We start from the raw sequence: 72,089 nt of genomic DNA on the forward strand, positions 1-72,089 counted from the left end.
TGGCGCTTCAACTGCCCCGACGCTTATTGACATGTGACTGCTATATTTATGGCCTTAATACAGTCAATTGAACGATGACAGTGGGGATAGTATTACAAGCTGAAAATAAAAATGTGGGGACAACTTTAAAGTCTCCTGTTTAACTTTTTTTGTGATTCCTTAGCTTACAATTATTTTTTCTAGTCGTATCTTCGGCAAACTTGAAGACATAGCCAAATTTCACATTAGTCGTCTCAAAAAATTTATGAGATGCTTAAAGCGCTTGGTCTTATGATCCCGTATATACGAGTGTTTTTAGGTACCACAACGGATCGGCATTTTTAGGTGTCTAAGTACGGTCCCTGTTGGGATCGACCTCTTAATCTACCTAAACCAACGTGACCTTTTTTCTCAATGATTTAGTCTTCTCACCACAATTTTTGAAAGAAAAAAATACATTTCTTGGCATATGCTTTGATAAGAAAGTGAGTGATATCGAGTAATAGCCACATTCCATTAAATGATATTTCGTCGTTGCGCTCAAGCTATTTGGTTTTCTCAGGAGACTACTTATCTTCGTTATGCTGTTTAGGTTGGTTGCCTAATGGTTCCCATATTATGTGTCTGGTTTGTGATAGAGCTGGGCATTCACAGAGAAGATGGTTTCCTTATTCCCTGGGAGTCTGTATATAGGTACTTTTTTTGGTACAATGTAATAAGTCTTAGTTTTTGTCTTGTCATATCATGGTTATATATGTATGCTTCGTTATTCTGCATTTGGTTGTAGATTCCAACGGTAACACGGTATAATCTCGGCCTTGGATTCGTCCAGAGAGTTTTCGGACATGGCAAACTCGTCTGCTTCTTCATTGCAGAAAATTTTTCGACTGAGAATGAAAATTATGGAGAAGTGAAGTTGACCTGTCAGTGAGCATAAAACCTCCTTACGTTTGTTTACTACGCTGGAATTGATATTTGGCGACGACAAGGCTGTTGCTGTTTTAGCGGTAGAATTCTGACGAGTTCTTGACCGGATAAATGAATTGAAGAAGTATCCTCTTCCCTTATTAAACCTCTTCTCCATTCTTGCCTAGAGGGTATTCTCATCTGCAAATAACTATGGAAACCCAAACTTGGTCGAAAAGTTCAATAATTAATATTACTTTAGTGATTGGATCGACTGGACGTGAATTCGTTTAGAAGCCAAATTTTTCGCAGCTCATATATAAAAAGACTACAGTGGCCTTGCTTTATGCTTCCACAAAACCTGTTAGTTAGTTAGTCATTTTCAACCATTTTAAGTTTACAAAATGCTTAATTGTTTTCTAATGTAATGTGACTAAGTTATCATTTTGCATTTTTCGTATAATAATTTAATTTTATTGAACTTCTAAATATCACAAATTGGAACAAACAAATTAATTAGAATATAACTTGCATTCGAAATGATCGAGATAGTGATTATTTTCCATTCTACAACAGCTTACCGAATCCGTTGCAGTTAATCAATTAAATTCTGAAAGTATTTGGCTTCATTGAAATTAATTATCACAAAATTTGGTAATTGATTTTGCTAGTAAATTCATAATATCGCCACTTTATCTAAATATTAGAATGCAGCAAAACAAGTAGCATGTTTGTGCAACTCCACATACATATGTATATGTATGGATATGTTAATCAATTATGCAAATATTGTTCACCTACCATGTGTACTGGAATGTAGCGCTATTAATTTACTGATAATCTTCATGTAATGATATTCCGCGCACATAATGTTTTCGCTGTGCACTATTTTATAAAAACAAGAAAAAAAAGTTGCCTTCGGCTGCACCGAAGATTTAATACCCTTCACAAATAAACAAGCTTCCATGCAAGAACTTAATATTGATCGTTCAGTTTGTATGTATGTATGTCAGCTATATACCGCGGTTGCCCGATATCGACGGTTCGGCAAATAAGCAGTTTTTTGGTGAGAAAAAAACTGTGGAAAATTTCAGATCGATATCTTAAAAGGCTAGGGACCAGTTTGCGCATATCAAAAAGGGGGCTGTTGTGTCCTTTTTTTACATGGCAGGTCCTAAATCTAGTGCGCAAACCTTTATGATTCGTTTTCTTACTTTAGCTCGCCTTCAAACAGATGTTTTTTTGACTCCAGAGGCTACGCTAAGTCATGTCGTCTGAATGGACGAAAATACTCTGGAAGCTCTGAAAGTTTTCGAAACAGTATCCGCCGCAGGAAGCAGAGGAAGGGGAAGACCTCCACTCCGTTGAAAAGACCAGATGGAGAAGGACCTGGCTACTCTTGGAATCTTCAATTGACAGCAAAGAGCGAAAAGGGCGACTGGCGTGCTGTTGTAAAATCGGCTATAACCGCGTCAACGTTGTCTACGACAATAATATCGAATATCATTTCTATACGAGTATATATTTTGAACAGTCTCCGACATATCCTTCTGGGTGTTACAGACTTCGTGACATACTTAATATACCTTGTTCAGGGTATAAAGAAATTTATAAGTAGATGAGTGTGATTCATATGCCTTTACAGCATACTATGTTTTATTCTAAGAGAACTGTTGGTTTTGTGAATTAAATTCTAAAAGAATACCCAGCAGAAAATGAAAGAACGAATGGCTGTTGACATAACAAATCATAATGGAACATAAAACGGCATAATATATTCTCACATAATGTACCTTAAGTTAACATAATATTATTGTGCATTGCATAGCGTAACACAATACATAGCACCATATAATACAGCTTGACCCAAAGTAATTTAACATTCTGCACATAACATAAGATGAAATGGCAGAGAATAACATAAACTTATCGAAATGTTTAATAGGCAGTAATTTAGTTTATTTTTTTTCCAAACCTCTCATTTTAGCGGTTTGTTTGCTGGGAGTAATTGCTTTCATACATTTTACTATTTGTACGTGGGCGTTCGACCTCAGCCACGCATATCAATATCATTTTATTATGTGTAAATTGTAATTGCCCCTTAATGCAGAGTGTTTGCGTTTAATTAAATGAGCATCGAATCTGCGTTGACATTCAGGGGCGTAACTATAGGGTGGCAAGTCGGCAAAATGCCACGGGCCCCAGCCCGAAGGGGCCCCCGGTCAGAGGAAATCTCAATTCCCAACATTTATTATTACACATACACATTACTTAAGTAAAAAAAAAGTTTTGTCTTTAATTTATTTGTTACCTTCTTAGTTGCATACACAACTAAAAAAAATATACCTAGGTATTAAACTTTCAATGCATTAGTAAAAAAAATTTAACCCAGTTTTAGAAAGAATAGTCAAAATCCAATTACTCGTAATAATTTCGGAAACATGTGTGGACAAACATACCTCAAAAATGTGTATATTGGTTTACATTTATATTCACTGGACATGTCTCAGGGTGTCTCGCTGAGACTAGGTATACTGCCGGCATTAAAATCAGTGTTGCCGTTTTAGCGCATTTCGCGCTAGATAGCGCAATTCAGCAACTCTTCAGCCCTTTTTTTCTCAATACAATGCGCTAAAAAATATTTTTCGGAATCTAGTAGAAAATTGTAAAAATTATTGACGATCGTAAATTTAAGCCAATAAGCTAATTGCCAGAGCAGTAAAACGTTAGGAAAATAACGAGCTGGGAATTCCCCAAAGGATTTAGTATTCCCCGACCACATTAAAGTGTTATGTTATGACTGTCTCTGATTTTACTAACAGAGTTCAATTATAATGATACGTCATCAGTTGAAAGTTCTTAAGAAAAATTGCCACACTTTTATGTTGCCTGAACACGGTTTGAAGAAAATAACTAAAACTGTAAAAAAAAGAAACGGTATCTGGTGAAGGCACACCAACCGCACCCGAACGTAATGATGACCTGAAAGATATTCAGTTATTTAATTTAGTTGATTTTGATAAATGTAATAATGGTTAAATAAATTCACATAAAAACACATCTTCTCTTATTGCCATTAAGAATTCACAGCTAAAATTTAGCGCAATTTTGAAATGAGTTTGGTGTATTTTTTTTTTTTCTCAAACGGCAACACTGCTTAAAATTTATGTTGGTAATACTTGCTGATGCTTGGGGAATCCCCGATTCGAGTTTGTATATATGAAAAACTCCACTATTGTATTAAGCGGCCCACTCACGACAAATTTGTTTGACAAATCTGTTTGAAGACGGTTGAGCACTCACGACAAACCGATTTGACAAACTTTATTTCCATTGTGTGCTTCGCGGAGTTAACATGTCTGATAATAACGCGAATGATGTAATTGCGCTACTAGTAATACACCAGTGCATGAAGCGAAAAAAGCCAAATGCAAAAGAAAAAAAATAATGAAGAAAGAATGGATGAAAGAGTGGTTATGTGAGAGATATAAATTCAATGGAGCTGAATTTTTCCACGACTTATCTTTTTGGCATTTATTCTTATAATTTTCACTTTTGCATTGCCATAAGGTCGGTTCATTTTTAAATAATTCAATAAACTCTTCCAAAAAATGTTTGCTCACGCTTGCCATTTTTGTATCCGCTGATGTTTACTCTGCAAAAATTTCAAGCAACTGACCAAATGTTTGCAAACCACGCCACTCACGACAAACGAATCCACAAATCGGTTGTTAGTTTTTGAAATTTGTCGCAAACCTTCAATCCGTTTGACAACATGCCCACTCACGACAAAAACCACCTCAAACTCAAACAAATTTGTCGTGAGTGGGCCGCTTTACGCACGAACTCACCAAGCTGTTAGCAGTTTATTGTTGTAAGAATTGGTTGTTTGTTGCAAGTGAGGATATATTTAATTAGTTAATTGTGAAAATAGGTTGACGATGTCTACTCGGTAAGAATTTTATTCTAATATTTAAAATAATTTATACTATTACAATTATTTTAATTTTTAATCTACCCATAAAATTAATCATTTACATCGGCGGTAGGTGTCGGTAGTAAAGTTTGAAATCACAAGTTACGAAATTATTATTTAAAATAATGATTCTCATCGCGCATTTCAAAATCAATTCACTATTTTGACATTCGTAACCACCAAAACTATTTCGGTACCTATGTTCATCGTTCTTTCAAAACTTACAAAATTTGACACTTGAATTGAACTTTGAACAATCGGTGGACTTTCGTTATAAACATTTTTACGGTCGCTTTTTTGGCATTTGTTAGCAATTAAGTAGATTTTTCAATAAATAAAAACTATAGTATTATTACAAACTTTATGCGGTTTTGTTCTAGAAAGTATCAGAGTGGAAGCGAAAAACGAAAGCGAAAGGAGTGTGAAGAACAAAATAAAAAGTTACCTAAAATAAGTCAGTACTTTAATAATCAAGATAGTATACAAGAAGAATCAACGCGCGACGGAAAGACAGAAAATGATGACATAAGTGGCAATATCGCAGGGCCCGATAACAGTGAATATTTAGATTCAGAGCAACCACAACCAGGTACGAGCAAATCTTTAAATGAATCATGTTTGGCCATAGAAAAATTAAAATCTTTACCGCATGTTACTGATAAAGGTAACTTTAAAGAACTCAATGATCAAGTAAAACGGTTTGTGATCGAAAACGGACACTGTAAACCAAAAGGCCCCTTTTTAAGGGATAGTAACAATAGATCTTTCTTAGATAAATATTATTACACTGTTTCTAAATCTGGCGTAAAGTTAGAACGTACATGGCTGTCCTATTCTCTATTGCTTCAAAAAGCATATTGTGAACCAGGTTGGTTATTCGCAAATAGGGCATCTTAAAATATACAAAATATTTGGATGGAAGGCTATGATGATTGGAAACATATTGTGGAAGCCATAGAAAGACATGAGACATTGAAAGAACATTTGCATTCATGTTTTGTACATCGACAGTGGCAGTTACATGGAACACTAGATGAAGAGCAAGAGTCCATTATCAAGAGAGAAAAAGTTTTTTGGCGCCAGGTACTCACTAGATTCCTTGATGTTACTCTGACACTTTTAACCTGTAATTTAGCTTTTCGTGGCCATAAAGAAACGGTATATGGCAACGATTCTGGTCCAAAAGGAAATTTTTTGAGTATTGTTGAGTTATTAACCAAATACGATCCTATTTTACAAGAGTTACTAACAAACCTAAGTGCCAGATTATATACTTAAGTCCAAAAATACAAAATGAGCTCATTGCTGTTCTGGTTCAAAAAGTGGAAAATGCTCTGGTAAATGAAATAGTCACCGCACCGTTTTATTACATTTTGTTTGATACTACTCAAGATATTTCCGAAACATATCAATTGTGTGAACTTTACCGTTACTGTGTAATCGAGAAAGATGAAAATGGAACTCCAAAGGCGCTAGTAATTAAAGTCATTTTTAGGATTTTATGAGGTTAAGGATCAAACTGCCTTAGCAATGCCCAAGCAGATAATAAAATCCATAAATGACAAAAGTATTTCTCTGAATAAGTGCCGTGGACAAGAGTACGATGGAGCTAATACCATGAAAGGTACTTATGGCGGAGCTCAAAAACTCATAAGAAATATAGAGCCAAATGCAGTGTATGTCCATTGTGCTGCTCATAATTTAAACTTGGTAGTAAATGATGCAGTAAAAGAGGTCATAGAAATACAAACATTATTCGAAACTGTGCAACAAATTTATAATTTTTTTGGCCATAGTATTAGACGATGGAATATATTATCTAGTTTTATATCTGACAACAAAAAAGGAGAAACCGTTGTATCATCAAATTCAGTAACATTAAAAACAATGAATCCAACTAGATGGGCAGGACGCTTTGATGCCATGTTTGCTTTAAAGGTTCGATTTGTTGATGTTCAAAAAGCGCTAACAAAAAGCATTTTATCAAATTCCAAATCAGATGAGAGAAATGAAGCTATCTTGCTAAAGAAGAAGGTAGAGAACTACAATTTTATTATGTTGCTGGTTTTCCATTGCAAAGTCTTACAAACCATAGACGCGGCTTCTAAAGCACTTCAATCTAAAGCCATCGATCTTTCAAATGCTTCAAAGCGTTTGCAAGTCTGTCTAGAAGAACTTGAAAAGTATCGACATGAATTTGAAGATTTAAAAACGTAAGCAAATAGTATTGCAGTTAAATGGTCTATAACCCCTGAATTTCCTAAAACTCGTCAGAGAAAAGTGAAACGTCATTTTGATAAAATTTGTGAGGATGAACGTCTCCAAGATCCTGAAAGCTTGTTTAAAGTGAACGTATTCTATCGTGTATTAGACATCATCATTAATCAACTTAGATCGCGTTTCCTTGGAATGAATGAAATTGTTTCCAATTTTAGTGTCTTGCAGCCTGCCACTTTGCAAAACTTGAATGATACTAATTTATTGGAAAAGGCTTTAGCATTTGTCCATTTATATAAAAAAGATATATCTATGTCGTTTTCCAAAGAAATTCTCAGTTTTCGATCCTCTTTTAAACACGAAATAGAAAGGTCATCTTCTATAGGAGAACTTGTTGACTTTTAATAATAAAGGATCATTTTATATCTTCGAGCTTTCCTGAAGTGTGCACTGCATTTCTGTTATTTCTCACCATTCCTGTAACTACGGCTAGTGCCGAGCGATCATTTTCCAAACTGATAAAAACTCATTTAAGAAATTCTATGGGACAAGAAAAGTTAAGCAATTTGGCTATTCTATCCATTGAAAATTCTATGGCCCGAAATTTGAACTTTGATGATGTCATTAACACTTTTGCTGAACAGAAAGTCCGAAGAAAAGAATTTTAATAATTAAAATTGTGTACTTAAAATAAAATTGTGATTTCAGTTCAATATGTACTTTAAATTAGGTACCTTTAATTAAAAGTGAATAATTAGAAAATCAAGAAATTATAATTATAAAGTTTGTATGTACCTACTTCACGTAGTGATTTATTAGTTAGTTAACTCTTACAAATAAAAGTGTATAAATAAATATTATAAAATAAAAAATACTATTGTTGTTGGTTCAGCTTTTTTATATATTGGGGAAGTGGGAGGGCAGGGGGCCCATTCGATGAATTTGCCACGGGCCTCGAACGGTATAGTTACGCCACTGTTGACATTGCAGCGCAGGTGTTGGTTGTGAGTTAAGCGCTTTAAGTGCCAAATAAACAGAGCTGCTATCGTATGCTGAGAGTTCTCTGAGTTTTATGGTTGTTAATTTTCGCTACACGCTTGTTAAAAAGAATAAGCGTTTTATGACACTGATTGTGGAGGATGGAGTCATGTGTAGAAGTTCACGCAAGTGAGGAAAGTTCTCTGATCGCCATTCACTTGGGAGTGGCCAGAAACGATTCTTTTACATATGACTCAAGCAGCTCACGACTTCCGGTCTTTGACCAAGTATCCTCTGGGTAGCCTAAGAACATCCGTTTGAAGGCGAGCTAAAGTGAGAAGGCGAAAAATCCCCTGCATAGGGTTGTGCGCTGGGTTTGGGACCCGCCACGTAAAAAACACCCCCCAATGAAAAGAAAAAAACAGCTTCGGACGAGAGACCCCCCTTTTGATGACGACCACGGCAAACGAAATAAGGACTATGATTTGAGGGCATGCACCTGGAATGTCCGGTCCCTTAATTGGGAAGGTGCCGCTGCCCAGCTGGTAGATGTCCTCGTAAAGATAAAGGCTGACATCACCGCCGTCCAAGAAATGCGATGGACGGGACAAGGACAGAGACGAGTAGGTCCTTGTGACATTTACTACAGTGGCCATATAAAGGAGCGCAAGTTTGGTGTTGGATTCGTGGTGGGAGAGAGACTCCGTCGCCGAGTACTATCATTCACTCCGGAGAATGAACGTCTAGCCACAATCCGCATCAAAGCGAGGTTCTTCAACATATCGCTGATTTGCGCCCACGCCCCGACGGAAGAGAAGGACGATGTGACCAAAGATGCTTTTTATGAGTGCTTGGAGCGCACTTATGAGAGATGCCCCCGCCACGATGTTAAAATCGTGCTTGGCGCCTTCAACGCCAGGGTGGGCAAAGAAGGTATCTTTGGCACTACGGTCGGTAAATTCAGCCTCCACGAGGAAACATCCCCAAATGGGTTGAGGCTGATCGACTTCGCCGGGGCCCGAAATATGGTTATCTGTAGTACTAGATTCCAGCATAAGAAGATTCATCAAGCTACCTGGCTGTCTCCGGATCGAAAAACCACCAACCAGATCGATCACGTTGTGATAGACGGAAGACACGTCTCCAGTGTTTTAGATGTGCATGCGCTTCGAGGTCCTAACATCGACTCGGACCACTATATTGTTGCAGCCAAAATTCGCACCCGCCTCTGTGCAGCAAAAAACGCACGCCAACAAACACAAGGAAGGTTCGACGTCGATAAGCTGCAATCACAACAGACAGCCGAAAGATTTTCTACTCGGCTTGCACTCCTGCTCTCTGAGAGCACTCGTCAACAACTCGGTATAAGGGAACTGTGGGACGGCATTTCAAACTCCTTACGTACAGCTGCAATCGAAACCATTGGTTTTCGGAAAGTGCAAAAGAACAGCTGGTACGACGAGGAGTGCCGTGTCGCAGCGGAAAGAAAACAGGCTGCCTACCTCGCAACGTTACGATCGACCACAACACGTGCGGGATGGGATAGATACCGAGAGTTGAAGAGGGAAGCGAGACGCATTTGCAGACAGAAGAAGAAAGAGGCCGAAATGCGTGAGTACAAACAGCTTGATAAGCTGGCCGACAGGGGTAATGCTCGAAAATTCTATGAAAAAATGCGGCGGCTTACAGAAGGTTTCAAGACCGGAGCATACTCTTGTAGAACCCCCAAGGGTGATCTAGTTACCGATGCCCAGAGCATACTTAGATTATGGAGGGAACACTTCTCCAGCCTGCTGAATGGCAGTGAACGCATAACACCAGGAGAAGGCGAACCCGATACCCCAATCGATGACGATGGAGCAGACGTTCCATTACCCGGCCATGAAGAAGTTCGAATAGCAATTGCCCGCCTGAAGAACAACAAGGCGGCAGGGGCCGACGGATTGCCGGCCGAGCTATTCAAACACGGCGGCGAAGAGCTGATAAGGAGCATGCATCAGCTTCTTTGTAAAATATGGTCGGACGAAAGCATGCCCAACGATTGGAATCTAAGTGTGCTCTGCCCAATCCATAAAAAAGGAGACCCCACAATCTGCGCCAACTACCGTGGGATTAGCCTCCTCAACATCGCATATAAGGTTCTATCGAGCGTATTGTGTGAAAGATTAAAGCCCACCGTCAACAAACTGATTGGACCTTATCAGTGTGGCTTCAGACCTGGTAAATCAACAACCGACCAGATATTCACCATGCGCCAAATCTTGGAAAAGACTCGTGAAAGGAGAATCGACACTCACCACCTATTCGTCGATTTCAAAGCGGCTTTCGACAGCACGAAAAGGAGCTGCCTTTATGCCGCGATGTCTGAATTTGGTATCCCCGCAAAACTAATACGGCTATGTAAGCTGACGTTGAGCAACACCAAAAGCTCCGTCAGAATCGGGAAGGACCTCTCCGAACCGTTCGATACCAAACGAGGTTTCAGACAAGGCGACTCCCTATCGTGCGACTTCTTCAATCTGCTGCTGGAGAAAATTATTCGAGCTGCAGAACTGAATCGAGCAGGTACAATCTTTTATAAGAGTGTACAGCTGCTGGCGTATGCCGATGATATTGATATCATCGGTCTTAACACCCGCGCCGTTAGTTCTGCTTTCTCCAGACTGAACAAGGAAGCAACGCAAATGGGTCTGGCAGTGAACGAGGGCAAGACGAAATATCTCCTGTCATCAAACAAACAGTCGTCGCACTCGCGACTTGGCCCCCACGTCACTGTTGACAGTCATAACTTTGAAGTTGTAGATAATTTCGTCTATTTAGGAACCAGCGTTGACACCACCAACAATGTCAGCCTTGAAATCCAACGCAGGATTACTCTTGCCAACAGGTGCTACTTCGGACTGAGTAGGCAATTGAAAAGTAAAGTCCTCTCTCGACGAACAAAAACCAAACTCTATAAGACGCTCATAATTCCCGTCCTGCTATATGGTGCAGAGGCTTGGACGATGACAACAACCGATGAGTCGACGTTGCGAGTTTTCGAGAGAAAAGTTCTGCGAAAGATTTATGGTCCTTTGCGCGTTGGCCACGGCGAATATCGCATTCGATGGAACGATGAGCTGTACGAGATATACGACGACATTGACATAGTTCAGCGAATTAAAAGACAGCGGCTACGCTGGCTAGGTCATGTTGTCCGGATGGATGAAAACACTCCAGCTCTGAAAGTATTCGACGCAGTACCCGCCGCGGGAAGCAGAGGAAGAGGAAGACCTCCACTCCGTTGGAAGGACCAAGTGGAGAAGGACCTGGCCTCGCTTGGAATATCCAATTGGCGCCACGTAGCGAAGAGAAGAAACGACTGGCGCGCTGTTGTTGACTTGGCTATAATCGCGTAAGCGGTGTCTACGCCAGTAAAGAAGAAGAAGAAGATGTATTTTTTGAATTGAAAATTAAATGTGGCTCTTCACCAAAAAATTGTACAAACGTAGTCAAGTCGCAGTTTTCAAGATGATAAACTACTGAATGGAAAATGTTACATGTACTTTGAAAATCTATAAGAGTTGCATTATTTTCAGCTCAGAATTGTAGACTATTATATTGCGTGATTATGGCACTGAAAGTTAGTTTAGTTTACAAGCGTTGAGATGCCGGCCTTGGTTAGGTAGCTATTCACAAGAAAGGCGGTGAGAGCCGGGGCGTTGTCGTGGTGCAACTTTCCAATCGCCTGCGATGTCTTATCGGACTCGATTGACCCTTCGTTTGAGTCTCTTGAGAACTTCCACGTAAAACTTGGCGTTGACGGTTTGTCTAGGAGGAACAAATTCATGGTGGACGATGCCTTTGATGTCAAAGAAGACAATGAGCATCGTTTTCACTTTAGATTTGCTCATTCATCAGCGACCTCTTCTCGGCCGGTGTCATCGAAATACATCACTTCAAATAAACATCTGGGTAAGCCTGCTTGTTCATATCAAACGCCTCTGTAGCAGATTTTTATTGCGTACCTCTGCTCTAGCGAACTTTGTATTTTCGGCTTTTACCACTCACAGAAACACGTCGCGCGAAAATGTTTGTCCTGACTCTCCATGTGCACGGAGACAACTGACCCGCCGCTCGTTCTTTTGCTAGGAACGCCATCTACCGAATTCAGTCCTATTGCTTTCCGAACAAACCCTGCATTCCTCGCACCCAATTAACGTTAGAAACTCATTTTGATACACTGTACCGTGTCAAATTGCTTGGTTCCATATTTATTAATATGGCGATAAGGCTTATTCTTGATAGAAAGCTTTCGGCCAAATATTGAAGAGAGTAAGGAAGGCATCGGTAGCTATATATTATAGGAGCTGTAGGGATGTAGATAGAATTATTCGTCTGATGAACTACTCTAAAAAGCCTACATTCGCTAAGAATGTTCAAGCACGAGTTCAAAGAGGGGCACCCTTTGGGGAGTTGGCATTAGCGGCTGTATTCGTTAGGTCTAAGTGGAATACAGAAAATTTATCTTGGCACAGTTCATTTTGCCACAATCTTGTCAATGTTCAGTACATTATCTAATAACATATGCAGGTTTAGGGTAAAAATCTTCGGAAGCTAGTTTTCAAAGTTATGTAGACGAAGGTAAGTTGGAAATATCCAAGCACTTTCTCCTCACTTGTTCACAAATTTATGATAGGCTCAAAGCGTTTTGTCGATTTGTGAGAGTCTTATGATCAATTTATTTAGGAGTTTTTAGGTAACCCAAAGGATCGGTGTTCTGAGCCGTCCAAGTGAGATCCCTGTTAAGATCTATTTCTCAACATAAACTAACCTAACCTAACTATTATCTTATAATTGATTAGAGGCAACCATTAACTTGATTCACTGGTCTCCATCATAATAACTTTTAGTATATGTTCTATTCATTAAGGCATTTTGCTTAATATAACGGGTGGGCCATATAAAATTTTAAATTTAAAAGTCAATAAAAAAATGATTTGATATTTCTCAAAGGTATAACATTTAATTAAAAGGTTGCTTTATGAAATTTAGTTGTGGAAAACATTTTCGGACAAATGACCACCACGGCTGAGTTTACAGTAGCTGATCCGATCCACCCAATTTTGGAGTACTTTCTTGATGGTTTCAGGCCTTATGGCAGCTACAGCAGCTTGAATCTCGTACTTTAGATCTTGAATTGTTTCTAGATGGTTGGCGTAACATTTATCTTTAACAGCTCCCCACAGAAAATAGTTCAACGGAGTTAAATCGCAGCTTCTGGGAGGCCAATTCACATTACCTCTTTTGCTGATTATGCCAATTTTGAACATAGGGCGTAAAAGATTGAGTGAAGCGTTTTGTGTATGGCACGCAGCGCCATCCTGCTGGAACCAAATGTTGTCCAAGTCTTCCTCTTCAATTTGTTTGAAGAAAAATTCGGTTAACATTGCGCGATATCGCTCGCCATTGATGGTTACGGCGGTTCCTTCTTCATTTTCGAAGAAAAATGAGCCGATGATTCCACCAGACCAAAATCCGCACCATACAGTGATTCGTGCTGGGTGCATTGGCATCTCGACGATTACGTGCGGGTTTTCCGTGCCCCAAATGCGACAATTCTGCTTTTTAACGTAACCATCGAGGTGAAAATGAGTCTCGTACGAAAAGATGATTTTTCGGTAAAATTGACCATCCTCGGTTTTTTTTTTTTCAAGTTTTCAATATTTCCCAGTTTTCTCCTAGTGAATAACGACCCATTTCGTAAATTTTAGACTTTTTACTGAATATCTGTCACTTTCCGAATAGTATTTAACGTTTCCAATGTCGAAATATAGATAATTCAAATGTAAAACATTAGATGGCCCACCCTGTATAATACATGTGTATATCAGTTTTCGGCACTTATTCGTAATACGTCTACAAGTTTAACCTTCCTAAGATATCTAAACGATGAGGATAGAGTGGGTGCTCCACTGGCCGACCATGAAGAATTTCGAATAGGAATTATCCGTCTGAAGAACAACAAAGCGGTGGGCCGATGGGTCGCCGGCGAGCTATTCAAATACCACGGCGAAGATCTGATTAGGAGCATGCATAAGCTTCTTTGTAGAATATGGTCGGATGAAAGCATGCCCAACGATTGGACTTTAAGTGTGCTCTGCTTAACCCACGAAAAGGGAAACTCCAAAATCTGCCTTTATGTCGTGATGCCTGAATTTGGTATCCCCCCAAAACTAATACGTCGAAAATCGACGAAATATTTCCTGTCATCATACAAACAGTCGTCGCACTCGCGATGTGACTCCCATGCCACTGTTGACAGTCATAACTTCAAAGTCGTAGACAATTTCGTCTATCTTAAAACCAGTAGCAACAACAACGTCATCCTCGAAATGCAACGCAGAATATCTCTTCGGACTGAGTAGGCAATTGAGAAGTAAAGTCCTCTCTCGACGAATAAAGACCAAACTCTACGAGTCACTCATCATCCCGGCCATGCTATACGGTACAGAGGCATGCACGATGACAACATCTGATGAGTAGGTGTCACGAGTTTTCAAGAGAAAGGTTCTGTGGAAGATTCATGATCCTTTGCGCATTGGCCACGGCGAATATTGCTTTCTATGGGACGATGAGATGTACAAGATATATGACGATATTGGCACAGTTCAGCGGTTACACTCCAGCTCTAAGAGTGGGAAGTAGGGGAAGTAGGAAGGTAGGGGGAAGTAGGGGAAGAGGAAGACCTCCACTCCTTTGGAAAGACTAGGTGGAGAAAGATGTGGCCTCGCTTGGAATCTCCAATTAGCGCCACCTTGCGAAGAGAAGAAAGGACCGGTGCGCTGTTGTTAACTCGGCTATAACTGCGTAAGCGGTGTCTACTCCAAGTATACTAAATATACAAATATACCTAATGTACATGTATATTTCAATTTATACAATGTAATGTCAATCATTACTAATTAAATTGTATCTTTATATGTATTATACAGTTATTCTGTCATATCGCATTTATCCAACTGAAGATTGGTTCAACATCCAATCAGCGCCGTAGGTAAAAAACCATGGTCATGGATGATTGAAGTGAATTGTTGGAGTAAAAAATGCAAACCTTTGTTGCATAGCATCGGGTCCTATGCGAACTGTAGGTGCGGAAATAATTGTTCTTAATCTCTCTTTCTCTCAACTTCACTGCACCCATCTTAACTAAATAAATTATTACGTCAATGGAATTTGCTTTAAATTCCTTCATGCTGAAGACGCTAGTAAAGTTGCAGTTGAATTTAATGTCATTTCTTCTAATCCTATTTGTGTCAATTGTCCGCTTTTTGCAATATCCGAAGACACTCCCGCTTGTTCTACGTGTTAGTGCGCTTTCAATGGGCGTGCAAATTTTCTATTGCGTGTCAATACGCAATAAAAAGCATCATCAGGTTGTCATTTGCCACGCAATGCAATGTGCAGCCGAAAGAAGTGCTCATATTTTGCAAAACACGAATATTTCTTTAAAAAACAAATCAGCAAGATGAACGAGAACGAATAAAATGCAGAGTATAACAACTTCATTGCCAAGGAATGAACTGCCTTGGAATCCACCCGCACATTCTTTTGCGCTCTGAACGAGTGCAAGCGGTTCCTTACAACTCAGCAATGTCAGCCATTCTTAGTTTGCATGTGTGTGTAAGTGTACTATGGTATATCTATACTCGTATATAAATAAATATGTGTATATGGGAAAACATTGCTTGGTGGGAATGGGAAAAAGCGCTGGCATCGAAAAAGCAGCATTTTCTCACAAAGCCAGACGCGGCAACATGAGCAACCAGTCGGCAGGAGCAGCAGTTGCAGCCACAGCAAAAAGCACAAAACCGGCATGAAAAGGCGAAATCGGCACATTAATACTTTTTTATATCTTTCTATATTACTTTTGTATTACGAGCAACAGGAGCATTGCCTCGCTGCACTTTTTCAGAGCTCAGGCTCTTCGTAGGAAGGATGTGAGCTTGCAATAAATTTAAGCGAAAGTAAACAACAGTTTTTGTTTATCTTCATATTTTACTTACTTTACAAATATTGTGCGGAAATGAACTAGGAGAAAAGTTTATTTGTGTACTGCTAGTATTTACTTCTATGCATAGCTTGTCTTTCCCCATGTCTGCATTCTTTTAGTTATGGGTTTTTTTGTTTAGCAAATTTGCTAGTTTTTCTACTTCAATTACTCGCAACAACAGCTTTAAATGTATTTGTAATTGTACGTTGGTTTTGCTATGCTGTTTTTGCTATAAATATTTATGAATGTTGCACTGCAATTGGCACACAATCATAATAAAGTGTTGACACTGGTTGCAGCGGCGAGTAATCACTCTTTTTGCTTAGCTTAGCCTCGCTGGGGATGTGATTTTGTGAAAACGCAATTTTCTCTTAAAATTAAATTTTTGCAATGTCCTCACCAGAGATGCGAATTTTTCTATTAAACAATTTTGGTTTAAAAATTTGATTTGAAATTTGAGTTTAAATTTTAATTGCGTCCTTAGCATAAAAAAATTCCGGTTCGTCGGATCGGTAATTGGAAGTACACAAACAAATATTCAAATGTTAATTCAATCCTTTTTTATTTATTATTAATGATTGTCTTTGATTGATTTATTCTATGCAGTGTTATACAATAAAACGGGGTTTTCAATAAGAGTGCTATAATTTTTTTTAGATTATGCATGGAATTTGACTTTGCATGGCCACCACGGGCACGCTTGCAGAAGTCCGGACGTTGATCCCAATTTTCGACGGTTTTCAAGCATAAATCGGTCGATACCACTGCAATCCTACTTTCGACATTGGCACGATGTTTATCAATCGTCGCTGGCTTCTTGGCATGGACCACAGACTTCACGCAGTCCCACAGGAAAAAGTTTAACGGTGTCAAATCACACAACCGAAGCGACCAATTGACTGGCCACTTGGTGAGTTAACATGCTCACCGAACTTGATTTTCAATAAATCGACTGTGATATTCACGGTGTAGCTTGTTTCGCCGTCCTGTTGGAACCACACATTATCCAGGTCCACTTCATCCATTTCGGTCCAACAGGATTTGGTTATCATTGAGCGGTAGCGAATCCCATTCACATTACCGTGCCGGTCTTGATCATCACGAACGAAGTACAGCCCAATGACACCGTACCGTACCGAAACGTAATTTTTTCGTGATTTAGTGGTGACTCATGAAGTACGTGTGGTTTGCTGCCTGACTAATAACGTATATTTTGCTTATTGACGAAACTATTCACCCAGAAATTAATCGCATCGCTAAAGCTTAAGTTTCGATGAAAATCCGGGGAATTTTCAAGTTGTTGCTCAGCCCAATTCACGAAATAAGGACAGTTCTGACTTCATCTTGTGTCAATTTGGTCTTGTAAAGATGACGTCACAGAGATGCCTAAAGCTTGAGAAGGACGAGTGAGAGACTGATTTCGCTCTTCCTTAATTGATGCGCTAGCGGCAGCTATATTCTCGACACTACGGGCACTTCTTTGCCTCACTGGCACGGGAACATTTTATACAGTGAATGTACTATAGATTCAAATTGTTTCATAAGAGGCTCAATTGTTGATCTGACAGAACGATTATGACGACCATAAATTATACGTAGCGCTCCTAAAGTTGAGGCAACTGATTCCAAATTTCAATAGTACATTTTAATAATTTCGATTCGCTGTTGGACCGTACATCTTTCCAAGAGGAAATGGCAAATCTTACTGTAGAATATTAGAAGAGCTCGAAAAAATGGCTTCGCACATATGTACATAGGAGCATTTGGTCTCAAAAGCCTGACAAAATTATTTAAAGCGATTTTATGAATGAAAATTAATAAAAATGCATGATTGAATATAATAATGCAATACACTCAAATAAAACAAGTGAGGAAGGGCTAAGTTCGGGTGTAACCGAGCATTTTATATTGAATATATTTGAGTACAGGGTAGTATCGAGCAGATTTTATCTATTTTTGCTTATCTCACATACTACTAATATGCCACATACTCAAAAAATGTTCCCTAGGTTTCATTAAGATACCTTACATACAACCACCAATCATATGGAGCAAGGTCGAGTGGATGTTCGAAAATCTTAGTAATAGTTATATGGGGGAGGGTCAAGTTTTCACCCAGTTGTATATATTTTAGCCGCAAAAATACACTGTTATGAATAAAACATTTTCTGAAATTTTTATTCAGATGACTCAAGTATTGACGGACGTATCCAGCATAAAATGACCTAGACGTTCGAAAATCTTTATATTACGTTTATAGGGACTCAGAAAAGACCCGATTTAACCCATTTTTGATACAAAGAAATTCTTTTCTCCGGAAAGGATTCTGTTTGAATTTAAATTTCATATCTCACACATCGAACGATATTTTCGGCCAACTATTGGTACCGGGGTTCACATATTCGGTACCTAGGGGCTTTAACAGTTTTGGTTGGATTTGAATAATTTTTGGTCAAAAGATGGCATACTTAATGGAGATTATTACCTCAAAATTTTATTCCGTTATGTTAATGTTTTCTGTATTTACGTTCTGGAAAATGAAGGAATCAATTGGAATTTTAAATTGAGTTATATGGGAAGTAGGCGTGATTGTAGTCTGCTCATTTTCACACTGTGACATAAGAATATTAAAAGAATATGACATACTAAATTTAGTCGGAATTGGTTGGACGGGTTCCGAAATATGGGATTTCATCAAAAAGTGGGCGGTGCCACGCCCATTGTCCAATTTTAACACCGGTTCCGATAGAGTTTCCTTATACCAATTACTAATAATTTTATACAAGTGACCAACCTAATTCAACAAGCTTTTTTTAAGCGGGGGAAAGATGGGGAAAATGTTAAAGTTTATATGATAAGTAGAAACCCTGAACCCTGAGAATTAATTTGTAACTCAGCCTCACCCGACACTATAACAAAAACACTAATTTCTAAAAATAAAAAAAATATTTTTTCGTTTTTTTGATATTATTTTCCTGAAAAAAAAAAAACAAAATAATACATTAACTAAATTGATATTTCTATTATTAAAATTAAATACATACCATGTTGTCCAGAATCCATAACAACTATTTTCCAGAATGCACTTCACGCAACACAAAACACCAGTTGCCATTTCGAGAGATAGTACCGAGAATAAGGACTTGCGTACTGAACGAAGTCTAGCTTCCGACTACTTGTGTGGCAATATTGTGGGCTGAAGGTCAATAATTTAATCGGTTTATTGTACTAAGGTTACTTATTTTTACATGTAATTTCTTTTACAAGAGAGTGGAAGAGAGCAAAGAAATATGAATCAAAGACAGCTATTTTTAATTTATAACTATTGAAGAAAAGTGGATTACTACTCCCACAGTTTAACAATGGCTCAAGAGCAACTTCAGGAAACAATGAATACTCAATTCAATTACCCACACACAATTAAATCCATTGTTTGTATTTAGTATGGAAATCAATAACGGCACTTACATTTGTTTGACGTGAGTATTTTCACACAGCATAGTTCCTTAATGTGAAAAAATTTGGGGCCATGAAAAAAGTGCCGCCTGTACATCGATCAAACCGCTTTACGCTGACAAGTTTTAAGTTAGCAAAAACTTTTGATTGGATTTCTTTTGAACCTCGAAATAAAGTGTTCGCACAGATTGACGTTACATTTTCAGAATCACGAAAAAACGAAGTTTACCTCGCAACTCGCTCTGAAGTATATATGTAGAAATATAAATCTCATACCGATTGGTAAATATATCTGTAATCTGTTATTGACGTTTTGCGGTTTCATTGGCAATAAAGGTAAATTAAAAATTCTGCCGCACATAAAAAGCTATGAATTTATTATATAAACCGGAAATGTGTCACAACACAAATGTGGAAAGTGGGAAAACACGATTTAACCTACACTTAGCAACATAATTGAGTAGACAGTGAGAGATAAATATTTTAAAAATTTCTATTTCGCAATTCAGTACTTAATTCGTTGAGTAGATAACAGCAAAGAGCCTGAGGGCTGAGGCACAATATTCTATCAATCTGATTTCTAGAACACAGAGCCCGTCGATTTATAAATGAATTTTCCAAAAATAACTATTAGTTCAGATAACTTGATTAGCGTATGAGTGAATGAGTTTACATATAACGTTAATTGAAAATCGCTACAATGAGAAGCTAATTTGGTAGCCAAAATTTTATTAGACCGCTCTATAATGGCAAATCCTGGTCTTCAGAATGTATCTCGAGCATTTTATGACAAAAAAGTACTCGACATTGTATTTTAAATTTCTCGGCTAAATGATATTTCAAAAAGTTTGTCCTTAATTACCATGCCAAATATGAGCGCGATCTGTCAAAAGCCTTTAAAGACGGTCGAGAGATCGTTGAATGACCTTCGACCTCTTCAAGTGATGAAAATATTAAAAAGTTAAAGATATGGTAGTTGAAAATCAAGTCAACAATCATCAGGATGAAAGGGAAGAAACGAGCCGAAGAAAAACAACCATATTAAAGCCGCTCAAAACTCAAGGTGATGCATCAATATTCGGGTTTGGTGCATAATGAGCTTATTCCGGAAGGGCAGTCGGTCAATAAAGAGTTCTGTTTTGGTCGGCATTTGTTTGAGAAAATCTGTGGAAAACTGCCAGAATTGTAGAAGAACAATTCATGTATTACACGATGCACGGCTACATCGAGCCACGATTGTGACCGAACTTATATTAAATAACCGAAATATTGTATATATTAAAGTCAAAAAACGCAATTGAATACCATCGATCAACCACCGCATGCAACAGATTTGGCTCCGTGTGATTTTTTCTTGATCCCAAAACGTAAATTGCCACTCTGTGGAACTCGTTTTCAGTGGATAGAAGAGATAAAACAAAATTCGCTGCAGGATAAAGTCCATCCCAAAAAGTGCTTATGAAAATCTAATATCTAAATATGTTTCGAGGATTGATAAAATCGTTGGCATAAGTGTATTACATATGGTTGGGATTACTTTGAAGGGGACAAAATAAATAGGTGAGTGGTAAAATATATATTCAATAGCTGGTAGTCATCAGGTGATACTCCTACTTTGTTTGAAAGATTAAACTCTTTCATCGAGAACTCCTTTGATTGGTATTTTTGTCATACAAATTTGAAGAACTCGGTCAACTTCTTCTCTCAAATGACGCGTATGGATTTTATTAAAAATTTACTGCTATATACAGCTAATACCATCTGATACCATTATTGAAGGCGTCAAATCGTAAGGTTTCGATATCGACAAACCATATTAAATATTAAAAATATCTTTAACAAGTAAGGAAGGGCTAAGTTCGGGTGTCACCGAACATTTTATACTCTCGCATGATAAAGTGATAATCGAGATTTCATCATCCGTCATTTACATATTTTTTTATTTTGCTGTAAAATTAATTAGAATTAAATTCTGAGAGATTTACCGATATTTTCGGTGGAAAATTAGGTTAGGTTAGGTTGGGCACTGAGTTCTTCGTGTTCGATATCAGGGACCTTGAAAAGTTATATACCGATCACGACAATTTTTCCACAAGGGATACCTCAGCTCAAATACCATATTTTTGTAAAGTTTTATTCCGCTATCATCATTTGTTCCTAATGTACATATATATTATACAGAAAAGGCATCAGATGGAATTCAAAATAGCGTTATATTGGAAGAAGGCGTGGTTGTGAACCGATTTCGCCCATATTTTGTACATGTCATCAGGGTGTTAAGGAAATATTATATACTGAAATCGGCCGAGTAGTTCCTGAGATATGGTTTTTGGTCCATAAGTGGGCGACGCCACGCCCATTTTCAATTTTTAAAAATAGGCTCGGTGCAGCTTCCTTCTGCCATTTCTTCCGTAAAATTTTGTGTTTCTGACTTTTTTTGTTAGTCGGTTTAACGCACTTTTAGTGATTTTCAACATAACCTTGTATGGGAGGTGGGCGTGGTTATTATCCGATTTCTTCCATTTTTAAACTGTATATGGAAATGCCTGAAGGAAACGATTCTGTAGAGTTTCGTTGACATAGCTATAGTAGTTTTTGAGATATATACAAAAAAACTTTAGTAGGGGGCGGGGCCACGCCCACTTTCCAAAAAATTACGACCAAACATGCCCCTCTTCAATGCGATCCTTTGTGCCAAATTTCACTTTAATATCTTTATTTATGGCTTAGTTATGACACTTTATAGGTTTTCGGTTTCCGCCATTTTGTGGGCGTGGCAGTGGGCCGATTTTGCCCATCTTCGAACTTGACCTTCTTATGGAGCCAAGAAATACATGTACCAAGTTTCATCATGGTAGCTCAATTTTTACTCAAGTTACAGCTTGCACGGACGGACGGACGGACAGACGGACGGACGGACAGACGGACGGACAGACAGACATCCGGATTTCAACTCTACTCGTCAGCCTGATCACTTTGGTATATACAACCCTATATCTAACTCTTTTAGTTTTAGGACTTACAAACAACCGTTATGTGAACAAAACTATAATACTCTCTTTAGCAACTTTGTTGCGAGAGTATAAAAATATATTAATTTGTCGAAAATATTTTTCTTCTTGTTGTTTTATATTTGCATGCGGAGTTTATGCTGAGTGTACTGATGCGTGGTTATTGCACGGGTATAATTGATTGCATTTATAATCACAGGTGCGCCGACAAGAGAGCAATTGTAACTGCATTTGTTGCATTTCCTGCGTGTTAAAGGATTTGCAATATGCAACATACGGGTTTATCACGTCACTGCTGTTGTTGCTCTGTTTTTTTGGTTTACAACAATTTTAAATGCACACTTTTTTGTATTCACTAAAGTGGCTGCTTATCCTTTACATCCTGATTCAAATTGTAATTTTTTTATTAAACATTATATTCATATTAATCCAAAAACTAATAGAGAGGTTGGTTCAATATTAATAAATTCTTGGCGTTTATTAATGCAAAAGTTTTAAAGCTCTAATTTTATATAGCAAACAAGCAATTTTTTGGTTTTTATTGATTGGCAGAGTCATGGATGACTCAGATAACTGTTTCTTTTGAAGAAATCTAATTTTGTACTATTTTCTCAGCACTACAGGTTCTATCTCTCACATAACGCGATGAGTGTTGCTTTGCTACTAGCCAGCACTAACCAATTTCTTATTAGTTCATATACTCTACGAGTACAAATAGTAGTCTAATAGAGTGAAATCACTTACACAAAGTAACTAATTTCCTGGTATGATTTGACGTATTAAAGTTTATAATTTCGACAACCTGTTAGATCTATCTAGCACTTCGATGATTGATATTGACGTGTGAAGCTAAGAACTTATAAACTATTTACCAATGGAGCTCACCCCAGAATCTTTTATTTTCAGTTAGAAAAATAATACGAATAAAAATGTAAACTGTGACCATTTCTGTATTCAAAGTAGCTTAAGAAGTCTTCGCGGTTCCAAATGCAGAAATTCCGGTCTTTATGTATACGCTAAGTCCAAAATGTTTCTATTAATTGAAGATGATTTGCCCAGTAAAAGTGTGAATTTGTTTATGAAAATATGAATTTTGAACATTTTTATTTCATCATTTTATCTTTAATAAGAAACTTACTTAGTTAATTTATTAGTCGGATCATAAGATAACTTAATCTTGTATTTTGTTCCTTAACTTCGAAAATGTGTCTCCGTCAATACTTTCATCCGAAGAATAGTTTTAGTAAACATTGGAATAATCTCATGAAAGGTAGATGTATATTATATGTATGTACCAACTACATTAGTAATAAGTAAACAAGACACAATCTAAATCATCTAAAATAATTAGAGTTTAATTTTATAAAAATAATAGCTTACCCCGCAGGCGTTGCTTGCGTGAAATGATGTGTTTGAAATGAAAAACACAATTAGTCGGGTTCCATTACACAGTTTCGGCGCATAAAGATTGCGAAACATAATAATGACAGATTCAACTCTGAGACGCAAATGATGCGGCAGCATACTAAGCCTCTCCAAAGAATGTAGAAATTTTACTGGATAATTCACGGCTACGTCTTCATTGTCAAGACAATCCGAATTTGCGCATTTCCAATTGTTAGTGAATACGATGTAAAATGTCTTCGGCAATGTAATTTTTGTTCGTATCCCATAACTGACGCAGATTTGAAGGCTGATATGTTGAAAGGATCATCGCGAAAAGTGTGCGAGCTTCAGTGGCAGTAGCTATCGCATCGTCCATCGTTTGATTCCAGTGATTATCATGTTTCAGCAATTGTAATTGCTGGCGTGCTTCTCAAAAGGGTTGCACACATTACCGTACCATTCACAGAACACAATGACTCAAATGAAGTTGAACCGCGTACATCAATAGCATCCTTATGCATTAGTTGAGAACACACCTGGATGTCCATCTACTGGTTGGCTTTGTTTTCTGTGTAAACATTTCTTCGACGATGCATCCCATGTAAAATATCGAGGCATTTCCGAAAAGAGTAATTTTCTCGCAAACGGATCCCTGACTCAAGTCGAGAAAATACTCATCAATGCCAATTTTGTTGTTGACGGTGTTTCCGTTGGCTGTACTGAATTCTCTGGGTTGAAATACACACTTTGGCCTTCTCCAAATGAACTGCGAGATGCACAACAGTCGGAAAATGTTCATGAATTGAAAAAGTAAATATCTTACAAACCGCTGCATTGCAGTACACGTATCGACCCATTTGATATTTGCTGATCTCATCTCATTCCAAGCCTTTCTTCTTTCTTTGGTGACGTACTTGCAAACGTATTTTATCGATTTCCCCAAACTGCAATACTCAACATTGATTGATATAAAGTGGGTTTGTGGTGTCCGCAGGGTCCATGAACCATATTGGTTTTCATCACTTTGTATAATACTGGATCTTTCTCTGCATTAGGAATTTCCGCGAAAATGATGTCATCAATTTGCTATGGTGTAACAACCATCCACCATCCAAAGAAGAATATGTGCGTGTGGCAAACCTCTCTTTTGCCACTCAACAGAGTACATATAGTATCTAACAGCACCATAATTATTTTTTTCAGATTATCTCTTTCAAATGTTGGCCGTGGCTACGTCTCAGTCGGTACATTCGTTGAGCGCAATTTTCGATGACTCGTTCGAGCATTTCGACTGGTAACTGGAAAATGACAGGCATGATGTTTTGCTCAAAGGGCTGAACCGAAGAGGGACGTGAAATTATCTGCTCACCGAAGTCTTCTCTCAATCCATTTATTGATGCGATGTGTGGAAAGTGGCGCCGTTTTGTTGAAACGAAACTTCGCCGAGATCACGAGCTTCAGTTTCAGGCATAAAGTATTCGGATACCATGGCGCGATAACGTTCGCCATTCCACCGACCCACAAACCACACCAAATCGATATTTTTACTGGATGATATAGCAGATTTTGAATCTCTGCAGGTTGTTCCTCGCCCCAATTCCGGCAATTTTGGTTGTTACATACCCGTTGAGCCAGAAATGGGACTCATCTTTAAACAAAAATTGGCTCGAAAACATTGGATTTTCTTGGAACTTTTCGAGAACCCGTAGAGCCAAGCGATGTTGCCTAAGAAGATCGAGGGGTTTCAGTTCTTGCACAAGCTGGATTTTGTACGATTTCAATTTAAGATCTCGACGTAAAATGCACCAAGTCGTCTTATACGTCAGTCCGAGTTGCTGCGAACAACGCCGAATCGTCTCTCTACGGTCTTTGTGTACAGTTTCAGCCATGGCTGCTATATTTTCTTCATTGCGTGCTAGACGTGATCTATTCGGTCGATTATAATCCAAGAATGAATGCTGCGTCTCAAGATGGGTGATGGTGTTGCGAATACTACGCTCAGTAGACCGATTATGTTGACCATAAGTTGAGCGAGGTGCGCCAAATACATTTTTTTAGAGAACGTAAATTACCGTTATAAAGTAGAACGATTTGTAAGCGTTGTTCAGTCGTAAGTTTCTCCATAATAAAATGCCAAACAATACTGAACAAAAAAAAAACATGACAGTGACTTACGCGTGATCTGTAAAACAAAAGGCTGTTGAAAAAAGTACCTCTACTTGGATCACCCTTACTCTGTACAGAACTTCTTCTGGAAGTAAAATTTTAATATTGCTTTTCCATGTTGTAGATAAACGAATGAGAAGAAAACATATGTATGTATATGAGTATCACATCAAGAAAAACCAGGCATTCTACAAAATCGGAACTAAACTATATGCATTGAAAGCGGAGAACACCAAACATAAGCGAGCTTCCAAATTGTATTTAATCATTCAATATTCGATTTGCGCTTTTTCGTAGCTACAAATTTTGCCATTGCTTTTCGGCATCAAATAACAATTTAATCAAAATATGGCAAACAACCACAGCACAATTTTACTCACATACAGCGATGAATACATAAATACATGCCTTTTAACTAATATACATACATACCTTTATGTCTGTGCAATGGTCCACACTATTTTGTAAGTTTTCTATATTTATTTTTTTACAATGTGCTAGTCTGCCTAATCAATAATGAAAATTTTATTCAATTAAACAGCTGAAAAGCAAGTTAAAGAAAAAATATGCCGACAAAGCCAATGCTTGAGAGAACACTCAAACTTGGTTGATAGTGCGACAAACATAATGGCAACAACAATAATAAAGCTAACAAGTAGTTGCATATTTCGTTGGCGTGAAAAATGATAAATGCACCACAATGGAGCATAACGGTTCAACCGACAACTGCAATACAATGCCGCTTTTTCGCTTTACCAACAACACTGCGATTATATGTGTACTTACATACATAGCAGAGCTTTTTGCTGAGCCTACTTCTGGCAAATAGTTATATAAGTCCCTTTTACAACCTCGGTACGAGTAAGCACACGCACACTCCAGCATAAATTCACATGTATTTGCGTCTGCTCTCATCCCGCTTTTTAGGCCGTGTTACTCATACGCTCCGGCGTACTGCACAAAACAACACACCGACTTGTATAAATTCACTATGTCGGCTGCGTTTTTGTATTTGTTGAGAAAAACAACAACACACATACACACACACAAATTTCATTAGCGACAGTCTGCTGTTGACAGCAACAACAACAAAAAATGCGACCACAGTTGCATAAACATTGCCTTAACCCGCTGCTCTTAACACAAATAAATACACATAAACATATATTGATATGTATATATGTATGTATGTATGTACATAAATATATAAGATTTCGTACATCTGTATGTAGATGAGTAGGCGCAGTCTACAATTCAGTAAAGTTAAAAATACTTGAATTTTCTCCTCTTCTCATAGTGTGGCAAGTATGGCTGAGTGTGTGTGCGTGTGTGTGCATGTCACTGTCATTCAAATTTATTTAAATGCACTTAGGCAACAAATGTTGGCAACATAAGCCAAATTACGACGCGGCTGTGCTGTGAAAGGCCTGCCCAAGTAGTTGGGGCAAGGCGGGCCGCAAGCCACAGTCGACAGGTCAACAAAGTCACTTGGTCCAGCTGCTAAATGCGGTACGTCAGCCGTATGTACGAGTGTGTAAGCTTATTTAAAATTTCACAGACATACAAATACACTGCGCTTTTATGGGAAATAACCACAATAACAACAGCAAGGGCCGCAACAGCGTTCTAGAAAAGGCGCATTGTTGCTCTATTGAATTGATATTGCCCTGACCTCGTTTTCCATCATTTCACAAATATGCGAGCGTAAAGACCTATAAATAAGTAAACGATACGGATCAATGCAAAATGTATTAAGCATTTTTTAATCACAATGGCACTGCCGTTGCAATGCGCCGCATTGAATGAGGTAAGGGGTCAATATAAGCTATGGCTATTCCACTTTTGTATATAAATATGTTGCACGCACACACTTACACTGTAAATGCATATATATTTATTTGCGCAGATTGCGGCTTAATGCGAGATAATTCTACCGTTTAAATTAGGTCAGCATTTTGCTGCAGCAATTTTTCCATAACTTAAGTTAATACAATCGTCATTCGCATTACAACTTGCATTCACTAAAGGAAAAGTAGAAAAGGACGAAGGAAAAAATGTCCTCTAGCTCATGTTTTGGCGAAGGTAGAAGGTCTAAATTTCTAAGAAGTTTCTTGGGGCGGAATTTTGAAGTGGAAAAGGAATGATGATGAAGGACTACTTCCTGTTAGCTTAAAAAGAACTGTATGTCGTAGCAAATTAATATTCACATTGAGTTTGATACTTGCGCCATTGAACAATTAAGCAACCTATTGCGACCGCTTAAAAAATTGAGTTTTGTGATTTAAAACATAACTACAGATTTTTTTTTTTTAGATTTTTTAGCATTTTTTATGGATACATATATGAACCAATATACCGAAAATATTAATAAAACAAGTAAGGAAGGGCTAAGTTCGGGTGTCACCGAACATTTTATACTCTCGCATGATAAAGTGATAATCGAGATTTCATTATCCGTCATTTACATATTTTTTTATTTTGCTGTAAAATTAATTAGAATTAAATTCTGAGAGATTTACCGATATTTTCGATGAAAAATTAGGTTACGTTAGGTTAGGCACTGAGTTCTTCGTGTTCGATATAAGGGACCTTGAAAAGTTATAGTCCGATCACGACAATTTTTCCACAAGGGATACCTCAGCTCAAATACCGTATTTTTGTAAAGTTTTATTCCGCTATCATCATTTGTTCCTAATGTGTATATTATATAGGGAAGGCATCAGATGGAATTCAAAATAGCGTTATATTGGAAGAAGGCGTGGTTGTGAACCGATTTCACCCATATTTCGTACATGTCATCAGGGTGTTAAGAAATATTATAAACCGAATTTCATTGAAATCGGTCGAGTAGTTCCTGAGATATGGTTTTTGGTCCATAAGTGGGCGACGCCACGCCCATTTTCAATTTTTAAAAAAAGTCTGGATGCAGCTTCTTTCTGTCATTTCTTTCGTAAAATTTTGTGTTTCTGACGTTTTTTGTTAGTCGCTTAACGCACTTTTAGTGATTTTCAACACAACTTTTGTATGGGAGGTGGGCGTGGTTATTATCCGATTTCTTCCATTTTTGAACTGTATATGGAAATGCCTGAAGGAAACTGCTCTATAGAGTTTGGTTAAGATAGCTATAGTAGTTTCCGAGATTTGTACAAAAAACTTAGTAGGGGGCGGGGCCACGCCCACTTTTCCAAAAAAATTACTTCCAAATATGCTCCTCCCTAATGCGATCCTTTGTGCCAAATTTCACTTTAATATCTTTATTTATGGCTTAGTTAAGACACTTTATAGGTTTTCGGTTTCCGCCATTTTGTGGGCGTGGCAGTGGACCGATTTTGCCCATCTTCGAACTTGACCTTCTTATGGAGCCAAGAAATACGTGTACCAAGTTTCATCATGATATCTCAATTTTTACTCAAGTTACAGCTTGCACAGACGGACGGACAGACGGACGGACGGACAGACAGACATCCGGATTTCAACTCTACTCGTCACCCTGATCACTTTGGTATATATAACCCTATATCTGACTCTTTTAGTTTTAGGACTTACAAACAACCGTTATGTGAACAAAACTATAATACTCTCTTTAGCAACTTTGTTGCGAGAGTATAAAAAGGTATTTTCTTATCGTTTTTGTTCATAATTAATCAGAAAATCATTTTTTAGGACAAAGAACGAAAATTTTTTTGTAGGGTCGTGTACTCTGTACATATATATGGGTACTTGGCGAGTCCAATGGCGACTATATTGTTTCTGAGTAGTCCATGCGAATTGTTTAAAAAAATATATATTTTTCCTTGAGTAAAACAGGACATTTTTACTGACTGTTTGGTGGTCAGCACCAGAAATTCTTTTTGAAGTTAATTTTTGAAATCACAATTTAAGTGATAAGAATGTAGAAAAGTCCTGCAGGAATGGCAGGAAGGAATGAGTTAGCCGTGGATCAAGTCGACAATGGAGAATTAAACTCGTGTCTTTATGGTATAATCCATCATTCTCTTAAGCTAAAGAAATTTGCTTTACCACGATGTCTCCACGGGTCGCCTACGCCCATTTGCAACAACGTAATTTTGCTCAGTATTCCTTCAAGCAACACACAAAACGTTGCACACACGCTACTGTAAGGCTGATGGTCCAGCGATTTGTTTGGCCCATGACTCAAAGTGAGAGTAAGTTATTTGCCAAGAATTGCATTAGGAATCAATGAAATAAAATCATCCAACACAACATGAGTGTACTGCCAACAGCTTCCCAGTCAACGATTTGGGCACGTGCGCATCGACATAGTGGGCCTGTTACAACAATTGAAAGATTCACCCGAAGGCCAGAGGTTTTATCAATACTAAAAATAGCGGCACCAGTAGTTTTTAAGGCCTTGCTAAGTGCCTGGATTGCGCGTTCGGCATTCTCATCGACATAGCCGTCAATTTGAGAGGGCGTTGTTCCAGAAATTGTTCCAATATATCGGTGTTTCACATTTACGAATAACAGCGCAATGCAACGGCCTAACTGCGCGTTGACACTGCACATTAAAATCTTCGATTCTGTGTCACAATGCAGACAAGTGGACGGCCTATCTACCAATTATTTCATTCGGGTTAAATGCAATCTTTAAGGAGGACAAGCAGCGTACGCCTTCGGAGCTCGTTTACGGTACCACGCTCCGCCTGCCTGTGGATTTTTTTATCGAATGCCACCGCAAGTCAAGCGAGGTAGTGGCAGTGAAAGAAGTACTTTATGGAAGAGTTGTGACCCTACAGTGTCCGATTAATTACTTCGTTTTCTAAGTCAACGTTAGGTCAAAGTTTCCATGTATAGCCTAAAGCCCGTCTTCATCGCAACATCTACGGCTCTCTAAAGGAGGGGTACTGTGGCGGAGTCACCTTGTGCGCAGTGCAACCCTGGCAGAGCCTTAATATTGCCACTCTAAATTAAAAACTTTATTTGTCCTGGCAACCCTTATTTCCTCTTTCTGTTTTACAAAGCTAATAAAATTTCATTTCTGGTTCTAATCACTAACGATATCTCTTTGTTTCATTTTCAGTAGATCCTTAAACCCTTTCCCATATTCTCCGTAAGGATTCTGAGAGTTGAGATCATTTAATGTTTGTAGGCGTGAAAAAGGTGCACAAAACATTCATCGTGACTGGAAAACTTAATTATACCCTAAACAGGGTATACCTCTCCTCAAGTTACTAAACAAAAGTTATCCAGTGCGGCAGTGATTGCGCCCTTCACCATAGTTGAAAAATTTAAACAGAAATATTAGATTGGATTGAATTTAGATAATTGTAACTCAAATTATACCTACATATGATCTCATTCATATCTTCCTCCAGACCTATCGGGCAGATGGAAAAGTGAAAGCAAGAACAACTATCGAAAGCATTAAAACAAGCTCGTCCAAACCAAAAATTTGTTAGCACCAATAAATGTATAAAAAACATGCTGATGAACCTTGAGTAAATAATGGAACGTGGCGTATGAAACACGACAATTGCTGGTCTCATTAATTTATGCCAACCCTCCTACTGCCCCAATGTCGCTCTCATTCAACTCAATATTCTGGCCCTATGCCACAGTCGAGGCTCAGAATTGACTTAATGCCCGAACACTTGCGTGCTAAAATCCCATAAATACATAACTAGTAGCTTTGCAACAAAAACAATAAATCCCGTAAAATAATTTTGCTGTAAAAGTATTTCTAGTTGAAAGTGTATGGTGTATGGTGTTTGCTGTTGCATGTGCTTGGTGCATGTTACACACAATTATTAACATATTAATAAATTTTAGCATTTTGAGAGGCTATACTTAACCAGTTACCGCCAAGTATGCAACGCTTGATTACGGTAAGTTTGTTTACTAATTTTCGATTTTTTCTCTCCGGTTGCCCTGTGCTGCACGAAGCGTGCAACATATGCGTTTTGCATCTTGACAGCCATTTTAACTTTCTGTTAGCGCAATTTCAACACGTTACAAGTGGAGAGCGGGCATTTACCCCGGTTAGGCACAATAGGGTGGTGAAACCACTACACCAACAACAACCGGTGTGTACGTGGGCAGTTGTGAAAAACACCTAGGCGCCGTTGGCTGGTGGCCGGTGGCATGCAATTTAATGGGCTAAAGTCAACACCTACATGGAAGCTCACACGGGTTAGTGGTTTGCGGTCGCGTTTACGGTTAGCGTGAGCTGTGCTTCGTACCAGAAAATATTACCCGAAATTATCGCTAAAAATAACAGCAAACTAGTAGCAGTTTGTACATGATTACACACTTCATAAATATTTATTTATGCACCTAACGGTTGTTCTAACCAAAAATAAATGTAATTTCAGGTTTAAAGTATTATAAAGCACCACGATGGTCTTTAGTCAAAGTGACAAGTCAAAATGGAAACACGAAATATTTCAAACCATAAAATGAGTGCTTTTGTACATGCATAAAGGGTGCTTTTTAGAGCTAGTAAGTACTTACGAAAACGAATGATATGAAGAATATTTTGACTTTACTACGTCAGAAGTTTTACTAGCAGGTAAGGCTTCTAGTAATAATAACCCAACAGAGGATAATCACAAGAACACAAACAAATAATAAATTAAATAACAGTAACTTAAAATATTCATGTCAGAGCAAAATGTTTAAGTTGCGAACATTTTCGTGCGAATTTTTTTAAATCTCGACGTGGATTAACTCAGCAACAGCACATTGACTACACACTTTTTTGGCGATGAAGCTCCCTCAAGGACCAGTGTTTATCGATGTTATGGTGAATCCAATCAAGATCGTAGATTATTCCAAGACGAATTTTGTAAAGGTCGTCGAAAATCAGTTGTTGCTTTAGAAATTACTGCTACTGAGCGCGAACCACTACCACAAGATCGTCATGTGACCTATCGTAAGATTTACCTATTGGGCCAGTCGATTGGCCACCAAGAACGAGCGATATCATACCGTTAAACTTTTTACTGTGGGGATATATAAGATCTAAAGTCCATAAGGACAAACCCGCATTAATTCAGGCCTTGTAACAAAATATCACGTGTGCCATTTGCCAGTTACTAGTCAAAATGCTCAAGCGTGCCACGGAGAAGTGGACTCAATGGACGTCCCATCTGAGGCCTAGCCACGGCCAACATTTGAAAGAGATAATCTTCAAAAACTAAATGCCAACAAATGTTCTTTAAAATGACAATAAACTTTCCCCAACAAATTTGAAGTTTCTGTGTTTTTTCCAGCAAAGTAGGGAACCTCGAAATTGATCTCCCTTTAGTCGTAATATATAGTAAGACACCATGTATGGGGTATATTAAGTTTGCCACAATGCTTGTAAAACCCTAAGAGAAAAGTCGGAGAACCTATAATATTTCTGGTATATTTAAGTGATTAGCTAATTTTGAGATATCGATGTGATATTTTTTATGTGGGAACCGAGAATATGGAACCATTATGGTTACAATGCCAAACTGACCCATCCGTATGTGGAAAACTTTTTTATTTGAAAAACTATCTTCAGGAACTTTGGCATAGATTAATACACTGGTCCACAGTGTTTTTGTTGCTCTTGATATATGATAAGTTTTTGATATTTATCTGAAAAACAAGAGCATATTCAATATTTTCATGAATAGGGCCTTTATCTGGACACTTGAAGTCACCGAAATTTTGCTAAGACATTCAAGCAACAAAAAAAAAATTGTTTTTATAGAGCTGTGTTGTTCCAAACAGCGATACAATATCTGAAAAAATCGTTCATATGGACAGCTGCTTTTCAAACTGAGCGATCAAAATCAGAATAAATTTATTTTATACCCTCATATGCTAAAAAAATGCATCTGTGAAGGGTATTATAGCTTTGGTGCAACCGAAGTTAACGTGTTCTTAGTAGCTTGCTACTAAAGATTTATTACCAAAATGGTATATACTATGTATGTTGCAGCTATTTCACCGAGCTGTAAGCAATCTAACCCACTGACCAAGTAATCTCACATATAATCCATATCAATATGATGTGATAAGCACAGTACAAGTATTGTAAAATTTGTGTGTATATATACATACAAAACCACTTGGAAACTTGTTAGTATATTGTAATTATTATTGCCTCCAACAATGCATTTCGCTGCCGTAAATATTTGTATCACTTTAATGACAATAATAAAAGGGTTAATTTTTCCCACTAGGTAACCTAAATGTAAGTTAAAGTGTTTGCTTATCGCAATGCCCTGCCATAATGCTAAATAAATTGTTGTCTGATTTTATATGTGACATTATTAAGAGGAGTTGTATTAAATAAAGCGGCGCAAAAAGCAATCAAAAAACGAGTAGTTATGGCAAAGGAGCTGAGAAGGTATTCATAAGACAGAAGAATTTATTAACTCCGAGAGCCAAACAATATAGGTGAATATATTTATAATGTTAAATGATACCCGATGAGGCCGTGGAGGTTACCAAAGCAATAAGCGAGAAAAAAAGTTTAAACAAATATAAACGTTTCTGTTTTATAATTAGAATTATACGATTAAAATAAAAGAAAAAAACTTACTTTATTGTTTCAAGAAATTCACGTAGCTATCACATATGGCTATTCCTATGTGGTGCAGAGTGTAAACACCTTATCAGCATATAAATATCAGCCAACATACAATTATTTTGTCTGATTGACTCTAGTTTACGTATGCATACGTATAGCGATAAAGATAATGTGATATACAAAGATAAGGCGGGGACCTTGAAGGTGTTAAACCAAACAAACCGTTTGATTGGGATTAATTATAATGTGATTCAATACTATATATGTATATGTACTACGAATACTTTAAGTTTGGTAGGGTTCAGTTACAGAAAAAGCTATAACAGTGAGAGCTTCTAGCAAAAAATAGTTTATCAGACTCTCTCCCATTATCTGGGAACCCAAATAATGTTAACTGTGTTCTACTGTTATTTTTTTCTCTGAATATTCTTAAAGCATGACCAAACAAACCATATATTCAAACCTTCTAGTCAGTTGATTTGCTCATTCCGATTGAGAGAATATATTATGTTGCTTGCAATATGCATACATTAACCACGTTTTCTGGCGCTAGACAATATTGAAAGTTTTCGTGGTCAGACACCTAATCCAGTCAGAAAAATTTATCTAAATATTATGTGCTTTATGTATGAAATTTTATATGTATTACTATATTTGCGTCTCGATTGAGAGAGAGAAAGAGAGAGCATAAGCAATCTTCATGAATCGCTACCTACAACTAGAGACCGTCTAAAATCGGTTTTCGATATAGATATTACAGAGGGATGTGTTTCATTAGATCCCACTTGCTGAGATCCAAATTGCTTATATATGGAAAAGTGGAAAAATGTAACAAAAGAAAGTAACTATTGTGAGTACTAAATTTGGTTTGATTTCGAAATCTAGGAAAATTCGGGTCACAAACATCATTGGTATAACAAGTGGCCACTAGCTACATGGTGGTAGTAATAATATGATTTTATTTACCGAATTCATCAAATAGTATAATTCTCAAACAAAGCATTCCGTAAAAAATTGATTTCGCCTGGCAAAGAAACGAATGTGCTTGCAAGTACTTACCGTCCCTGTTTTATGGAATGCGGGACCAACAGACCATATATCATTGAAGAACAAAAAGTGAAAACATAGCTCATGAAGGTTATAATAAAATTCACTTTAATATCTACATTTGCTGGAAGCTATACAATTTTTTTAAACATTTATTTTTTAGATTCGCCATACCAGTTATGAGTAACGGTCAGATATATGCCAACAGTTCCAATAATAGCGCCTATAATTATAGACGCTAATCCGCAATAAAATCCAATCGCGGGCAGATTCAAAGCGAGCTGTAGATGGTAAAAATAATGTAGAAGTTATAAACAGTTAAGTAAAATGAATTTGAGTCAAGCATATCTCACCTTAATTTCCTTTGCAAGCTCCTTACTGATAACAGCCTTACTTGAGGTCACAAAAAGCGGCGCATAAAACTCCGGTAAGTCACGCAAAATGCTAAAGATCACAAAAATAATAAATATTCCTTAACACATTGTCCAAAAAAATGCGTCACTCACGTTATATCACTGTCGTTCCTTATGTGTAAGCTGACCATGACATTGGCATTCACCTGCAACGGTACACCCAGTTTTCGCTCCATAACTATGAAAAAATTGTGTTTGTCATAATCGGGCTCGAGACCAGTTGTCGTGTTTGCGAAACTCTCATCGGCGTACATGAAATGTGGGTGCGACAAGTACATGGGTACGCCTTCAGCGCATGGACCGAGGTCGGTCACACCAGTCGCCGGACAATTGTCGGGTTGTTTATCACTTGGGCAATAACACTTCATATCGGCATTACGTTGACCGTTGTCGAATGTGTCCGGTTTGGTTTCATACATGGTCGCTTTGATGCCTTCAATTTCAACTTCACCGGTTGGTACCAGATTGATAATGCGACATGTGTCGGTAATATAGACCGTGATGTATTCTTCGGGACCAATATTCGGTACCCACAGATCGGCAGTACTGCCATTCAGGCGACCGCACTCACCCTCATAGAAGCCAGTGTGATTTACACCGTTCCAAAATTTAATTTCACCCATTTGGGTCAAATCGCCTTGGCCAGTGTGTACGGTGAAGAGGCCCTCGAACTCTTTAGAGCCGTTGCGATTAAGAAACCAAGCAAAATGATTCGATTCCACAGGGCCAGTCATGGAACTATTTAGTTTCATAGCATAGTCCAGAAACTCATCGTAAAAACCATCGAAAAGCCATTCACCGGCCGTGTGTGTCTGATAGAGCGCGCCACCATTATTATTGAGCGCGATATTGAAGCCTAATTTGAGGATTTTTGATTCATCCCGCATCACGTTTGCTGCGGCCTGCAATAATGAAAGCGTTTTACAAATACTATAAGTCAGATTTTTTGCCACGTTACTTACCAAAGAGGGCAGATGCGGACAAGTTACTAGGTCATCCAGCGAGGCTCCCGACATCTCGGGTTCAAAGTACCATGTACGCTGCCCATAGTAAGATACAGTTTTGTTTGAGTGCCAGGTTATATCTTCTTTGAGCTTTTCCTCTCTATAAACAAATGGACCCACTTGCTGGAAATTCGGCTTGACACCAATTGTGCGCACCTGGTCCGGATTTGTCCAATTGAAGAGATACATATACATGTAGACCGGTATGGGTGTCTGCACCCATTTGTCGTATGTGTTCGAGCAAGGACCAAGGGGCAGCATCTGCGAAGCAAAAACGTATTAATAAAAGGTAGTTGCGAGTCTTCAAAAATTTGCCTTTTGAAGTTCTTTTATTTAAAGTTCTTCGAGAAAGTGATAAACTGAATTGTGAAACACTTACATCGTATATTTTATCGTTTATAAAGTCTGTCCACAAAATGACTAAGAGCAATCCTGGCACAAGGAACAAAACGGCTATTAGAAACACCCATATTTTCTGCTGAGTTACGCCACAACAACTGCAACACATTTTAACACCTTGGCAGCTGCAAATGAAGTGAGGCCAAAATGTTCTTTGAGATTAGTAGCCGATCGGCAGTACCCGACATGGTAAAAATAATGTGTAGTAGATAATTCAATCTTATCAATCCAACGAATTTATTAAGGAACTTAAGTAATGATATTCCAATACACAGCTGATTGGATTAGGGGCAATAAACTAATTAGCTACTTGTATGGCAGTCCAGCAATGTCTTACGCAGTATTTGCCGGTTTCAAGTAGCACTGCTTACTGTTCTTATAAAATAGATCACTGACCTTTGTAACGTAAATGTTTCCTCGCTAAGAAATCTTGTACTATTTTAGTGAACAATCTTTATCGCCTTTTTATGCCTGACCAGGGCAAATTAAGTTTGCTACGATGTTAGTAACAACTAAAAGGAAATGCCATAAACTCGATAAAGTACATTGACATACATTGTGACAAAAAAGTACCCCTCAAATTTTCTATTTCTAACCAATTCTCCTGTGCGGAATCCTTGCGTATGTTGGAAAAACTTACGGAGATTCAGTTTTATAAAAAACACAAGCCTACGAGTGGTACTAAGCCTTCGCACGACAAAAGAGCTCGTCATCTCTCTGGAGTCTGTTCGAATGTTTTTGGTGGTGGTTGGAAATGAAACGCGTTCTTGCTCGACTTGTTAGGATAAAGCCGAAATTTTATTGAAGAGTTCAGCAAACAGGGCTCTTTGGACATGTTTAACCGTCGAATTACGATCCCTAATTCATGGAGAGCATTGTAATTGCTGACGGGACATGGATTTATAAGATTGATATGTAAACAAGTCAACAAGCATCGGAATGAGAAAAAAACGAGTCGAAACCAAAAAAACCACGCCAAAGCCGCATAAAAATCAAGGTTATTCTCATTGACTTTTTCGATATTGGTGGTTTGGTGCATCATGAATTTATACCAGACGGACAGACGGCTAATAAGCAGTTCTATTTGGCAGTATTGAGGCGTTTGCGTGATTGCGAGAACATCCGTAGAGATGGCCGAAATTGTGGAAGAACTATTCATGGATTTTACACGATGACAATGCACCATCGCATCGAGTCATGATTTCGACCGAATTTAAAGCCAATAACGCAATGAAAGCCATAGATTCCACCGTATTCGCCAGATTTGGCTCCGATTTTTTCCCAAAAAGTGCTTATGAAAAGTGTTTCGAGGACTGAAAAAATCGTTGGCATTACATCTGATGGAGATTACTTTGAAGGCGACAAAATAAGTATGGATAATTAATAAAATACTTTGTGTTTTATTTACAATTTCCGGAACCTTTTTTGTCACAATGTATATATAAATCATCTATGGAACAAGCTAAGTCTGCTTAACATTGTCCGTCTGTACATAACGTTACATACGTGAACTAGTAATTTTTTGGGATATTGGTCTGAACATTCAAACTGAAGTCTTTGCGTGAAAAACTTTGTTTTTGGCCAGCTATCTTTATAAAATTTGGCAAAGATTATTATTTTAGACATCGATACAAATCAGAATATATTGGACCGAACATACAGCTGCCTTACAAACTTACCGCTCAAAATTAGATTAAAGATTGTGGTATAAAATTAATCTGTAAAGGGTATTATAGCCTCGGTGCAGCAGCAGTCAACGTTCTTTCTCGTTGAAGTCTCAAATTAACATAATAACTCAGTATATATTGAAGAATATATCTGGTGCATGGAAGTAAGAGTTTTTAAATTCTAAAATTCTATTATTAAGGCAACTTACTCACTAGTCGATATCTCGGATGTAAAAATGACTAACCAACGATTAAGTTCTGTAACCAACGATCTGTAAAGTAGGTTTCCATGTCGGTAGTGAAACCTGCTTTTGCCTCACATTCGCCATCGAATATACTCAATAATTCACCATACAAGGTCATATGACTTGTGAATTCCTGAAAATATGACCTTCAATTTCTTGCCCGATAAAATAATCTTCACCTTGTTTGTGGTAGGTTCGAAGGGGAAAGTCCGCCTTTTCGATTTTCCCTAGGCTTCTGGGGAGTATCAAATCGTTGGTGCGTATCAATGGATAGTTGTATATCCGATACCTAGTGGTAAATTCTGCAACGGTTTTCCTTCATAGGTTTCTAGAATAGGATTCATGCTCTTACGACTGGGTATAAGAAAAGTACTTATTATTTATAAGTGCAAAAACATTAAGCAGCTGCATGAGGTACATATAATCCTATTGAGATAAAAATTATTGAATCCAGGTGTTTTTGATATTTTTAAACTTCTAATAACTTCCTGTCTGTCCAAAAACGATGACCTTATCAAACATTTTTGTTAAGCAAAAATTTAGACGGCGCGGTGAAACTTGGTACACGTGCCGATTATCGAAAAACTATGAAGGGCTTTGACACAGCCAAAAGTTAAATTACAGATCTAAGAAACAACTAAGTTTGGGTGTAAGAAAAAACTATATACACTTGCAATTTGCAAGTAACCAAACCGCGGAAATACATTGAGGTGTTGCAAACCTTTGTATTAAAAAATATTGTGAAAGTACTCAAAATTGATTCTTCGATGAAGCCGAGTGGTTTTTAAAGAAAGTTGTGTCCCAATATTGTATATATTTATTATTTATTTCACTTCTTGTCAGCGAAAACTATATTAGAATCATCTTCAAATAAGATATATTTGACACAAACTCAACCGAAGAAGCGAAATTGATTATGATTTGAGGCTTAGACCAATGCCTAGACCGCTTCCTTTCATATTCAGCGCCAAAATTTTAATGTAATTTTATAATTTTTAAGAATCCGTGTTCACTTTATTTTATTAAAATATCTCGCACCCTGACACACATATTCGGCATAAGGGTTGTTAGAATAACAAAAATCATTAGTGTAAATAATTTCAGATATTCTTGAATAAACTAAAGCACTATATATACAATATTATACCTTTAGTTAATTTTGATAAGATATCTTACATAATGACCGGTATGTACAGTCTAAAGCCAGCCGGAAGTTTTTAAATCTCGTATTAGGTGTATATTAAATAGGGATAGATTGACGCAATTTTATCTACTATATTTTTGTTGTTACTGCAAATTACTAACAGAAAAAGGTGCTCTCTTAGTTTCATTAAGGTACCTTAAATATCATCACTAATAATCTATTAGGTATAGGTAAATAAAAAACAGGAATTATCTCCTTACCTTTGAAAATGATTCTCTCCGATTTAACGGCGCCTGGCTATAACTTATCTCAGACATTGTACTATGGTTCACATACTATACTCAAAGCTTGATTTATTTTGGTTCCATTTGGACAATTTTTGGTTATAATGGGGAGTACATAGTAATATCAGGGTAATGATGCACGCCGGATCTTGTGCTTTTCTCGAAACTGAATATTTGAAAAATATTTCTTTCATAAAAAGTAGTCACATAAAATCATGAAATTTGGGGTTTTAATGTTTAAAAGCATTTAAAAATTGATAGCCATTTGCCTACGAATTAACATGCAATTTTTTTATTTTATTTTAGCCAGTCTGCTGGAATCATGGACGTCGCTTGTCTACCTTTCCTTTATGGGTGCTTTTGGTTTGAGAAAACCTACATTTAACATTTTTTTTTTTACAATACAAACTCAAAATTACAGCTAAAAGCTTAATAAATATTTAGTAAAAATTTTAAAGCTCCGTGTGCACTATAAAGAATTCCGAAAAGAACCCTTAAAAAACGGAGTCAGTGTATGAGTCTTATAATAAATATACATATTTATCAACGAAAATGTTTTTTTTTCGTTGGATTTGGCTCGTCTTGGAAGACCCACACGGTCGATTGCTGTTTTGTTTCGGGCTCATACGCATAGATCCATGATTCGTCACCTGTGACGATCTTATAAACGTCTTTTGAAGCACCGCGATCGTATTTTTTCAGCATTTCTTTACACCAATCCACACGAGCCTTTTTTTGAGCGATTGTCAAATTGTGCGGGATCCAACGAGAACAAACCTTTTTTAAGGCCAGGTGTTCATGCAATATCGAATGCATGCTGGTGGGAGAAAAGTGGTGGGAGAGGCATGCCTCTATCTGAAAGTATGTTACATGACGGTCTTGCATTATCAGTTCACGTACGGCATCGATGTTTTCTGGCACAACGGCTGTTTTTGGACGACCTTCACGGAATTCGTCTTTGAGCGAGCGTCGGCCACGATTGAATTCGTTGTAACAGGTTTTCACAGTGCTATAGGATGGTGCTTCATAGCCATACAAAGATTTTAGTTCATCGATGTACTCTTGTCGTGATAATCCACGTCGAAAGTTGTGAAAAATGATCGCACGAAAATGTTCACGAGTTAATTCCATTTTTTGGCCGAGATGAATTTTTTAATTCCCTGTAAATAAAACAATTCACGATTAAATGACAAAACTTTCTGAGTGATGTTATGCTAAAAATGTCAAACTTTCCAATGGAATTGTGAGATTGTACCTGGCAACACTTAGTGTTGCCTACGTCAGAGATATATGTATATAGCAGCCTACGTATCGAGTTCAATGCAATCAGTCCAGATCTTCCCTTAGCCCTTATATACACGACTCTCGTTCATGTCTATAATACGAAAAAGTAGGGAATAGTATTTTTCCGAAACTACGGGTCTTTTTCAAGATGGACAAGCAGTGGTAGAGTAAGAATCTAAAAATAATTTGAAAATTCATCTCTGATGTCTACTATGGTTACATGCTATAGTTAAAAATTCCGAGCTTGCCAGGAACCAGTTTCAAGTGATCAGCACAAGTTGGTGCGCTTATCTGAACATGTGGATCTAACCAAACTTTCAACTTTCACATAAAACGTAGAGAGGTAGTATTTATATAATTTTTTTATTATTTTTTTAGGATTTATTGCTTATTTTATAAAAATTTATAATCATTATATAATAAGCTAGAGTGAACTTACGAATGCATAAATTCTCTTTCCATCTCACAAAACTTCAATGCCAGAAATTTCATTAAATAAATTACGTAAATGTTCGCGAAATTGGAGAGCCAAAATGGCAAAATGGCGAAAGCTTTGCCAGCGCAAAATATTAAAATTGCGCTTTTCACAGCGTGGCATACGGCAGTGGGACAGCGGCGGTGGGTGGAGATGGCGAATACTTCGTGAAATATTTGACAAAGCGGATTCACTTTGTGGCAAATTGACATTTGTTTAATGAATTTGTAATCCAAAAAAGAAGTTCACATTTTTCAAAGACACTTCACGGAGAATAATTGTCCATTCTGTGAGCGGGAAAAGTTTTGAGAATAGAGGGTGTTGATGGATAAGAAACTCTGTAGGTGATTTTTAAAGCTTTAATTCTTTGTCGGCTTTACTTATTATTTTAAATTGTTATAGTTAAATGTGAATAGAATGGATTTTTCTTTTTGACTTTTCGCTACATTTTTTCAGGTGAAAACTCATAGCTTGTGCGCCACTCAACCAACTGCTTAAAGTTTAGTTTGTAGAAATTTAGTATAAAGGTTGAAGCCGGAACAATTGGAAAATAACTACACCTACATACTCCTACGGATGGTTTGAGTAATAAGTAGAAACATCTATAGGAAATTTAGCAAATACTAATGCCTCAGATATGAGATAACTTTTATTTCAAAAAAATAGATTTGAACATAGACAACTCTTCCCACTGGTTGATTACCTTGTTTATTTATGTATCAATAAGAGATTACTTATGGAAATAAACAGCACAGTGTAATTAGCTTAAAATTGGTCCCGACCTTCAGATCAAGTTCTAGTCCATATATTCCTATTATAAAGACTTCCAACTTTCTGGTTGATTTTTAACATCGGTAAAAATGTAGTCTAGCCTAGTGAAATCACGAAAGTATTATTTAGCAAATGATCACTGAATTACTATTTAAAAATCTACTCGAACAGCTCTTACTACATAAAACATGTGATTAAAACTTTCACAATAACTCAAAAATTCAAAAATGAGAATATTTTCCTTATTGACGTGTACTTTAGGGTAGGTAAGTAGGTAAGAATACACAATAGGCTTATGTGCCATTTTGATGTACTATCGTCGGATCTTATAATCGTGCTACCCCGCTTCATCGTTGCGCTACAACCATTTGGTGCACTCAATGAAACTGCTTATATCCGTTATGCTTTGTAAATGTTTGATGCCTGATGGTTCCAAGTATTTGATTTGGTTTATTATATAGTAGAGCTGGACATTCACAGATAAAGTGGAAAACTGTTGCCGTCTTCCTTCCTAGCTTGCAGCCAAAAAACCAGTGCCCCGTTGTAGTAACTGTAAGTTTGTATATACAACGGGCCTGGGCCTAATTAGTAGGTTCTTGGTTCTATTCCTGTCATATTTGGGCCATAACTGCTTTGCTATCTTGCAGTTTGTTATTTAGTTCCATCTACTCTAATCTATTTTTTCCAAAAAGCTTATAAAACTCTCTTTTAACCGTTCCCTGCAGGCATAATATTGACTCGGCTTCGGATTCGTCTGCAGAGGCTTCTAGCTTTATCAACTCTCTGCCTCTTCGTTACCGAAAATATTGCTGTAACTGGGAACCCAAATTATGGACAATATAAATCCAGTAACTTGAAATACGCTAGCAAAACCAAAAAATAAATTCATAAACATCAAAGAATTCAGTACAAAAAAATGTTTTCTGAGAAGCTCAAAGTGCGAACAATTTTGGCCCTTAACTCATAATTTTCCAAATAAAATTTAATATTTAAGTCTTCACGATACTATTTTACTGCATGTAAATATATTGGCATACTTTTAGCAGGATTTTATAAAATATTTTGGCATGCTATAAGGACTGGTTCTCATAGTTCTATGGTGGTCTTCTTCTGGAAATATTTTCGTTTTAAAATAGTCCACAAATGTTCTATCGGTTTTAAGTCTGTGGACTATATACATATCACTTAAATTTGCACAGGACAAATTGTTTCGATACGTTTTACGACTGTGAAAATTGGATGATAACCTCCCACTCATCAGTCAACGGTTTTATTAAAAATTAATAAAAGTCCAAAATAATCAGTAGCTAATGAGGTCAGAGCTATGCAATATTACATCCATGGTGGTACAAGAATGGTATCAAGGATGTCAAAGGTGTCAAATTTGGACGATGGGGACCCACATTTGGGGCAAATTACGTATCTCCCAGACCAACTTCAACCAAATTCATTAGGTAACATAACTCTAACATTCTTATGTTTCAGTGATAATTTCTATCAGATTCCAGTATATCTCCAGTATATAAATTAAGCTTCAAAGAACATATTGGTATAGAAATTTGCACAAATAGTACCTTAAGATATGCCATATCATGTTAAAAAATTATCAAAAATTGGATCATAACTGCTCAAACCTCCACACACCGAATGTGTGAAGTCGAGTAGCCATAGCACTTTCTATTGAAAATATCGATTAGTGTGAATTACATATAACTGAAATTAAAGATAATTACGCTTCAGATAATAGTAATTCTGTATATCAAAAATGGTTTGAATCGGACTAAGACTTCTCTTATATATTTTTAAGTTTTGGTCAATCGATGTTGAATCTTATCAGTAACTTGAAATTTCTCTTACAAACACCTTTGTTTTATTTTGTTCATTTCTGTCCTTATGCATACATTTTTAAATATAATTTATAAATATTTTTGAAGAATGGTTATCCTTTCCGATTTTCATGGTTTATTTTTGTTTTTGTTGAAGTAAATTCGATACTTATGCACTTTGTTGCGTACATACATACAAATATACTAATTGCAGCTAACAAATTGTAACAACATGGGATTAAATGTAACAAGCTTCAAGTTTCCTCTTCTCTCAACAAGCCAAGTACAGTAAATAAATCACATTGATAAATAATTATTCGGGTAAATATACATATACGAGTACACATATATATATGTATATATAATATGCCAGTATATATAATATATAAATAAGTAATGCACTTTGTAGTTGTGACTAGTGGATTAATACGGATTTGTCAAAGTCCATTTGTAAGTAGTTGTGGAGTATAATTAGCAACATCATCAAAAACTCTTTATCGCAATATTTATTTTTCAAGTAGATCAAGTGTACAGCAGGGCTTAAGCTTCGGCTTCTGCCTCGGCGTCCTGGGCTTTGCGGCTGGGCTGTGGAAACATAACAGTGAGAGAAATTAAAATCGATAGGTTGCTGAAATATGTGTGTATATGTACTTATATATATAAATATATACTCGTATAAGAGCAGATGACATAGTAAAGTGCGGTTAAGAGCAAAATTTGGAAACTTGGTCAATCAATTCTTTGAGCGCTCTGTATTATAAATATTACTAATATTGACAGTCTTTAAAATCATTAGATTAGTAAATGTTGAAAATTATCGGAAAAGATGAATTGAATTACTAATCGATCGTGAAATTTCATTAAAACCCATAGCTGAAATCATTACCTTGGGATGCATCAAAATAAATGGTAACTCAGCACATAGTTCGCCTCCCAAAGCGCCCAAGAATAGCTTGACCTTTACGGCGTACGAAACGATGATGCCGAAAGCATCGCGCGCATCTTGACTGGCGATCCTGAAAAGATTCATATAAAATGAAGAACAAAGTCTATGCTATGTGCTTTGATTTTACTCACAGAGTAGTCGATGCCAGTGACGTCTCCTTGCGCTTAACATCACCCTCAACGGCGATGCCAGCACGGTCACAATTGGCTACCAATGTCGGCACCAAGTACATAACCTTTTGCAAGCTGGAACCCGGATTGAGCGGACAACCCTCACTAGTCTCCACAAATGCAATCGTATTGCGGAATTGTCCATTCTGGAAGAGCACCACATCGACACCTTGCTGTACCATGGTCTTGATCTTCTTCACAACCTTATTCGAATTATTACGCACACAGATATTCACAGCGATTTTCTCACTGTGATGATACAGTTGCTTATCCAGCGTCACTTCCAGCTCCAGTTCACCGGGTGAGAGTAGAAAATCTTTGCGTACCACCGTGCAAGGCTGTATGCCCTGCTTATTGGGTGCATACTGTACTTTGCGTATACCCAAATTGATGGTGCTGCGGCGATGTGAGCGATCACATTCGCTATCGCCGGTAAAGACTTTCACGAAATATTGCACACCGCAAGGTTGCGTCTCATCGTTGGCCTTCTGCTGCAGCACAACCGAAGCTGGTGAACTGGGTGGCAACTCCATAACGAAGGGGAAAGCATTGGAGCCGAGTTTCTTTAATAAGCGCTCCTGCATTTTGGTCAACTGTATGTCGACCTTCTGCTGTGGATACACCTGCTGCGAGACGAGCGTTAGTTCCTTTTGGAAACGCAAGCCGATCATTTCATCGTCTTCGCGTCCATAACGGAAGTTGCAGATGAGTTGCACGTAGATTTTGCGGTTTTGCCGCAAATATTCGTCATCCAGAACGATAATACCATCTGCAAGAAAAATAATTATTTATATAGATGATATTACGACTTTCCAGTTATATTTCTGGACTGATCTGAATGAGATTTATTTTTTTAAACTTTGCTAATAAAAAAATCTGTAATGAACCAAGTGAGAGAAGATTTATAGAATGATGAGCTATTCGAGATATACGGTGACATTGACATAGTTCAACGAATCAAGAGACGGGACTGCGCTGGCTATGTCTCATTTTCGGAAGAGAACACTCCAGCTTTGAAGGTTTTCGATTCAGTATCTGCCGGTGGAAGCAGAGTAAGAGGAAGATTTGGAAAAGGACCTGGCTGCTCTTGGTATCTCCAAAAAATAACACTCTCAAAGAATTAATAGAGACGGGATCATAAGCAGCTTGTACTAAGTTCGAAGCAGCGCAAGGTACAGTTTAGTGCTAAATTTTAAGAGCTCCGTCTAATGAGCTTCCTAGCAACGAAACGATCCTATCTGTGGCCAGATAGATAGTAAAATTGAGGTTTTGCAACCCGTCCTTCGGTCTATTCTGTCCTCGCCTATATCACATATGGTCACAAAAGTCCAGCAGCCTGTACAATTCCAGGAGCCTGCTGGGCCCGACTGAGGTGATGTAATACTTGTCGACTTAGATGGAATCTAGAGCCTTCCGCCTGCTTCTGCAAATTGCTGGGCAATCCAGAATCAAGTGTTCTGGGTTTTCCTGTTCTAGTCGCAGAACCGGCAGTTTGCGCAAGAGACTATGCCTAACTTTCCAAAAATGAGTTAGAACTTAGTATGAAATTTAAGGTTACCAAAACCGTTAGATAGCTTGAGACATACTTCAGAGTAATTCGTTTTCTAGATGCCTAGAGCTTTAAAATTTTATTACGTAATTTACATAAGATTGGCTTTCAATGTTCTTCGATGGTCTTTTTAAAGCTTTTGAGAGCTCGTTGAGTCATTGAAGCTTGTCAGCCTCAAAAAAACTAATGTATTCTATTTTTGGTAGACGAAACTTCACAAATATTAAGAAAAGCGTTTAGGTATCACGGCCAGACGACATTTTATTCTTCCCTTACTGCGCCTACATTTATCTTTAAACATTAATTTTTCATTTCTACGCCATATTCAGACTGTTGTAATTTTATACTATCCGTCAGTATAATTTAAATTCATAGTCAAACGAAAAGCTCCGATGATTAATGACTTTGTGGCCCAAAAATGAAAATTTATTTACACATCCACACGCTCACTCACCGACTGGCTCCACCACCGTTATGGAGTCGACGAATTCACGCTTGTTCATGTACAAGGTGATCATGTTGTTGGGTGAGACCTTTTTAAAGACCTTAAAGTTGACAACCATCTTGCCGACTGCCTTCTACTGCTTTGATTTAAAATAAAATTTATTAAATCGGACTCGGACGCGTAAAACACGCAAGAATCGCTGACCGAACGTTCGCGAATTCGAAAAATTATTTCACAAAATTCTGTTATTTGGAGAACGCGGAACACGGCGCGTACGCGTGCACACAGTTAGCTTCCTAAGCGCTGGCGGTTTGTGGGTCTAATGGACGCTTCGGACGGTTCTCTAGTGGCGCGTTGCACGTCTGCGGCGATTTTAAATTAACTACCGTTTGTCGAGCGACCTTTATAGCGGGCGAAAGCAGCTGACAAGCTTTGACTCTTATTGAATTAGCGAACGTATGCGTGTGGCTGTGTGCGTGCGCGCATGTGTGTGTGGGTGTTTGGCAAATACGAAAATGTCGTGTTATTTACATACGCACAAGCAAGCGCACCCTCATATTAGCAGACAGGCTAAAGCGCACCCACACACTTACTCACAAGTGCACATGTGACTGCACTGCGCTGGGCACAATTTCTACGGCTTCGGCGACTAGCCTGACTACCACAATTGCTGGCGCTGCAGCCGGGTCAGTTTGACCGAAATTGATTTCGACGCATACACACGCGTGCAAACATATTGCAGCATACACACATACACGCATACATGAGTGGGTGCAATGGGCTGCGCCACTGTGTGGGCGGGAAATGCGCTGTGTGGCCTCTGGTTTGCGGTGCCGTTGGAGAATTTGAGCCTCTGTTTGTATGTAACGGGTGATTTTTTTGAGGTTAGGATTTTCATGCATTAGTATTTGACAGATCACGTGGGATTTCAGACATGGTGTCAAAGAGAAAGATGCTCAGTATGCTTTGACATTTCATCATGAATAGACTTACTAACGAGCAACGCTTGCAAATCATTGAATTTTATTACCAAAATCAGTGTTCGGTTCGAAATGTGAAAATCCGCTTTTTTATCGACAAATTTTGTTCAGCGATGAGGCTCATTTCTGGTTGAATGGCTACGTAAATAAGCAAAATTGCCGCATTTGGGGTGAAGAGCAACCAGAAGCCGTTCAAGAACTGCCCATGCATCCCGAAAAATGCACTGTTTGGTGTGGTTTGTACGCTGGTGGAATCATTGGACCGTATTTTTTCAAAGATGCTGTTGGACGCAACGTTACGGTGAATGGCGATCGCTATCGTTCGATGCTAACAAACTTTTTGTTGCCAAAAATGGAAGAACTGAACTTGGTTGACATGTGGTTTCAACAAGATGGCGCTACATGCCACACAGCTCGCGATTCTATGGCCATTTTGAGGGAAAACTTCGGACAACAATTCATCTCAAGAAATGGACCCGTAAGTTGGCCACCAAGATCATGCGATTTAACGCCTTTAGACTATTTTTTGTGGGGCTACGTCAAGTCTAAAGTCTACAGAAATAAGCCAGCAACTATTCCAGCTTTGGAAGACAACATTTCCGAAGAAATTCGGGCTATTCCGGCCGAAATGCTCGAAAAAGTTGCCCAAAATTGGACTTTCCGAATGGACCACCTAAGACGCAGCCGCGGTCAACATTTAAATGAAATTATCTTCAAAAAGTAAATGTCATGAATCAATCTAACGTTTCAAATAAAGAACCGATGAGATTTTGCAAAGTTTATGCGTTTTTTTTTAAAAAAAAGTTATCAATCTCTTAAAAAATCACCCTTTATGTATGTACAGCTCTGGGTGCTTATGCTTGTTCTTCCATATAGTTATATGACTACTTTGAGCTCTCAAATTGTGTTTGTTTGCGTGTATCTAACTACGCAATACCTTTGGTAATGACATTCAACACTCTGGTAACAGAAAATCAATGAAATTTAATAAAATCTCATAGAAACACTCACACGTATTGGTTGTAATTATATGTCAACAGAAAACTAAATGTAAACCATTGGAATTGGCGGTATGCATCTTATAGGTGTCACTTGTTATATTTCCTCAAATCCACTTTATTCTAATAGATTTTTATTTGCATGAGTGCGTAACTCGGCACGCATATTTTTGACACTTCATTGGAATCGTAGGTGTTGACTTTATATAATTGTCCCTCAATAATTACGATCTTGATTTAAAACTCATTATTTAATAGAGAAAACAATTGCATAGATAAACATTTTACTAAGACTTGTCACCTCTTGAGAAGTGATTGAACTTTCTGGTTCTAAAGACACTTCTTCGCATTTTCTGAAACCTCGTTTGGTATAGAACGGCTCGGAGAGGTCCTTCCCGATCCTGACGGAGCTTTTGGTGTTGCTCAACGTCAGCTTACATAGCCGTATTAGTTTTTTCGTGCTGTCAAAGGCACTGTGAATGAGGTGGTGTGTGTCAATTCTCCTTTCACGGGAATTTTCCAAGATTTGGCGCATAGTGAATATCTGGTCAGTTATTGAATTTCCAGGTCTAAAGCCATACTGATAAGGTCCAATCAGTTTGTTGACGGTGGGCTTTAATCTTTCACACAATACGCTCAATAAAACCTTATACGCGACGTTGAGGAGGCTTATCCCACGGTAGTTGGCGCAGATTGTGGGGTCTCCCTCATTTGTGGATCGGGCAGAACACACTTAAATTCGAATCGTTGGGCATGCTTTTGCTATGCGAACTTCTTCTTGGTCGGGCAATGGAGCGTCTTCTCCATCGTCATCGATTGGGGAATCAGGTTCGTCTTCTCCTGACGTTGTGTGGTCACTGCCATTCAGCAGGCTGGAGAAGTGTCCCCTATATAATTTAAGTATGCTCTGGGCATCGGTGACCAGATCACCTTTGGGGGTTCTACAGGAGTCTGCTCCGGTCGTAAAACCTTCAGTTAGTCGCCGCATCTTTTCGAAGAATTTTCGAGCGTTAGCCCTGTCGGCCAGCTTATCAAGTTCTTTATACTCACGCATTTCGGCCTCTTTCTTTTTCTGTCTGCAAATGCGTCTCGCTTCCCTCTTCAACTTTCGGTATCTATCCCATCCCGCACGTGTTGTGGTCGATCGTAATGTTGCGAGATAGGCTGCCTGTTTTTTCTCCGCTGCAACACGACACTCCTCGTCGTTCCAGCTATTTTTTTTGCATTTTCCGTAAACCACTGGTTTTGGTTGCAGCTGTACGTAAGGAGTTTGAAATGCCGTCCCACAGTTCCTTTATACCGAGTTGTTGACGAATGCTCTCAGAGAGCACGAGTGCAAGCCGTGTAGAAAATCGTTTGGCTGTCTGTTGTGATTGCAGCTTCTCGACGTCGAATCTTCCTTGTGTTTGTTGCCGTGCGTTTTTTGCTGCACAGAGGCGGGTGCGTATATTGGCTACAACAATATAGTGGTCCGAGTCGATGTTAGGACTTCAGAGCGCACTCACATCTAAAACACTGGAGACGTGATGTCAACATGATCGATCTGGTTTGTGGCTTTTCGATCCGAAGACAGCCAGGTAGCTTGATGAATCTTCTTGTGCTGGAATCTAGTACTACAGATAACCATATTTCGGGCCCCGTCGAAGTCGATCAGCCTCAGCCCATTCGGGGATGCTTCCTTGTGGAGGTTGACCGACCGTCGTGCCAAAGATACCTTTTTTGCCCACCCTGGCGTTAAAGTCGCCAAGCACGTTTTTGACACCGCGACGGGGGCAGCTCTCATAGGTGTGCTCCAAGCGCTCATAGAAGGCATCTTTGGTCACATCGTCCTTCTCTTCCGTCGGGGCGTGGGCGCTAATCAGCGATATGTTGAAGAACCCCGCTTTGATGCGGATTGTGATTAGACGTTCATTCATTGGAGTGAATGATAGTGCTCGGCGACGGAGTCTCTTTCACACCACGACTGCCACTTGCGCTACTTTATATATCAGTCCTTATCCAGTCCATCGCATTTCTTGGACTTGATGTCAGCCTTTATTTTCACGAGGACATCAACCAACTGGGCAGCGACATCTTCCAAATTAAGGGACCGAACATTCTAGATGCATTCCTTCAATTCATAGTCCTTATTTCGTTTGCCATGGTCATCATCAAAAAGGGGGTCACTCATCCGAGGCTTGTTGTTTCTTTCCATTAGCGGTGTTTTTTTACGTGGCGTGTCCCAAACCCAGCGCACAACCCTACGGAGGGAAGGTTTCGCCTTCTCACTTTAGCTCGCCTTCAAATGGATGTTCTTCTGCTACCCAGAGGATACTTGGTCAAAGACCGGAAGTCGTGAGCTGCTTGAGCTATATGTAAAAGAATCGTTTCTGGTCACCCAAGTGAATGGCGATCAGGGAACTTCCCTCACTTGCGTGAACTTCTATACATGACCCCATCCTCCTTTATCGGACTATGAAGCAATTTGAGCATCAATAGCAACGAAAACACAAGCAGCCAATTTGCGCCATCAATTGGTGGATGTTTTTATTTTTTTGCAAATTGCCAATTGACTATTAAAAATCATTTAAATTTAACTCTTTGGTTACTCCAAAACACCTGGAGGTCGCTTCCTGTAGAATAAGCGGAAAATTTACTTGCAAGTTGCGATCAAAGATCCCGGTGGACATCCAAAAGCCTAGTTAGACAGCCACTCTACTTACATATCATAGATCTTATGCTATAATAGACAACGCAAGGGAGTATAGCAAGTATGGAATGGGCCTGAGCTAAAAATAATGTGTTTTATAAAATAAAACCATTTTTCCAATAAATGCTACCTAACCTTTGGAAAACGAAGACGGTATTTTTTGAACACACTGTAAGTGTATGCTCAATTTGGAAAACCGACCGTAAAAGCATATGTACATAAATTGAATATTTATGATTTCACTTTTGTTACGGAGCAAGTGGTCCAATATCTTGAAGAAAAACTTTATTTATGCAACAAATAGATTGCTTTCTAAAAAATTAAGAAAATTTGGAAATACCTTTTTAAACCCTTTTAAGTTAGATAAGGTCTTAGAAAATATTAATCTGTAAGCATACATAAGCAACTTTGCGATGTTCAACTTTACCTGTGTGCTAGGCACGCACTCTTTACAAAATATAATTGCATGTGTATAAATCTTAACAAAACTTTCAAACATCAACGAAGTCGATCAAATCATTGCTTAAAGTTTTGTCTTGATTTTTAAATTTTCCACCTGTTGGAGCAGCATTCATTAAAAAACCTCCGTTTAGTACCTTCCAGGTTCTCATAGGGAAGGCTATGACTTCATCGGGAGTGATATTTATATTCGAACGTGTCAAATGACTTTTACTATCAACTAGTTTGGCTGAGAAAATTTACCAACAAGGACACTCCAGGTAAATCGTTTTAGTCTCCACAACTTTAGCTGGAATTGTAATAAAAATAGTGGTTGAAAATTGGCTACCGCAGAACTTATGGAGTCCGAAATTTAAAGAATGTGTGCGGAGCTTATGAAATTTAATATTTTAAAACAAATTAATGCACAAGCTAAATTAAAACAATGCTAAGTACATACCACAAAACTGGCGAGAATTATAAGGAATGGCTTGCACCTAAACAGTTAGAGCTTTGCGAGCACGTTCAAGCTTTAAGCCGCAGGTATTGGGACGTGACTCACTCCTTCAGCCATTGTCATCCCGACAAGTGCAGTTCATACGCACGCATACATGTACGACACATAATTTAAAATAAATGTGCCAACAATAAGGAACAACTTTTCGACTGCCAAATTATGCGACTCATTTTCCGTAGTAGACGCTTCTTCATAAAGAGAAATATGGTAGGAATTCCCTAACACATAAAAACCTGCACAAATACATATGTACACACATATTTACCGACATACATTGTAACTTTGTACATATGTATGTATGTATATGCTCCGCTATGTCATAAAACTAGGCAACACACGAGTAGCGGTACTCATGTAGCTCTCAAATCGCCATAAATACATTGTGCAATGTGTCGCAGGGCGGTACTGCTGACCCGGAATGGCCGTTCAGAGGCGTGAAGTCGACTTTGTGGCCGAAAGAAGAAGTTTGTGCATATTTTTTATGGCGTTCGCGTAATTATTACGAGTATGTTCATTGAATGGCAGTGTGTTAAGTAGTCATGTTTCATGTAAATTACATTAGTTGGGTGGACATGGCGGAACGAACGCGCTCAGTGTTCAGCTGGTGCGCAGCCATACATATACATATGTGGGAAAAGTTCATAGGTGTGTTTGTCGGCGCACCCATAAAACTTTGTGGCAGTTAATTGAAATAACTTGACCAGAAAGTTGACTTTCAGACCATTTTCAACTGATTTTGCGGTTTAGAAGTTAGCCGTGAAATATGGAATTGTCGCCATACATATGCATATATTATATGATAAAGTTGCAGAGAAGCTTAAAGCTATTTAGACTTATTTATTGTATCATAAGTACCCATCAAATTTGGACTTGAGTTCCGAAGACGAGAAGAACTTCTCATTACCTTGATCTAATGTGAATTCCATAGTCAGTATGTAAGATTCCATCAATATCAATATTGGACAGTTCCTTTTCGTAGGGAGGTCCATAGGTGGTTTCTTTTATCAGCTAAAATTAAATTATTAGGCATCAGGTGCTCAATTAAGCTCCCGCTGTTTGTTAAAATATTATATGTAGATGATTCTAAAATTTAGTGGTTGTCGATTTTGATATATACAGAACGTGGTAAACTTAACCTAGGCATATGAAAAAGAAAGTCGGCGGCTGGAGCGCATAGGGAACTCCAAAAAATTTTCTAAGTGAATCAACGCGCCGTTATTGGTTTTGTCGCTCCAAAGACGGCGATTTCGATAATAACGATCGCCCACGTGAAGAAGGGCCAAAACCCTTCGAACCTTTGAAACCTCAGGTGAATTAGAGACCTTTCTTGATGGGGATCCGTGTCAAGTGCAAGAGCAAAAGCCATTACATGCCCTGGGAATGATTCAGAAAAAGTGAATCTTCTGCATGACAAAATTCGGCCTCACGTTAACAAACCAATTAAAATTACATGGAAACGCTTATATAGGATGTTGGACACCACCCGCACATCGTTTTGTTCGATTGCACATGGTCTGTCTCAGCACCAGTTCCACTTACAACACGACATCGAAAAATACTTAATCCATATTATCCTGATTTCGACAATGTTTGGGTGTAAGATGAAATACTTTGATTGATGTTTAATTTGTATACTGTAAAGTAATAAATTCGGGGAAGTTGAAAAAAAGTTACAACTCTTCAAAAATGAATGAAAATAATGAAAAAATTCGCTATATTTTGAAATTTTTGTATAAAAAAGGGAGGAATGCCACGCAAGCCACCAATGAAATTTGTGAAGTTAAGGAAGATGACGCTGTATCAGTTCGTGGAGCACAACAATGGTTCGCTCGCTCCGTTCTGGAAATTACGATGTAAAAGATGCACCTCGCTCTGGTCGACTTATCTTTGAAAAAGTCGATGAAATTATAGAAAAGATTCTCCAGGACCGTCAAACTCAAAAAATGGTCGCAAAGACTGTATTGACGCCTCCAAAGATTATGCAAAGCGTTTGGTGGGATTGGAAAAGGACTATGACCACTATGTGCTGTTCGAGCCTAGTTGAATGATTGATTCTACATTTTACTGTCAACAACTGATGAGATTGAAGCAATTGATCGAAAAAAAAACGGCCAGAACTGATCAGCAGAAAGGCTTCGTCTTCCATCAGGACAACGCTAGAGCACACACAACTTTGATGACTCGTCGAAAACGGGGAGACATTATAAAGTCCTACAATTCTCGGTTATACAATAGTGTTATATCGGAAGTTGTTGTGCTTACAGTTTGAGAATGTTGAAATATGTAATAGTACGTTAAATATTTGGTCAAATCGATCGAATAAATGATGAAAAAATGTTACCACATTTGAAAAAAGATTAAGTGTGATTCATTTCAAGGTTAGGCATTTGCCTGATTTAAATGTTGGCCACGAGTCCAATTTTCGACAACTCGTTCAAGCAATCTGTCTGGTAACTGGCGAATAACACGCGTGATGTTTCATTGCAAGGCCTGAATTAAAGCGGGATTGTCCGCATAGACTTCAGACTTTACATATCCTTTCAGGTAACAGCCTAACGGTATGATATCACATGACCTTGGTGGCCAATCTACCGGCCCAAAACGTGAAATTATCTACTCACCGAAGTGTTCTCTCAATATATCCACTAATTGATGCGATGTGTGTGAAGTGAAAGATCGCGAGCTTCTATATGCCAGTCCAAATTGCTGCAAACGTCGCTGAATCGACTATTCACGGTCTTCATGTACACTATCATTTTCCTTTTTTCCTTTACTGCGTGCTGAACGAAGCCTTTTCGGTCGAATATATTTCATTAATGAATAATTAAGATGCGATTAGTATGCTTAGTAGACTCGCCTCCATTTGGTGAATAAAATTATAATATTTGCTTTAAATGCGATACGAATTCCTGTCTTAATTAGTACCAATTAACATTTCTCTTACTTATACTGAATTGCAACGATGTTTGTTAGAGACTTTCATCTAAGCTTAAAACTTCACCCAAAAAAGTTTTAAAGTTCGTATGAAGCTCACATGTCCTCGACATATACAGCTATTGTTTTTTTGGAGCCGAAGTCAAGGCCGTTAAATTTAATTACCTTAAAGGGGTTACTGGCTCTCGTACGAAGTTTTACGAGCACAATGCGTGTGCGTGCTTCGAGCGTCCAACACGCGTGAGTACCACAACCACTTACACCTAGCTCACACACTCAAAAGTCATAACATTTATTGCAACACAGGGTTTTAGCATGTAGTTGTTGTGCTTTAAGCAAAACACTAAATTGAATTTGAATCCATTTCAAGTTGATTTCATTTTGCACCAGCGCCACCAAAATTGGTCTGATTATCACTTCCGGCCCGACTGTGCATCCGGTTACTTTGCTGCTGTTGGTTATTTATTCGTTGCCGTTCGCCTGAGTAGGTTAGGTTGGCATAGCGCCTATTTGATGGTGCAGGTCATGTGACCTCTGATTGGATGAAATGCCAAGCACACTTGTTGGTGAACTTCCGCTCCGGTGGAGCAATTCGGCAATGGGAACCTGCGGCGGAAGGTCAGTATCGCTACAAAATTCAATTTCGATGGTCAGTTGACCATCAACAATGCTGAAAATTTTGTATCACGGCTTAGTGCCTTTGTGCGCGCGAATGCAAAAATAGTGAAAATCACGCCCGTTGGCGTAGCAATGCCGCGCGCACCGTTAGCGACGATGGCTGCGGTATTTGGCTTAGGAATATTTATACGCTCGCCAAATGTTGCACAGGGCTTAATAGTTTTGCTCACCTAGTGAGTGCATAATAATCGAGTTAGACATAAAATTGCATAGATAATGTTTTTAGGTATTCAAACCAAACTATATGTACTTTTTTGCAGAAGTAAAATGTTTGAGTGCTTCAGCAAATAGAGAAAATAGTACTTTTGTCCAGGCCATAAAACGAAAATTTATCTAAAATTAACAAAGGGGAGGTTACGGCGGTATTTTAATTTATGTACTTGTAAAAAATCTTCAATATTCAATTTTTTCTTGAAACAATGTTGAATTCCCAACAGCAAAATTGCTATTCCTTCATTCAGTTTCATATTTCGTAAACTACTTACCGTTCGAAGCTACCAAATCTTACTTTGAAAAAGGGTACAAATTTTTAGAAGACGTCGGTTTCCTCTCACCTACACACTAAATGCATATGTCAACAAAATTAAATCCGACACCAGAAGCAGAAAACAAGGATGGACATAAATTGAAAGGCGATCCGATTCCGTAGTCTATCGGTATCCAGTTAGTATGAGAGTTTTCCAAGTCAGCATCTAACAAACCTCAAAATTCCAAATTACGAAGTTTTCCGAATCCGAAATTTCTAGACCCTTGTGAATTTCAAAAAAAAGCGGCTCTACAAACCTCATATACACTATTTTGTCAGCCCGAGCATAGGACTGAATAAATGCAGCATTTTTTTTTTTATTGAAAAAGCTATTAGATTGTTGTCTCAATAGGTAGATCGTTATTTCTCTTCCAGTAGATCATGATTGGCGATGACACGAGGCCATCAGATCCTTAACATTTTCCAAAAATACGAATTTGCAAAGGACTGCAGTTTTCACGCTGGAGTTAAAAATATGAAGTGTCGTTCAGACGGAGATAGAATTAGAGGACCAGTTGATGTTTAGTGAAGGCACCACGCCATGTTTACCCTCTAAGGCTTCTTTCGGTATACCATGAGCAAAAAATAGTAAGACTTTGCTCATAATGTTAAAATTCTGAATATACCAGTATTCTTCGAAATCTATACCGTCCACCTCAGAGTAATTCCTTTTGGCTCCAGTACAGTTGTACCATCATTTCTTCCAATCCTCGAAACAATTGTTAAATTTAATTTCCGGAATAGCTTTCAATACACTTGTTAAAAACGTTCAATTGACTCAATAGGGTTTCGCCGGATCGGTGGTCGCACAAGATTTAATTTAAAAAATCCTATTATTTTTTGCCCAGAGTATCATCTAAATCATCAATGAGAAAAAGCAGCGGTGGCATAACATAGTGCTGAGTTCTACAAAGCAGGCGTGAATATTACCATACCACTCCTTGATTTGCTTCAGTGTAATGACGAAATTGAAGCCTATTTGATACAACAGACCTATCATATTGCTTTATAAAGGTATGGTTATGGTCATGATATGGATATGGAAGATGGCCAAAGGAAGTATCACAAAATGTTACTGAAATTTCACGATTCCTATCCTGGGACTATTCCCAGTCATCTATGCCTTGCTTATTATTAAATTTATTTATTAAAAAAGTGTCAATCTTCGTTTTATTGATAAAATAAGCTCATCAAAATATTGTTATTTACAGCTTGGATACAACTGCTCCACGGTTCACTAGAAACAATGCACAAATTGCATATTTGGCTGTCAAAATCTGTCAAAATATTGTAAGAGCTGAAAAAGCCAACCTAAGCTGTATATGGAGATGTGCAACTTCACACACATAATGCCAATAAAAACAATAAGAGTCCTTCAATTGAACACTGCAACATAACCGTTTTGCCGTCGTCGCTGACTAAAATTACATGCTTCGCTCCGCACGCCCGCGCATTTTCTGCATATTCTTTGTAAACAAAATATCTTCCAGCATGTTTACAGCCGTGATTCGTGTTTTCTTTCTGCTTTGCTTTTATTTGCCGTTAGTCTTATTATTTTCCACTCCCCATAGTACATATGTCCCCTGTATTTCCAGTGCTAACGGTGCGACGTGGGCGCGTGCCTTGGAACTTTGTCATTTTGTTGCTTGAATGTTGGGAGTGGAATTCTCACGTCCCCCATTGCCATGGCTTTTTGACAATGTGCGAACTAGCAAAATGGCAACAAATGAACTGGAAACGCTGTTGACGACTACAACAATAGCAGTAACAGCAAACAATGCTTCCGAACACTCAACAGCCAATTTCACGGTAAATAGTTGCTTGTGTTCTCGTGTCTTTATGTCTTTATTACATTTTTCGTCGATTTCATTCCCTTCTTTGCCAGGTGAAAATGGTGACTGAACATGGAAATTGCTGTGCTTGTTGTGCAATCGAAAATAAATTTGAAACTAATTTTTCTTGGCTTTGTGCTTGACTGAGACTCAACGCGAGGTGGGTTTGGAAGTGAGAGTTTATGAATCCGGTCTGGCTGTGGGATGGGTAAGACCTGATTCTTACTTGTGAAATGTGTATTGTCTGTTATATAATATTATAAAAGTTCAATTCGTTGAGATTTTTCAATTCATAAGTTATACTTTAAAGGCAGTTATGTTCACAATAGTCCACTAAATTTAGTACAAAGGCTTTAAAAAAGTGATTAAAAACTTGTGTGCTAAGATAGGCTCGAGATAATATGATTAGTCAATTCAATATGCAATATCTACCGAGATTTTTCATTTGTGAAACTTTTGAATTTTAATATTTATATACTGAAAACCTATGAGCTTATTATTTTAAGAAACAAATATTTCAACTCTACTACGGCTATAATAGCGTTATGTCAGTTTAAAGTCCAAGAAAACGTCTAACTTTCAGTTCTTACTGTTTCGAGGAAAACCCTCTAAATTTTATGTGCTGCAGCCAACATTGGTTTCTGCGCCGGAACAAAGCGGAAATATTTTTTCACTACCACTTAAGAGGGGCGGGAGGCGGACGGTTTAGTGTTTTAAGGTAAAAAATATTTTTTTTTACGAATTTATTACATAAATATGGATTGAGTAATTTTATTTGGAACTTTTGTACATTATTGAGCACATTTTTAACAACATAGGATAATTTTTTCATGCAGAAATATTAAAGCATAAGACGGTAACAGAGCTTCCCCAAAAACGTCTTTAGAAAAAAAACGCTTTGCGTTGTTCACCACAATTCGGCTGGAAATTATCCGAAAAAAACCTAGGAAAGTTAATGAATTTATAATCAAATCTTCCTAGAAATTGAAGTAGTAACTGTCGAGTAGGAATGTCATTTGGATTTCTACCACCAAACATTTATCAAGTTACTAGCCGATCTGAATAAGGAAACATTGGAGTATGGACTGAGATAAATTATTGAAATTGGCTTAAAGAGTCGAAGAAGTCACAAAGCTCCCGTTTCAACTTACACTTAAAGTACACGGAAATCGTTAATACAACGTAAAATATTTGAACATTTATACATATTTCTTTTGTCCACTTTTTGGAATGGCCTTCAGATCTTTCAGCTAAATTCGTTTTATCTCTTCGATCGACTGAAAGTGGGCAATTTCGGTTCGAAGATAGTATTTTCGATCACAATCGTACTTTTTTTGAAAATGGATTCAGCTTTATCGGAACGAATCGATCAAGTACGAGTTTCGTACCCAAAATAGCCACCAAAATCATTTGAACAGGGTCTGGAGAGATGTCGAGCTCTTTTGTCATCTTTCTAACAGGGGAATGACGATTTTGAAGCACCATATCCTTCTTCTTACTTCTCTTTTTTAATAGTTTCATCACTTGAAGAGGTCGAAGGTCGATCTATCGACCGTCTTTGGAGGCTTTGTACCACTTGTAGACTTGTGCCTTCGAATCACTGCAAGCCTATTCTAACGATTCCGCACATGGAATTTAGTTAGGATCACAAATTCAAAAATTCTTTCTTCGCTATTTTTATCCATTGTAAAAATCGCCAAGCTCTACTGAGGTGTACCGACTTAAGCAGCTGCTGTAAAGAAATTGGAAACTCATATTTGTCAAAGTAATTAAGGACAGTTCTACTAACTTAGTAAAATTTATATATTTTTTGAAATATCATTTACCTAGGGAATTTAATTACAATTTTCCTGTGCTTTTTTGCCCCAATGAGTATCGACTGAACTGATAGAAAGAAATGCATATGTCTCTTCTAGAAATAAATTGCTTAAATCGGATCACTATAGCTTAAAATCAAGTTTGGGTATAGAAAGTAAAGAATTAAAAAAACATTTCTAAGCGTATAATTAAGAATTAAAAAAAAAATATTTTGTTTTAGAATATTTTTATAATTTTTTTTAATTGATTCTTGGTCTGCAGCCAAAAATGAATCTAATCGGTTCAGTGCTTATCCTAGCCTTGTACACCTAATACAGTAAAGAAGACTCATTGCTATAAAAAATCGAAATTTGAGGCGTTTTGATCAATAGAAGATGACTCCATGCGTTTAGATATGCTCAGTGTACTCTATAAATTTCAAGTCATTTGGGCTATCCGATTTTGAAATACGATGAAAGCGAATTTGAAAAACATTGAAAAACGCGCTTAAAGTCTGATGTCCGCAACTAAGCGCTTCTTCTTCTAACTGCTGCTTCTTTAAACGGTTTGGAATTTTCCAAAATCACTTTGCTACCGCATTCTATGCATGTTAAGATAGCAATTTATGAAAAAAAGTACATCGATTGTTGAGCCCATCACATATCGCTCACTTGCTGCAAGACCGGCATAAGTCAAAAAAATCGATTCGCCAGAAAACGCGTTTAAAGTTTTCAACTTACTACAACCTTACACGGTGACTCCAACCTTACACCTCTTCTCAAGCGGAGCATATAAGAGGTATTCATATGAATTTTTCACTCAACATGAAGTATGATATAACGAACAATTCTGCAGCATTAACTCAAAAATCACGTTTTTTGAATTATGCCGGTCTTGCAGCAAATGAGCGATATGTTCTCCATTTTAAAGTGAAACGAATCCAACAGTTGATATGATTGCTGAATCAGTCGCCTGCAGGGTGTTATCGTTCACCTCCCTTGCGGTCGCTTAACATTATTGCGCTTTATTGCCCGTTATATTTGAATACAAAAGTTACGAAAATTGACTTGCAAGTTACACTTAAACGTCGATAACTCAAACACTTTACGCGAAAAGTTTGATTCAACAATTTCAGGGTATGAGCGCGCCAACACGCCTACAGAGTCAATTGAGGCACAGTGGTTGCAAAGTGGTCAATGTTAACTGGTGAAATTTGGTAATTTTTACAGTCATCTCAGTTTTCGTGATGTCGATCTGAAATTTTGCACACATCCTTTTTTCTCAAGGAAGCGGAAATCGGAGATACCTCCACGAAATTTGGCATGGCTTATTGCTTTAAACATTTGTGCAATTTTCGAAAAAATTGTTCAGATCGAGTCTGTATAGCAATTTCGTGTCGGGAATCTTCTTTATTTCGGTGGGATATTACAGCGGCGGTGCAACTGAAATTAACGTTTTTTATTGTTTCCTTTAAATTTCACCAAATTAAACACTGTGCCGGCTGCCGATTTCGGACCTGCTGCAGTCAAACAAAAAAGTTTCGCCATGAAACAATAAAATTATGAAGTACGCAAATAATGAGTGCCATAAAAATATTGAAGCGTTTAGCACGTCGGCGAATACACCCACACATACGCCCACACGCGCGCATATTTAGGCGCAGACCAGAGTCGAATTTTGATTTCTTGCGAGCTGCAGCAAACACCTGCCGCCAACCGAGGCTTGAAAAGCCAACAGGCGAACTTAAATTGCCAAGAAAGTGGTGAAAGCAAGGAAGCGAGAATTGTGGCCAGCTGTGGGGCGCTTCTGTTCGCACACATACATCGCATACATAGATGCGAGTGTGCGCGAGCATGTGTGGGCGCAGAAAATAAATAAAAAACAGCGGAATTTATGCTTTTGCAAAAGTTTGGCGACTGCACCCAAGGGGCTTTTTAGCGATTGCCAGTTTGGTAGGGACGACTAAGCAAAGCGGAGCAAATTAGGCGCCAGTTGGGTGATTAGTGCGAAAGCCAGTTCCCTTGGAAGCGTGGTGGCTGATGCGGATAAAATTTCATGCACAAACTTGCTGCAGTCAGTGAGCACTGATTGTTAGGTTAGCTGAAGTTAGCTTTAAGTTAGATTTAGTTTTTATTCGTGAAAAGTGAATTTTACTTTTCATTTCTCTCCTGTCAATAATTATTCTCCTTATATTCGCATAAAGCTGTCATTGTAAATGTATACACTTTCGATTTTTCTCAGCAGAGCTTAATTATTTGAAATTGTACACAAGTATATTGAGAACGGAAGGAAACTAGTCGGTACCAATTCCAAACATCTATACATATGAAAAAGTAGTTCTCAAATCCAAACAAGCATGCATACATATGTGAAAATAATAAATTCTACATAAATTTTAATTGCATATTTTGGATCAAATGGAATTAGGTGAGCGTTATCTTTATAATTATTTAATGAGTACAGTTACATTGGGAAGGGACATCTATACTTTCAAACTTGCTGGAAGTAATTTTCTCTAGAACTTAGTTGTACAGCGTAGTAATGATGGAATCGGGCAATAATCCCTCATAAAAAGACTAGGTTGAAGGTACCTAAACTGGAAACACGTCAGAAACATTAAATTCTCTAAAGTAGGGCACCTCGAAATAAATGACTCTTAATAGTATATACAACTACCAGCATAAAATATGAATAGTGGGCACGGGAAGTGCTCTCTCGACGAACAGAGGCCAAACTCTACAAGTCATTCATCATCTGATGAGTCGGTGTTACGAATTTTCGAGAGAAAGGTTCTGCGGAAGATTTATGGTCCTTTGCGCATCAGCCACGGCAATGGATTCGATGGAACGATGAGTTGTATGCGATATACGACGGCATTCACATAGTTCAGTGAATTAAAAGACAGTGTCCACACTAGTTAAGAACCTGGAATCTCCAAATGGCGCCACTTAACAAAAAGAAAAACGATTGGCGCGCTGTTGTTAATCCGGCTATAATAGCGTAAGCCCTACCTAATAGAGAAGAAGAAGAATATGAAGTGGTGCTGAAAATTGATACCATAAGGTTTATTCTTCTTCGCTCTCATGTATCTAATAAGTCGTGCAAGTTAATGAATTTTTTTCACGAATCCATCACCCATATACTTACCTAGAAAGAAATAGTTATTCTAGTATACTTTATGCCGACTACATTGGTCAAATCTTTTTCCAATCAGGATTTCGTATTTCGAATAATGAACTGAATTCTTAAGCAGCGTTTTTAATATAGTATAGTATATAAAAGAGAGCAAAATTTTTTCAGCTACACCAGAACTTAGCCCCACTTGTTATACCCTGTATAGTGCATATTAAGTTTGGCACGAAGTGTGTTACGCCCAATAGAAATCATCGAGATCATTTGAAAAACCATATATGCATATCAATGAACAGCATTACAAGTTGAGTCGAATTAGCCATACTAGTCTGTTGGTTTAAAATTTTGCACATGTTTTTTTCTCCCCAAGAAATTTTTCGGAATCAAATTCTTGGAAAGACACTTTTGTATTTGCTTCTTGGTGGTTGGTAATAGCGGAATCGTCAAAAACTGTAAATCTGATGAGCTCACTAGAAAGGGTATCCTTACCCCAATCTCATTAAGATGGGAACAAGAAAGTGTTCTCTTGTTGTCGTGCACTCGTACGCTGGATCTATGGGCCCTTCAAGCGGTCGTTAGCACTTGAAAGGTTGCGGGAGCCATCTTTTTCTCAGCACGTAGGTCTTAGCAAGGTTCGTATGACCGCAATGATAGTTGTCCTAACTGGACGGTGAGGCTACAGATTTTTGAAAAACGAAACTTGTAAAAATTGCAGGGAGAAAGATGATTTCTCCGTCACTGTTCAGATTTCGTCAGACTAAGGCTGTAGCATCTCGATTGTCTACTTCTATTCGCGGTCTAACGAATATTATCTTATTTAATTAACCTAATCTATCCTGGTACCTACTCCGCGGTTTGCCTCCTATACATATATTCGGCAACTTCTTCTCAGACCACAGTTCTTTGATGGGTTTTAGACTTGTTTCGACACTGATTAATGGTTAAATGCTTAAAGCAGGTCTTCTTTAAAGAAGGAAGGACCAAACTTTACTTTAATTTTTGCATAATGCCATTTTTATTTTAAAAGTCCACAATATTAGTCACTGTTGATCTTACTATTGCTGTAGTGACTTGCTTAACCGCCACTGCGTATTAGTAACATAAATGCACACAATCCTGCAACAATCGGAATTGATTCGTTTCCATATTTAAATGTGCATCTATTGATTTTGAATACGGTGTAAAGTATATATATTTACTGGTGGCAGCAAAGCATAGACAACACGGATTGTGTGGACCACTTTAGTAAACCAGTACACGAGAAGATTTTCTGCAATTTGAGAAATGCCACGCGATGGAAATATCCTGCACTCAACTTTGATATACTGCAAATGGATATGGCAAACCAAATCCAATTCCATTGTGGACAGCCTCCGGCTAAAAAAGTACTCCACAAATACTGATGTTGTTTTTATTGCAATGCCAAGCAGTAGTGGCGTAATAAATGGCACAATCGGAAGAAAATCACGCTTGTGTGTACACCAATACACAAATACACCTAAACGCTTCAACTCGAACGAACCACACAAATCGTCTGTCACAAGCGCCATTTACTTTGCGAATGCAAACGCCGCTGCAGTGGAATATCAAAATTCATCAGCGACCACAAACATGTGCACATATTTACCGGGTTTTCCAATAGGGATGATTTGTAAGTGTTCTTTCGGCCTTTTTTAAAATGTTATGATTTTAATAATCATCCGGTGCTATTTGTCGAATTGTTAAAATTTTTCCATAAGTGTCAATAAGACAAAGAACCGCTCGAAGAAATGAAAATATTGTTGCCCTTCAGGCAGGTGTTGTTGTCGATTCCAAAGCGATCTCAAGAATTGTGCGTCTCAAACCACAACCTGCAGGATTTTGAGAACGGATTTGGGTGGGTATCTGTATACAATTTTTCTGATTAAGGACTGAGGCCATGGAGCAACAGGAAAACAACAACCGTTTTTTAAGAAAATCACCTTCTCTGATGAGGCTCACTTTCATCTGAGTGGTGAGGTAAATAAACAATACTGTCAATTCTGCTGCGAAGAAAATCCACAAATTATTCATGAACAATCATTACATTCACCTAAATTGTCAGTTTGGTTTGGTAATTCTTTCGAAATGAAGCCGGTGACATCGTTACTGTCTATGGAGAGCGATATAAATCGATCATTACCAACTTTTTATGGTCGCAATTGGAAGAAGTACAACAACTGGTTCCAACAAGACGGATCAACGTGCCAGACAGCAGATGCAAAAAACCGAATTATTCCGTGAAATTTTAGATATTCCATCATATCAAAGAATTGTTACATTGAATGTCCTCCAAAAAGTTGTGATTTAACACTATTAGACTATTTCTTGTCGGATAATTTTAAGTTATTGGTCTTAAGCAATAAATCAGACTATCATCAAGCTTTAGAAGTCAATATGGAATATGGTATTTATGGCGTACATCTTGATTTAGTGATAAAAGTACTCGAAATTCATCAAATTTGTTCCTGCAAAAGAAGTCGTGGATGCCATTTGAATGATGTTATATTTAAAACTTGATTACATCAATCGTTCTTCTTCTTTTTCATACTTCACATTAAATAAAAAGGATTTGAGTTTCCTTAACAATTTGTTAATTTTTTTTTAAGAAATCGTATCACTCTTATTGTGAACCCTATATAACGTAAATAACTATAAATTAAGATTATGCTTTGGTGGATGGTGAAAAATTTTATATAAGTATTCATTTATTCTTGGTTGGAATAAAACCTTATATAATTAATCCGTTGTTAGGGAGTAGTTTTAGAAATATTTGAAAGTCTTTCTTTCTACTAAATATCCTTTAAATATGTGGTCTTTAGACTCTCTAGGCGCATCTAAATAGTGTCTCGATAACCCACACTATGCAGATTCTAAATTAGAAAAGGTTTCACGGCTTTGAAAACCTGAAACTTTTTATTTGCAGTCGACAAATCAACCATTAACAAACTTTCGTTAAAAATGTTCGGTATTGCGTAAAATATAGGTTAGGTTAAGCCAGATGGAGATTCAGTTTAATTTGTGATGAAGAATTCTTCCCACAGGACGTCAATTTTTTTAAGAACTTTAAGAGCGACTAGATAGCGACGTTTTATACTTCGTCCAGTTCTTTGAACACCGAAGCTCCTAGAGACTTGAGTCGAGTTCTTGATAGTGCTGGACTGCTGGAAAAGGCTTGGAGGTGTTCAAGCGTCTCTCTCATGTTAACTTTTCTGCATTTTCTACATGTATCGCTATCACTTACGCCCATTCGGCTCGCATGTGATGCCAGTAGGTGACCTGTCAAGAGGCGACCGTGTGAGTAAGAAGCAAGCACGTTTTTTTAGGATCTTTTGCGCATGATCTTGGAGATGCTGCATGTACTTAAGGCATTCGTTCTTAGTGACTTCCCTATTTGCTGTACTTGTTCGGTAGCCAAACAGATGGCATTTTCGTCAACCTCATCAGCGGTTTCGTTTCCTGGAACTCCTTTTTGGCCTGTAACGCAATATATATGCAGCTGCTTTCCGACATCCGCTATATCTACTGCTTTCTTGCTTCTAAAAGCATCTCTGACATTAACGCGATGAGAAGTCATTGCCTTAATTGCTGGGTATGGACGTATTTATTTATCCTTTTTATGTTTTTTCCTGCGTTTCTAGCTATTGCGGTCGCTTTCCCAGCTGCAAATACCTTCGCCTGGAAGATACTGCAATAATCCGGAAGCTTGAAGGGTCGCCTACGATCCAGCTCCGAGCAACAGAATCCGGCTCCCACTCAATTGGCCATTTTGGAATCATCTAAGTAGATGTTATAAGCTTCGCTGACGTTTCGCAGGCTTCTGAGCCATTCATCTTCCTTTAATATGACTTAGAACCTTTTCTCTAAAAATTAAACGTATGGGTATGCGGTCTAATTTGTCCATCAGCTCCATGCTTATTGAGCTATATCCGAAGGTCCTTGTAGAGAACTCACCTAATGCCGCTATGTGTCGATTGGTGGAGGTTGAGCAACCTTTCTATAATCGCTGTTGTGGATTTTAGCGTTCCCGTTATGCAAGAATAGCGAATCCTTGTATTCGTTCCATCTGGTTTCCTGTATGAAATTTTTTTCATAGCAGTCCATTTATGCATACCCATGCATGAGACCATTTGATAGTTCCCACGCGTTTCTTGCACGCGTTTTTCAGTCTCTCCTCCACACTGAGTACATCAACTTGCTATCCAAAATTTCTCTCAGGTACTTGGTATGCTCCTTAATTGTCAATACAACTCCACTGAGTCTCGGAAGTTTTCATGGCGGGATTTTGTAGCTAGAGTATCATATCCGTTTTATCAGCATTTACTTCTAGGTCATCCGAGAACGCCTATCGGTATCTGGCCCCTAGAGCCCTCTCAATAACATTACTGATGGTACATACGTATAGAAATTTCCCCGTCACGTGTATAGCTATGACGTCTGCATATGCTATTAGTTTTGATGCTTTCCTTTCAAATTTTTCCGAAAGCTCATTAGCTACAAGTTACCATAGGAGTGATGACAATGCACTCCGATGTTGAGTTCCCATTTGGGCTAATCTATTCAATCTGGCTTCGTTTCATTCCGCGTTAATTTTTCTGCTGCTCACTAGAACTCTTATTCATGCTATGATGGCCGGCTCTATTCGGGCTACTATCAAACTATTGAAGATTGAGTTATCGGTGACATTGCTGAATGCTCCACTAATGTCAAGAAATACACCAAGAGCATATTCCTTATGTTGGCAAATGAAGTGCTGTCTCCGTGTATCCCCAGAATGGAAGTTTAAAAGTATATTACAAGCAGTTTAAAGTTTGAAGCTGAAACTTTCCCTTGATCCCATTCACCACAGGGTATTCATTTAAATTTTCCTTCTCTTCTCAATATTTCCAGCTTCGAAGTATACCTATGATAAAGTATATAACGGGTGATTTTTTTGAGGTTAGGATTTTCATGCATTAGTATTTGACAGATCACGTGGGATTTCAGACATGGTGTCAAAGAGAAAGATGCTCAGTATGCTTTGACATTTCATCATGAATAGACTTACTAACGAGCAACGCTTGCAAATCATTGAATTTTATTACCAAAATCAGTGTTCGGTTCGAATATTTTTTATCGACAAATTTTGTTCAGCGATGAGGCTCATTTCTGGTTGAATGGCTACGTAAATAAGCAAAATTGCCGCATTTGGGGTGAAGAGCAACCAGAAGCCGTTCAAGAACTGCCCATGCATCCCGAAAAATGCACTGTTTGGTGTGGTTTGTACGCTGGTGGAATCATTGGACCGTATTTTTTCAAAGATGCTGTTGGACGCAACGTTACGGTGAATGGCGATCGCTATCGTTCGATGCTAACAAACTTTTTGTTGCCAAAAATGGAAGAACTGAACTTGGTTGACATGTGGTTTCAACAAGATGGCGCTACATGCCACACAGCTCGCGATTCTATGGCCATTTTGAGGGAAAACTTCGGAGAACAATTCATCTCAAGAAATGGACCCGTAAGTTGGCCACCAAGATCATGCGATTTAACGCCTTTAGACTATTTTTTGTGGGGCTACGTCAAGTCTAAAGTCTACAGAAATAAGCCAGCAACTATTCCAGCTTTGGAAGACAACATTTCCGAAGAAATTCGGGCTATTCCGGCCGAAATGCTCGAAAAAGTTGCCCAAAATTGGACTTTCCGAATGGACCACCTAAGACGCAGCCGCGGTCAACATTTAAATGAAATTATCTTCAAAAAGTAAATGTCATGAACCAATCTAACGTTTCAAATAAAGAACCGATGAGATTTTGCAAATTTTATGCGTTTTTTTTTAAAAAAAGTTATCAAGCTCTTAAAAAATCACCCTTTATTAGAGGTATTCTCGACTATCGACTGCAGAAATTTTAGCATTAAGTATAGATGCAAAAACATAATAACTGTATAATTCTAGCACAGTATTTTCATATGTGCTTAGTTGGAAAAATATGTGTTTGTGTGCATATCGAATAAGCGCTGCAATGTAAAAGTTCCAGCACCCAGCAGCAATCCGGCAAATTAGTCGAAAAGAGGACTACATAGATTGCTACCGGGAAGTTTACAGAGAAATCGAAAAGGTTGAGATTCCAGTTTATAGAAGTTGTAAGGCTATGTAGAGTTATACATTATATATTTTATGATATTTTGTTTCATTGCTGAAATATGTCCGCTGGTTTGCCATTTGAAGTCAAAGTGCGACCGCTCTTAGATGAATGTACAGCGGCGGATAATCAGACAGAAAATGAAAAATAAAAAAAGCTTTTTTTGGGTGCATGATTTCATTGAAAAAGACAGAGTGAGTCAACTATCTACGTCATCATATTTTGAAAACAATTCAAAACTAGTTCGTATTACTGCGGTTTCTCTACAAACGTACAAACGATTATATACACCCACATACGCTCCCATAAACAAACGGATAGACGAATCCTAACATTTTCATTTTACTTAAATTGCAATTCCAATCACCGGCCGTGTGATATATGCTCGCGCTGCCTCTCTTTTCCCCCACACTCCCTGTTTGCGAATATGTTGGTATTGGAGCGGGTGTTGCTTTGGATCGAGGTACTGCGAAGTAATCGGAATGCATTTTCCAGTGCTGTGCAATAAACTACCATCAAATCAAATACATTTGTTTGCATCATACCAACAACAGTCTCCAATAAGAGCAATTTACTAAGAGGCAAGTGAAAAAAATTGAGATTGAAAGTGAAAGTTTTGAAGGTAAGAGAATATTCGAAATTTGTTCGCTTATTTATATAGGGCATCAAATACCGTTAACTTGAAAACAGCAGAAGGCTGCGAATTTCTGCTAATATAACATAAGAAAGCGTTTACAGCACAAAACTACGAAGCACAATGGAAGAATCAGAATAGAAAAAGAATTGGTGATGAATATAAGTGTAATAATGCGATGGTAAGTTAGAGGATATTTTACTCATGAAAAAAGAACTAAATGAGAAGAAAAAATTTGAGTCACCAAATTTTGAGAATTTCAATATTATTATTTATATTTATTATGTTTCATTTTAATATTGAATATACCACAATAAACATTAAGTTAATTGAATTTTAAACTTGTCTCCGCCAGAGACTTTAAATTTTACCCTCAATATGGTATCGGAGAGCTTTAAGGAAGCCGGGGACAAAATTGGACTATGGGCGTGGCACTGTCCCTTTTAGGTGAAAACACATATCTGGAGACCCGCCAGACCGATTTCAATCAA

At 38.0% G+C, this 72,089-nt stretch overlaps 3 protein-coding genes across 3 annotated transcripts; 1 reads left to right on the forward strand and 2 right to left on the reverse strand.

Moving 5' to 3' along the window:
* Positions 1-4,714: 4,714 nt before the first annotated feature.
* Positions 4,715-5,758, forward strand: LOC125778068 (uncharacterized). The gene is made up of 2 exons (XM_049454298.1): positions 4,715-4,837; positions 5,242-5,758. The coding sequence occupies exons 1-2, from the start codon at positions 4,827-4,829 to the stop codon at positions 5,756-5,758; spliced, it is 528 nt and encodes a 175-aa protein (XP_049310255.1). The 5' UTR covers positions 4,715-4,826.
* Positions 5,759-35,766: 30,008 nt separating this feature from the next.
* On the reverse strand, positions 35,767-37,644 carry LOC105231105 (protein croquemort). Its single transcript, XM_011212215.4, has 5 exons — positions 37,478-37,644; positions 37,057-37,359; positions 36,188-36,996; positions 36,035-36,125; positions 35,767-35,962 (listed from the first exon to the last, which is right to left on the reverse strand). The coding sequence occupies exons 1-5, from the start codon at positions 37,604-37,606 to the stop codon at positions 35,834-35,836; spliced, it is 1,461 nt and encodes a 486-aa protein (XP_011210517.1). The 5' UTR covers positions 37,607-37,644; the 3' UTR covers positions 35,767-35,833.
* Positions 37,645-45,214: 7,570 nt separating this feature from the next.
* On the reverse strand, positions 45,215-48,696 carry LOC105231096 (phosrestin-2). The gene is made up of 4 exons (XM_011212203.3): positions 48,313-48,696; positions 46,271-47,078; positions 46,080-46,209; positions 45,215-45,778 (listed from the first exon to the last, which is right to left on the reverse strand). Exons 1-4 carry the CDS (start codon positions 48,419-48,421, stop codon positions 45,734-45,736), a joined length of 1,092 nt encoding a protein of 363 aa, XP_011210505.2. The 5' UTR covers positions 48,422-48,696; the 3' UTR covers positions 45,215-45,733.
* Between the last annotated feature and the right edge of the window lie 23,393 nt (positions 48,697-72,089).

The sequence above is a fragment of the Bactrocera dorsalis genome, chromosome 1, assembly GCF_023373825.1.
Source record: "Bactrocera dorsalis isolate Fly_Bdor chromosome 1, ASM2337382v1, whole genome shotgun sequence".
Lineage (NCBI taxonomy): Eukaryota > Metazoa > Arthropoda > Insecta > Diptera > Tephritidae > Bactrocera > Bactrocera dorsalis.

Excerpts from the sequence above, each read along its gene's own strand:
- LOC105231096 (XM_011212203.3), bottom strand. The coding sequence starts at position 48,421 with ATGGTTGTCAACTTTAAGGTCTTTAAAAAGGTCTCACCCAACAACATG. Across the intron at positions 46,210-46,270 it reads TCACTGGCATCGACTACTCT|GATCGCCAGTCAAGATGCGC; the intron begins GTGAGTAAAATC and ends GAATCTTTTCAG. Across the intron at positions 45,779-46,079 it reads TTATTTTGATGCATCCCAAG|CCCAGCCGCAAAGCCCAGGA; the intron begins GTAATGATTTCA and ends ATGTTTCCACAG.
- LOC105231105 (XM_011212215.4), bottom strand. The coding sequence starts at position 37,606 with ATGTGTTGCAGTTGTTGTGGCGTAACTCAGCAGAAAATATGGGTGTTT. Across the intron at positions 36,126-36,187 it reads AGGAACGACAGTGATATAAC|CATTTTGCGTGACTTACCGG; the intron begins GTGAGTGACGCA and ends TGTGATCTTTAG. Across the intron at positions 35,963-36,034 it reads AGCTTGCAAAGGAAATTAAG|CTCGCTTTGAATCTGCCCGC; the intron begins GTGAGATATGCT and ends TACCATCTACAG.